Source organism: Trachypithecus francoisi, unplaced genomic scaffold, assembly GCF_009764315.1.
Source record: "Trachypithecus francoisi isolate TF-2019V2 unplaced genomic scaffold, Tfra_2.0 Lachesis_group12, whole genome shotgun sequence".
NCBI classification, from domain to species: domain Eukaryota; kingdom Metazoa; phylum Chordata; class Mammalia; order Primates; family Cercopithecidae; genus Trachypithecus; species Trachypithecus francoisi.
The window spans coordinates 61,254,077-61,326,165 of record NW_022681457.1 but is presented as its reverse complement, the minus strand read 5'-3'; the positions used below and the strand labels follow the sequence as shown (position 1 = coordinate 61,326,165).

The 72,089-nt window shown below is 44.7% G+C and overlaps 1 long non-coding RNA gene across 1 annotated transcript; it reads left to right on the top strand.

Annotated features, from left to right (window-relative positions):
- The first annotated feature begins 37,800 nt into the window (after nucleotides 1–37,800).
- On the top strand, nucleotides 37,801–41,556 carry LOC117093862. The gene is made up of 4 exons (XR_004441283.1): nucleotides 37,801–40,229; nucleotides 40,491–40,658; nucleotides 41,148–41,358; nucleotides 41,448–41,556. It is a non-coding gene; the product is annotated as an uncharacterized LOC117093862 (long non-coding RNA).
- Nucleotides 41,557–72,089: the final 30,533 nt, after the last annotated feature.

The window sequence follows — 72,089 nt, the reverse complement described above, 5'->3', positions numbered from 1 at the left end:
GGTCCAGGGCTTTAGAATGAAGCCAGTAGTTGCCCTCCCACGACACGATATATATATATTTTACCCCGTACCTTATACTTGGGGTTCTACAAAAACCACAGTCCCAGGATTTGGCTCTTGTGGACAGATTGGACTGTCATTCACTTTCATCCATTCTTTGTGAGCCTAGTTTATCTCCTGCATGAAAGGGGCAAGTGAGTGATTTAAGCCACCCTTGGTTCTGCCTTCCTTAGCTCTTCTTGATTTTGATGGCCGATGGCTGCAGTGTTAACCCTGCAGGTGTTACCAGCACTGGTCCACCTGCCTTTTAAAGGAGAACAAGATGCCACAGAGCTGCTTCTCCCAGGGTTCACGTTGTTCCTTCCATCTCATGAGAGAAGTGGAAAGTGGAGATGCTAGCATTTTCAAGGTCAGCAGTAGCACCTGCTAGGAGCACATAGTCTGGAATCTCTGCAGCGACCACCCAGGGAGCAAGGAGAGTTTGACTGGTCTGCCCTGGGCACCTCAGGTCTGGCCACTGCAAATCCCTGTTTCTCATCCCCCCAAAAAGGGAGGCTGCGTAATTTATTTCTGTGGGATGGTTTATGCTGGGAGGGAGAGAACAGATGTTAAGAAAACAAAGGAAGGCATAACACGTTTGTTTCTGAGCCAAGGGTGATCAATTCTGTATACTTTACTGCCTTGTCCATGTTTTCGGGTTGGATATTTCAAGCCATTTCAATCAAAAGTGGTGCCACTCTGAGCTCTAAACAAAGGCCTAGGTTTATTTTTTTTCTGGCAGTACAATCCTCAAAGATTACACTTGCTGAAACATTTTTAGCCACGTCAACATTCCTTAGGAAATACAAATATGGGCATTATTTCATGGAGATGGCACCGGGTAATATAATAAAATGGATTTATTTCATCTTAATTTATTTAAAATGTGCATAGACAGAACTGGGATAAAATCCATGAGATGAAATATCTCGTTTGCATGAATATATTGAAAAATTCAGCCACCTTCTCAGCCAAAAAAAGACGCCACTTTTTTTTTTAATCCTCAGAATAATAAGAAGAATAGGTGCTCTTTTTAAAACAAGAAAATATAACCTTGACAGAGAGAAGTGATTCATGTCTTGTGGTTCCCGTGAAGGTGTGAGGGATGAGTGTAGATGCAGCCTGTGTTCTGGGTCGAGGGATTGGGAGGGAGAGAGGGAGGAGAGAGGGAGGGAAAGATACAAGACTGGTTTTGCACAAGAGGTTGGTCTGGCCTGCGAGAGAGGAAGGCAGTGCGGATGGGCTCCATTTTCTGAGGTGGTGGTCACCAGTGTCAATCCTGGGGGCCCTCACTCTGGACTCTACAAAGTCTCAGAATCATCTAACGGTGGAGAATGTTGCAGGGACTGAGACTGGCAGGCACACATCCTGCCTTTGGGGCTGCAGTACAGCAGGATCCTCACCATGTACCACTCCCCAGGTCTCCTGTGTCCGGAATACACTGTGAATACTGTACTCATTCATCAGGCCGAAAGCCTCAGGGCCTGCAGCTCAGTCCACACCTCTCAGCATAGCAGCTATGTGGCTTGGATGCAATTTTCCATCTCTGGCCTTTATGTAAAGCAGCATAAGTAGAGGCTGAATCTGACATCTTGGGTTCAAATCTCTACCACTTATGAACTGTGTGATCTTGAGCGAGTTTCTTAACCTCTCTGGGCCCCAGCCTCAACCTCAAGTTCCTTTGCAAAATGAACTTGATAGTGAAATTTGCTACCTATGGGTGTTACGAGTTTTATCTGCAATGATCATGAAAAGTACTTAGAACATGCCTGACTGTTAGCATCCAATGAATGTTAGTTGTAAAGTTTTCTAATTAACCGAATGGAAATAATTTTTTCATCTCATTGGATAGTTCAGTACCTGCTATTATTGTTTGACATTAATAAATGCTTTCAATGTGTTGCTTCCATGGCCATAAACTTCTGGAGAGAAGAAATGACGAATGCTTGCAGAAGGTATCCGGTAATGAATGTGGGGTTGAGACTTTTTAGTTGTCTTAGTCTCTCTGAGTCCAATTCTCATCACCTCTTGGGGTACGTGCCTGCTGGTGTCTCTTACAACTCAGTGCTTTGGGGAGGCGTGTGCCAGGGCATGCTTCAGGGGAGTGAGTTGCCCAGCGGGGCTGGCTCTCCAGTCAGTGTCAGCCAGGAGTGGACAGAGGCTGCTGGCCAGTTGCTCCTGGGAACCCCAAATCTGGTGTCTGCTGCCTTGCACCCTCCACCCCTGCACACCATCTAGTTCTTGAACTGAACTGTTGAGGATGAAGGGGCTGCTTCTGAGAAAGAAAATGGATTTATTTTATTTAAAATGGCAAATCGTGGGGCCGGGTGCGGTGGCTCAAGCCTGTAATCCCAGCACTTTGGGAGGCCGAGACGGGCGGATCACGAGGTCAGGAGATCGAGACCATCCTGGCCAACACGGTGAAACCCTGTCTCTACTAAAAAATACAAAAAACTAGCCGGGCGAGGTGGCGGGTGCCTGTAGTCCCAGCTACTCGGGAGGCTGAGGCAGGAGAATGGCGTAAACCCGGAGGCGGAGCTTGCGGTGAGCCGAGATCTGGCCACTGCACTCTAGCTGGGGCGACAGAGCAAGACTCCGTCTCAAAATAAGATTAAAAAAAAAAAAATAAAATGGCGAATCGCAAGCCTCAAGTCCTCTCTTGGAAGAACCAATGGCTAACCTTCCCGTTTCCCTTCATTTTATTTTTCACCCTAGCTGGGACAAAGTCCAGTCGCACCATCATTAGCTTTTGACAATTCAGACCATAGATACGGGGCTCCCTTTGGACCCACGTGGTAGCCACAGCATTTGGGAAACAAAAATCAGTGAGGGGAATTCCCACAGCTCTGTGTTGGGACTTGGGGGTTGAAGGGATGGCGGAGAGTGAGTTGATTCTAGTTCTCAAGGATACCACAGTCTAGGGTGTCCAAAGCCAGGGACCTGAGGCTCCCTGGCTGCCACGTCCTCACTCTGCTTATGGGCAAACTCCCCGTGCCTGGGAGCTGCCTCCTAGGACGGGGTCAGCGCAGGTTCCCTGTCTTTCAGATGCCTGGGCTGGGCGGGAGCACTGCGGGTACAGGGTCCCTTCATCAGGGCCGGCAGGGAAGCCAGTGGTTTTCCTGGAGGATGTGCCTGACCCAGAACCTGCCGTTTACTCTGATGCTGCCCAGTGGCGACACAGCAGCTGCCGTTGGAGATCTTCTCTTGGGGACACAGGAAGGAACCAGTGAGCAGGAGGCCGGAACCCCAGCAGATAAACTCAGCATCCCAGCCGGGCCTGACGTTTCCCTTTAAGACCATCAAGCCCAATTCTATGAAGTCTTGATCCTGAAGTCCCTGGGGTCTGTCCAGCAGTGAGCTTGCTGTCTCTGACCACAGAGGAAAAGTTTGCATGCCTTGTCTGGGCTGCTAAGGAGCCTGGAGAAAATGCCTCCATCCTCATGCTCCCGGGGTCACCGAGTCAAATCCAGCTGGGACTCAGGAGGCAGTCCCCTGCTGGAAGCCAGAACTGCTCTTCACTGGGCAGGCTCTGCCAGGCTCACAGAGTGATTCAGACCCTTAGGCTGAGTGTGCCTGGGGAAACTGAGGCCAAGGGAAGGAGCAGCCTTGCCCACAGCCTCATGACCAATTAGTGGCAGAGTCAAGGCCCCCCTGGGTCCCCCACTTTCCAGTCTGCCAGGTGGGAATGGGGGGTGGCAGGGAGGAAACTAGCAACACAAGGAACAAAGACCAGAATTTTAAAAATACAATAATGTAAATGTTTCTTAGAACTTCAAAAATTATCATGTCCTACAGCACTTGATCTTGGATCAGGTTTTTTTTTTTCCCTTGCGTCTTGTGCTTCAAGGTGGATGTCAACTCTTGGTAGAGTTGGGGCACATCACATGGGCCTCTGGGCTTTCCCCGCACCAACATCAAACTGAGAAAGCAACAAAAATCCCTTTAGGTGTCCTGCAGCTCCCCAGATTTTCTCAGGAAAAGAGACCACAGCCAAGAGGCAGAGAAAATAAGAAGAGCTGGAATGTTGACCCTGAGTTTCTTAGGGCTGGTAATTTACGCAAGTGACTCAAGGGATGTTTCTGACAGTGAGTGATTTTCAGCTGTGGCCAGTGTGGAGTGGAATAGCTTGCTGTGGACCAGGTGGTTTGTCTGGCCCACCTGGGTGAAATTCTAGGACCTGTTCCTTACCCAGGAGCAGGTCAAGCCTTTTCAAGCCATCTTCCAGGAGATATCTCTTGTTGCCTGGGCTTTGTGGCACAGGCAAGGGGAGGGGAGGGCTGGCCTGTGAGGACCACATGGACTGGGGAGGAGCATCAGGAGGGATGCCAGAGCACCCTGACAATTGCCAGGGCAACTCCATGTGCCTGGGGGTTCTGTCCTGGGTGGCCCCGATTCTCGCTGCCTGGACGCCTTCTTTTCCTTATCCTCTCCCAGGTGTGATGGCAGCCATAGGACTCCAAAGCAGGTGTCTGGCTGCCCGGTTCTTTGTCAAGCGAGTCTGATGAACACAAGCCCCTGATCACCTGAGCAGTGGAGCCCCTGGCAAACCTTCCATTAATGTCAGTGATGATGTTTCCCTGTTGAGGTGAGACCCGAGTGAGGCTGGCGGCCAGGCTAGGTGGCCGATGTGGGGTGATTTATGGAAAAGGAGTCTGGGTGGCCCAGACGGCCCAGGGCTCCGGGTGTGAATTCTATGCAGGTTGCTTGGGGTCAGCCACTGCTAATGGGGAATCTGCTGCTTTGACCTCTGGGGGCAATGGTGACAAGTGTCCCCGGATATGAGAAATCACTGCATTTTCAGTTCTAATCAGAGCAGCTCTTGGGCTCAGACTGGTGTGGGCTGAGCCAGGGTGTAGATGAGGTGACCATATAATTTGTCGTCCAAACTGGGGCATTTTTGGTAGTGATACTTTTGAGAGTGAAAGGGTGTGCAGTGATAATTAAATGGGGGCTGTCCCTGTCAAACTGGGACATAAGGTCACCTTGGAAATAGATGAGTTTGGCACAGTTCATTGTTATTTTGATCGCTTCTGCTGCCCATTTCTTGAATATTTTTAGGTTCTGGTGCCTCGATGGGCACGGAGGACCCATGTAAGCGCCCCTGGTTCTGCAGGGTATTAATGTAGTCTCTGGACTGGACAAATGGCATGTTCTAGAATGTGGAGCTTGGGGACGCCTTGCAGGATGTGTCCACAAGGGTGAGATGGTGAGTTTATTCTCACTTTACCTCCCTTTGACTATAATTGACTCAAGGGTGGAGTCTCTGTCCCACACCTGAAGCACATGAGTTTTGGAGTTAGACATCCGTAAGTTTTTATTCTGGCTCTGCCACTTACAAACTGTGACACAGACCAAGTTATTTCACTTATGTAAGCCTCAGTTTTCTCAGCCACTAAATGGGCATACAAATAGACCTAGTAGAGATATGGGGGGGAGGGGGGCGGCTATTGTGCTAACTGTCGTATGTGAATGTGCTTAGCACATCATATATGCTCAGTTATTATTTAGGGTAGTGTCTTATGTCTACAAGAAGCTGCTCCACTTCGGTATACAAAGAAAAATAACCTATTAGTTATTTTTACTTCATGTTTAATTTAAAAAATTTCAGGTAAAAATACACATGATGTATTATTCATACAGTAAAGTAATTATCCAAATAAAATATGACCAAATTATTTGTACATGAATAAATACCCGTGGCCAAATTTTGGGGGGACATGGCCAAATTTTATACTGATAGGGTCGTGTGATCAGAAAGAGTTTTGGGACCTCCTTCATGATTAGAATGACCCCCACCAGATAAAAGTAACAAAGAGGCTCTCAGAGAACTTTAAGAAGCTGCTTCATTCATTTATCCATTCATTCATTCTTCAGCCGCTATTTATTGAGCACCTACCATGTTCCAAGCACTTGGAATACATCAGCAAGCCAAATGATAAATTATACAGCATATCGGAAGGTGTAAGTGCTATTTAAAAGAAGCCAGGTGGGAGGGACTAGGAGCTAGAGTACAGCGTGGTGGTGTGCAAATTAAAATTAAGTGGTCTACATGAGCTTCATTGAAAAAGTGGCATTTGAACAAAGACTTGAAGGAAGTGAAGGGCTTGGTCTTCTGTCCTCCCCACCCCCAGAGCTGCCTCCTTTCTCCTTCCGCTTTCTGGGGTTATGGTGATCACCTACGATAGAGGGCATATCAAAGGACAGTCGCCAATAGAATGCAGCTGTTTCTGTGGCCATCAAGCTTGCCGACTCTCTTCATTTCCGGCTCATGTCTTGTCCGCCCTCCTCAAACCGCCTGGGCTACACTGGCCTATACAAGCGGGTGACCTTGTTTTGTCCTTCATTGAAGAGATAAAAGCCACAGGTCACAGATGCCTTCACCTTCCTCCCTCCAGTCCTCTAGAAAGCTCCCTGCTTGGGTAACCCTTCCTCTCTCTCTTCTTCCCCTCCCTGTAGTTCCTTGGCTCCCTCCCCTCAAAACATCTCAAGGACTCGGTTTACATTCACTTAGCTCCCTTCTGCTGCATTTCCCAGCTCCACGGTCCAGATTAGTTTCTTTCTTTCTTTTTTTTTTGAGACGGAGTTTCACTCTTTTTGTCCAGGCTGGAGTGCAATGGTGTGATCTTGGCTCACTGCAACCTCCACCTCCCTGGTTCAGGTGATTCTCCTACTTCAGTCTCCCAAGTAACTGGAGTTACAGGTGCATGCCACCACTCCCGGCTAATTTTGTATTTTTATTAGAGACAGGGTTTTTGCCATTTGGCCAGGCTGGTCTCGAACTCTTGACCTCAGGTGATCCTCCTGCCTTGGCCTCCCAAAGTGCTGGGATTACAGGCATAAGCCACCATACTTGGCCTAGTTTCTAAACAACTATTATCTCCCATCTTTTAAATGGGAGTTTCTTGACCTCACGTCTTCCCCCAATCATTTTCTTATTTTTTAAATTCCCTAAAAAGGAGTGGAAGCTTACGAAAGCATACAAGAGAATTGTCTGCCGTGCTTTCTTCATACTTTTACTTCCCATTCTCTTTTTTTCTTTTTCTTTATTGCTTCATTTTAAGTTCTGGGATAAATGTGCAGAACGTGCAGGTTTGTTACATAGGTATATATACGCCATAGTGGTTTGCTGCACCTATCAACCAGTCATCTAGGTTTTCAGCCTTGCATGCATTAAGTATTTGTCCTAATGCTTTCCCTCCTCTTGTCCTCTTTCCCCCCACCCCCCGATGGGCCCCAGTGTGTGATGTTCCCCTCTCTGTGTCCATGTGTTCTTATTGTTCAGCTCCCACTTAGGAGTGAGAACATGCAGTGTCTGGTTTTCTGGTCCTGTGTTAGTTTGCTGAGGATGATGGCTTCCAGCTTCATCCATGTCCCTGCAAAGGACATGAACCCATGTCCCATTCTCTTTCGTTAGCTGGTAGAGGCTGGCTTCTGTCCCTTTCCGCCATTCTCAGCCCCTGGGACCACCATGTTGTCACATGCGGACACTTGGAGCTCTTATCTTCTAGTCTCCCTGTCTCTGCATCAGCACACACAGCTGACCTCTCTTCTTTAAAGCACTCTCTTCTCCTCACTGCCATGATACCTGCACCACTGTCTCTCACCAAGGTCCCTCTACATCTCTATCTTTTAGAGCCTCACTTGCTGGTTCCTCTTCATTTGACTTTCTCTAGAACTTAATATTGGATTTTCTTCTACACTGTGGTCTCGCCTGTTCTCATTCCTATCCTTGCTTGGAAAATGCTTTTATATATAAACAGTTGTAAATATCTTACCTACAGCTAAGATCTCCTATTTGAGCTCTGAGGGCCCAAATCCAACTACTTCCCTGGGGACCCCTTTCATACCTAAGGGCATCCCAATGTCACATGTCCAACACTGAAATTCTTCAGCTTCCCCCAAACATACCTTCCCTCAGCCTTCCCCACCTTCAAGGATGGCACCTGTTTCTACCCTATTGTTCAATCCCCAAACCTGGCTGTTATTCTTTTTTTTTTTTTAATATTAATTGATTGAGGTATATTTCACATAGCATAAAATGAACCATTTTAAAATGAACAATTCGGTGACATGTAATACATTTACAGAGTTGTACGACCATCACCTCCATGTAGCTCTGAAACATTCACACACACCAAAGTAAAAGCCCGAGCTCATGAAGCAGCCACTCCCCGTTTCCCCCTCCAGCAAGCCCCTGGCAACTGCCAATCTGAGTTCTGTCTCTGTGGATTTACCTATTCCAGATATCTCATATGAACGGAATGACAAATATGTGACCTTTATGTCTGACTTCTTTCATTGAACATAATGTTATTGAAGCTGTAACATGTATCAGTACTTCGTTTTTTTATGGCTGAAAAATATAACACAATTATATTGGGGTCCCCAAGCCCCGGCACCATGGCCTGTTAAGAAGCGGCCCCACAGCGGGAAGTGAGCGGTGGGTGAGCAAGCACTACTGCCTGAGCTTAGCCTCCTGTTAGATCAGCAGCAGCATTAGATTTTCACAGGAACGCGAACCCTATTGTGAACCGAGCCTGCAGGGGATCTAGGTCTGGTGTTCTTTATCAGAATCTAACTAGTGTCTGATTATCAGGGTTGGAGCAGTTTCATCCCCAAACCATCCGCCCCCGGCTCCCGTGTCCATGGAAGAACTATCTTCCACAAAACAGGTCCCTGGTGCTGGAAAAGCTGGGGATCATTATATTATAAAATACATATATGGAAAAGTAAATTGTGTTATATATATTATATATTATATACATATGTATATAATATGTAAATATACTAATATAAAAATCAAAATAAATGTAAGTATAATATATAACAAATATAATGATAAGATATAAATATAAGTATAATAAATAATATAAAAATAGAAATAAATATGATATATTATATATGTATATAATATATAATGCAGATCTTTTATACATTATTTGTATATTTCATATGTTATATGTGTATTACAGATATATAACATATAACATTTTATGTATAATGTTATATATAGTAGATACATATAAAAATATATAACTTTTACATATGTTATACATCTATAATACACATATAACATATATGATATAATATATATTATACACATATAACATATTATATAATATATAATACATACATATACACATATGTATGTAATATATAATATGTATATTATACATAATATGTTTATGTATGTAATATATTAATATTATATATGCATATTATATATGTATCATGTGTGTAATACATATATACATATATGTATCTATAATATGCAGTATATATGTATATTATATATTATATGTATAATATATACACATTATATATGTATATAATGTAATATATATGCATCTATGTATATATGTATATTATATATATATTATATGTGTGTGATGTTGCACATCGTGTGTGATATATACATATATGTACATATGCACATCGTGTGTGTGATATATTCATATATGTACATATGCACATCGTGTGTGATATATACAAATATGTATGTATGTATATTATATATGTATTATATGTATAATATATTACTTATAATACATATATTATCTATGTATTATAGATAATGTATAACAGTTTACTTATCCATTAATCTATTATTGATAGAGCCCTGGGGTACATCCATCTCTTAGTTATTGTGAAAGTACTGTGGTATCAAGGGTGTATATGTATTTGTCTGAGTACCTGTTTTCAGTTCTTTGGGACATATACCTAGGATTGAATTTACTGAATCACAAAGTAATTCTATGTTTAACTTTTGCCACTGTGGCTGTGCCATTTTACGTGCCCACTAGCAATGAATGAGGGTTCCTCTCCACATCCCCACCGACACATGTTATTTTTTCTGTTTACATTTTTTGCTGATCACCATCCGATGGGCATCATTATGATTTTGCTTTGCATTTCCCTCATGACCAGTCATTGGGCATTTTTAATGTGCTTGTTGGCCATTTGTATATCTTCTTGGAGGAATGTCTATTTGCATCCTTTGCTCATTTTAAAATTGGGATTTTTGTTTTTTTATTGTTGAGTTATAAAAGTTATTCCTATGTTCTGGATACAAGACCCTTATCAGATATATATATATGATTTGTGAATCATATCATTGAAACAACCTCCTGTTGCTGTCCTGTTTTTTCTTTTCTTTTTTTTTTTTGAGAAGGAGTCTCGCTCTGTTGCCCAGGCTGGAGTGCAGTGGCATGATCTTGACTCACTGAAACCTCTGCCTCCTGGATTCAAACAATTCTCCTGCTTCAGCCCCCCAAGTAGCTGGGACTACAGGCACGCACCACCATGCCCAGCTATATTTTGTATTTTCTGTAGAGTCGTATTTCACCATGTTGGCCAGGCTGGTCTTGAACTCCTGACCTCAAGTGACCCGCTGGCCTCAGCCTCCTAAAGTGTGGGGACTACAGGTGTGAGCCACCGTGCCTGGCCTTTGGTTGTGGTTCCTAACCCTTGTTAGCTCACCTAGCCTGCAAGGCCAACCTTAGGAGACACCCTCATGCATGCACTTCCCTCCATCTTCACCCTTCATCTCACTAACACCCTGCCCCAATTATTTCTCATTTGGGTAATGCTATAGTTTCTAATTTTGTCTTTTTGCCTCTACTCTTGTCCCCTTATAATTTATTCTCTACCAAATAGCCAGAATGATCCCCCCCACCTTTTTTTTTTTTTGAGAAAAGGGTCTCACTTTGTCTCCCAGGCTGAAATGCAGTGGTGCGATCATGGCTCACTGTAGCCTCAGTCTCCTGGGCTCAAGCCATCCTCCCACCTCAGCCTTCTGAGTAGCTTGGACCACAGGTGCATACCACCATATCTGGCTAATTTTTATATACTTTTTGGAGAGATAGAGTCTCATCATGTAGTCCAGTCTGGTCTCAAACTCCTGGTCTCAAGCATTCTGCCCACCTCGGCCTCCCAGAGTGCTGGGATTACAGATGTGAGCCACTGTGTCTGGCCTGGAATGATTCTTACAAATATAAACTTGACGATGACCTCCATCTGCCTCAAATCCTCAAGGACTTCCTGCCACAACTGTAATAGGCTTAGGACCCTGTCACATGTCCCTGCTGTCCTCTCTGGCCACACATCCTATTTTAGCCCTGATGTCCTTCCTTAAATTCCCCCAGCACAGGGCTTTTCCAGCCTTGGAGGCTTTGAATGTGCTTTCTCCTCTGCCTTGAGAGCTTATTCAACATGCACCTGGTGAGCCCCATTCTCCTTCCCATCTTGGCATAAATGCCACCCCTCAGGGAGGGCTTCCCCAGCCACACATTTAGATTAGACCTCCCTCTAATAAGGCTATCTCATAACCTTATTAGCCCCTAACTCATGGGCTATCTTGTAACTCTATCAGCCCCTATCTCATAACCTTATTGGACCCTACCTACTGGCCTTTCTCATAACTTTATTGGCCCCTACCTCATGAGGTATCTCATGGTCTATTTAGCCCCTATCTCATGGGCTCTCTTATAAGTTTATCAGCCCCTACCCCATGGGCTATCTCATAACCTTATTGGTCCCTACCTCATGGGCTATCTCATAACCTATTTCGCCCCTATCTCATGGGCTATCTCATAACCTTACTGGTCCCTACCTCATGGGCTATCTCATAACCTTATTAGACCCTGTCTCATGGGCTATCTCACAACTTTCTTGGCCCCTACCTCATGGGTTAGCTCATAACCTTATTGGTTCCTATCTCATGGGCTATCTCATAACCTATTTAGCCCCTATCTCATGGGTGATCTCACAACTTTCTTGGCCCCTACCTCATGGGTTAGCTCATAATCTTATTGGTTCCTATCTCATGAGCTATCTCATAACCTATTTAGCCCCTATCTCATAGGCTATCTCATAACCTTATTAGCCCCATACCTCATGGGCTATCTCATAATGACTTTATTTTTTCATTCATAGTTTAAAAAAATCCTTCTGGATGCTGACCAGGTGCCAGGCACCCTGTGTTCACCAGGTGGATATTGGTTTGCGAGACAGATAAGGTTCCTGCCCACTGGCTGCTGACAACCTAGCTCAGGAGACAGATAGGAAAAATAAGTGCACAAGACCTTACTATATTATGTGAAGAAAATACGTGGGTAAATAGTGTCAGTGGGTGGGGGAGGAAAGGGAGGGTGGGAATTCACAGTTGGTTGGGGTGGGTCCCTGCAGAGGAGCCAAGAACACACATCTGAGAGCAAGCAGCCTTCCCGAGGGAGGCAGAGAGCAGCGAGCGAGAGGGCCCTGGGCTGTGATCCCCAGGCAGCTGAAACCCGTGGCCGTTACCCCACGAGGGCGGTGCAGGAGCGCAGTGGAGGTGGGCAGCATGCAGACACAGTCTGGAGTCAGCGTTGTTTCCTTGCGTGCAATGTCTGGGTTCTGCACTGAAAGCTTCATGAGTTCACACACCTACTTTACCCACTACCGTGCACCAGCTCCTAGCAAGTGCCTGCCTGGAGTAGGTGCTGAATAGATGTTTATGAACACTGAATGCATATTACTTTTATGAATGAGATTAGCTCGATCTCCATTCCCTTTCTGTGTTTACATTAACCATGTTCTGACTGAGCCCTTTTGTTCTTCAGCCATGCCAAAGAGAGACTCAAGTTCAGCTCTGGCTGAATGACTGCAAATTTCGATTTGGAATAGTCTGCAATTTCATCCATGAGTCACTGATGTGCCTCCACTTCTCCCAGGGGATTGCTGGCTCTACAACAAAAACTTTCCCCTTTCGTTTTCACCAAGTCCTCAGAATCTTCTGGAAGCTCAATAACAATTCCTACCCAAAGTCTGAATGCTATTCCCGAGTCAACAACTGTGTTTGCCTTTTCACCCGAGTTGTCCCGGCTGCTGGTGGCCATGGTAAGGCAAACTTTACACGGCTCCACTTCTGTGTAGCTGATGAGGATGCTGTGGGGTTTATGCAAGGGGATGTCTAGACAGGTCCATCTTTTCTGCATTTGATGTGGAATCTTTGTTAGGCACAAGGGACCCTGGTGAAGCTTGAATCCAAAACAGCTTCAGCAGATGTGACCCTTGCCAGGGAAATCTGTGCAGTAATGAGATCTTCATGTTGACAGAATCTTTATTAACCCTGGGACAACCTGTTTTTTTCCCACATGAAATTAATTTATTGGCTGTTCTGCTTAGACGTCATTTGGCTCCCACTCCTTCTTGTATGGCCTGGCCTCTTTTGGAAAAGCCTTATTACTTTTAAGAACCAGTCTTTTGTGATTCTTCTGTGTCATTTAACTCAATGGAGTCCCTTGGCTTCCCTGGGGGCAAATGATGCCTTTGGAACGTGTGTGCTCTTGTGTACCTGTGTGCACACATGCCTGCTGAACAAGGTTGCACAGGTGTGAATTGCAACTGGAGAAAGATTGGGAGGCTGTGGTGGGCTGGTGGCATAATGTTGACACACGGGTGAAGAAAAAAAAATGGCCAGGCTCAGTGGCTCAAGCTTGTAATCCCAGCACTTTGGGAGGCCGAGGTGGGCGGATCACCTGAGGTCGGGAGTTTGAGATCAGCCTGGCCAATGTGGTGAAACTCTATCTCTACTAAAAATACAAAAATTAGCTGGGTGAGGTGGCGGGTGCCTGTAATTCCAGCTACTCAGGAGGCTGAGGCAGGAGACTTGTTTGAACCTGGGAGGCGGAGGTTGCAGTGAGCCGAGATCGCACCATTACACTCCAGCCTGGGCAACAAGAGCAGAATTCTGTCTCAAAAAAAAAAAAAAAATTGGAAAACTATACCTTGGGCTGTCTCTGCAGTCATAATTACTTGGACCCAAGTAGTAGCTCAGCATATAGTTCAGAGGGCGTGCTCAGAGTTGAAATGCCTGGATTTGAATCCTACATACCCTCCGTGTGATCCTGGACATGGAACACAATCTCTCTGTGCCTATATTTTCTCACTTGCAGAATGAGGGTAATGAAAGTCCCTTATGGACTTGTGGGTGGATTAGATGTGTCATTATATATCCAGGGCTTGCAAAGAGCACATAGTAGACACGCCATCAGTGTCAGTTGACGGGGTCATTGCGACCTCTCCTTGATGTTTTTCTTTCTGATGGACTATTCACAGCATTTGGTAAAAAGGCCTTCCCCATGCCTCTTGTACCCGTTGATCTAAGTAGGCTAGATGTTGGATATTTATTTATGTTCCATCTGGCTCCCAAATGAGTCACCACAGGATTCTCGGGGGCTGTGCCGACCAGACCCTTGCAGTTTCCCGTCAGCATGTGTGGTCTGTCCTCTTACACAGCTGCCCACCGGCCTCTCCCTATTTCGGAATCAGCCTTGTGTGTGCATGCATGTACTCCCGCCTCCCCCACGTCCACAGTCCTGGATCCTACCCACTCCTCAGGACCCAATTTAAACCCTGCCTCCTCCATGAAAGCCCCAAGCTTCAGCTGGGATTTTTCTCTGCTCCCACTTTGCTCTGGAGTTATCCCTGGAAGGCAGAACTTGGTGGGGGGCGGGGGGTGTCTCAGTCTTCCTAGATTTGCCTAGGCTGCCAGCAGGGGCTTCTCCCAGGTGCGTGTGACCTGTGTCTCTTAAATGGAACAGTCAGGGTCTCCTTGTCACGTTAGCTGAACAAGGGCACATCCATTTTGAGAAGAAGTTTCTTGCCATCAGTTTTTAAAAATTCCCTTTTAATACATTTATTCACTTTAAAAATTCAATGAGGTAAAAGTCTGTTTGTTTGGTATTCCATTCTACGAGCTTAGACAAAAGCAAATGGCCCCACAGTCACCACCACAATTAAGATACTGAACAGGGCTGGGGGCAGTGGCTCACACCTGTAATCCCAGCACTCTGGGAGGCTGAGGCGGGCAGATCATCTGAGGTCAGGAGTTCGAGACCAGCCTTTCCAACATGGTGAAACCTTGTCTCTACTAAAAATACAAAAAATTAGCTGGGCATGGTGGCATGCACCTGTAATCCCAGCTACTCAGGATGCTGAGGCAGGCTGAATTGCTTGAACACGGGAGGTGGAGGTTGTAGTGAGCCGAGATCATACCATTGCACTCCAGCCTGGGCAACAAGAGTGAAACTCGGTCTCAAAAACAAAACAAAACAAAACAAAACAAAACAAAAAAAACAAAACAAACAAAGTAACAACAACAACAACAAAACCTGGTAACTGCTGATGCTTTCTTCCTTCCTTCCTTCTTTCCTTCCTTCCTTCCTTCCTTCTTTCCTTCCTTCCTTCCTTCCTTCTTTCCTTCCTTCCTTCTTTACTACCTTCCTTCCCTCCACCCTTCCTTCCCTCCCCCCTTCCTTCCTTTCCTCCCTTCCTTCCTCCCTCCCTCCCTCTCTCTCTCTTTCTCTTTCTCTCTCTCTCTTTCTTTCTTTCTCTTTCTTTCTTTCTTTCTCTCTCCTTCCTTCCCTACTTCCTCTCTTCTTCCTTCCTTCCATCCTTCCTTCCTTCCTTCCTTCCTTCCTTCCCTCCTTCCTCTCTTTCCCTTTTCCTTTCCTTTCCTTTTTCTTTTGAACCAGGGTCCTGTCCTCTTGCCCAGGCTGGAGTGCAGTGGCATGATCATGGCTCACTGTAACCACTGTAACCTTGAACTCTTGGGCCCAAGGGATTCTCTTGCCTCAGTCTCCAAAGAAGCCAGAACTACAGCTGCATGCCACCATGGTCAACTAATTAAAAAAAATTTTTTTTGTAGAGATGAATTCTTATTTTGTTGTCCAGACTGCTCTCTAACTCCTGGCCTAAATCAATCCTCCTGCCTCAGTCTCCCAAAGTGCTGGGATTACAAGCATGAGCCTCCATGCTTGGCCTTGAAGTGCCTTCTAATCATACAGTTTTAGTCTTTCTGAGAATGTCATGGAAACGGAATCATACAGTATGTATTCTTTTGTGTCTGACTCTTTCATTTGGCATGACACATTTCAGATGCATGCGTGGTGTTATGTATAGCAATAGCTCGTTCCTTTTTATGGCTGAGCAGTATTCCATTGTATGAATGCTTTACAGTTTATATTTTTGTTCACTAGTTGAATGCCATTTATGTTGTTTGTACTTCTTTGGTGATTATGAGTAAATGCACTACAAACATTTGGATTTGGGTTTTTGTGGGAACATGCATTTTCATTTCTCTAGGGCTGTTTTTTTTTGTTTTTGTTTTTGTTTTTTTTTTGACAAGGTCTTCCTCTGTCTCCCAGGCTGGAGTGCAGTGGTGCAATCTCAGGTCACTGCCGCCCAGCCTCCCTGGCTCAATCCTCCCTTCTCAGCCTCCTGAGTAGCTGGGACTACAGGGGTGTACCACCATGCCCTGCTGGGGTTATAATTTGCAAAAAACTGCCAAGCTGTTGCCCCAAATGGTTGTACCAATTTTGAACCAACAATGTATGAGATTTCCAGAGGCTTCCCGTCCTCAGGAGCACTTGGTACTGTCACTTAAACAAGTTATTGTTTGTTTGTTTGTTTAGCCAATCTAATAGCTGTGTAGTGGATCTCATCGTGGTTTTAATTTGCTTTTTTCTAATGACTAATGACGCTGAACACCTTTTAAATGTACTTATTTGCTATTTGTTTATCTTCTTTGGTTAAGTGTCTTTAAAAAGTTTCGCCTGTTTTTATAGGGTTGTTTGTTTTCTTATTATTGAGTTTTGGGAGTTCTTTATGGAATCTGGATTCAAGTCCTTTGTCAAACATGTGCTCTGCAAATACTTCCTTCCCATTTGTGGCTTGTCTTTTAACAGTGTCTTTTGCAGAGCAGAAGTTTTTAATTTTGATGGAGCCCAATTTATCATTCCTTTTTTTTTTTTATGGATTGCGCATTTGGTGTCATTTCACCAGCTTTTAATTTTATTTTAATTCTCCTCAGCCTGTGAACAACACTAGGGTGTGGTTTCCAGGCAGTTGCTGCGTGGAACTGCTCTTCCCCACTTCCTGCCCGGCCCCTCCATAGCCCCCTCCTGGCTATTTCGGTCACCAGCTGGAACCTCTGTGAGGAGGGGCACTGGCCCACAGATATTGCCCCTCTGAAGCCCTGGTGAAAGGTGTCATGAAGGAGGACAGCCACTGAGATTGTCTCCCATGCACCCTGCTCTCTGCTTGCCTGCCCCGACTCCCACTTTCTCAAGATAGAGGTGTTTTCATTCCAGAAACACTGCTGCTTTCATGGTTCCTTGGTTGGGGCCAACACAGTTCACGCCACGGGTTTCTCTAACTTCGAAGATCTGGAAACAAGGCTGAGGCACTGCCTTTTACCACCCATAAGGGCTTTGGACTTACTGCAGAAAGTCTAGGAAGTGGCAGCTTCCCTGAACCTGCAACATCTTTTTTCTCCTGAATCCTAGGACACTGAGTGACCCCTTGCTCATCTTTGCATTGCCTGGATAAGAAGGTGGGTCCCAGCTGCCTTATAGTCTACATATCCAGAAAAGGGATTGTACATGTCCAGCCTAACGGACCTGTCATTTGACCTTTGCTTTGACTGGGTTCTACTACACTGGCTCCAAGGAAAGACAAGGCACCTGGGCATGGCTGGGGTCTTGCCATCTTTGCTGCAATGGAGCAAAGATGGAATAAGTCACATCTAAAGTTCTCGTTTTGTTGACCGGGTTGCTCTCTAACTCCTGGCCTAAAGCCATCCTCCTGCCTCAGCCCCCCAAATGGCTGGGATTACAAGTGTGAACCAGCGCTTTATGTTTTATCTTGGGAACCAGATGGAACATAAATAAATATCCAGCATCCAGCATCCTTGCATCAGTGCTTAGGGAACCTGGCATTAACTGGGGAGCTCTAGGGCCTGGAGGCTGGGCTGTGGAATGTGGCTGCCATGCCTAAGTGGAGTGGCCATTGCCACTGGTGGGGCTGCTCCTGTGACAATACTATTAAAATATCAGCCATTCCTCCAAGACTTAACATGAGCCAGAGCTCTGCAGCTACAGTTGAGGCCTTGCCTAAGCGGCCAGAACCAGAATTCAGAATGTCACTCCAGTTGTGCATACACAAAGAAATTTCTTCCTTTGTGTGGTCTTGTCCCCCAACCGGGACTGTCTCATATTATTCCTGGGGAGAGGCGTTTGCTTCAGACCTCAGAGCACTCTTACCTCACTTGGAGGCGTTTTCCCCCCAGTCCGAGTCTCCAAGACAATACTGCAACTTGTAGTGGTTGGTGACCTTCTGCTGCAGTAATTCCCTCCTTTGGGCATTGAAATTGATTTTCTTCCTTGTGGCATGTAAAGATTCAAAGCGTGCCCCTTGCTCTGGGTCCCAGGAGAGTTCCCACATCAGCGGCTGAGTCGGGGACAAGGCCAGTGCTGGCCACCAGTGTGGGAGGGGTAGGAGGGGGTTCCTGTGCATCCGCCAACCCCAGTCGTACCTGTATGCCCCCGGGTGGGAATTGGGCATGTATACTGGGGGTTCCGGCTGGGGCAGTCTTTGCAGCAGCTTCCTTGCCAAACTGGATTTTGACCAAGGAAAATCAGTGGACCCTCATCTTTCAGTGGTTCTTTCCTAGAAATTCTGTGTTTGTGTCAGTTCTCAGAGACCACGCTGTGGCCTCCCCTGTGAGTGAGAAGAGAGACTGGAAGCATGTGAGTTCTGCCTCTATCCTATCCCCTGTAGCTCCTCTCAGTCTCTGTTCCCCACACAGGCAGCTTGCTTAGGGGCCCTCTGTACCCAGCACCAGTGTCCTTCCAGAAACCCATCTGTGCTGCCTGCCAGCCCCTGCCCCTGCCTGTTGTGGCAGTCCCATCTCCTGCCTTTCCTGCCCCCCTCCTCAAAGGACTTCCCCCAGGACTGGCAGAAATCTCAGCTCTTGGGATGCAGGGTGGAGGGGAATTTAGCATCAAGGGATTGTCTTAGGCTGCATCTCAGCCCCTGTTCTTTTCTGGAAGCTCTAAAGAGTGCAGCCCTTCAGCATGTCCCCCTTCCCTTCCCATTCTTGCCCCTCCACTCCTTTCCCTCTCCCTGCCACAGTGATATTTCCAGAGGGCAAATCAGATCATGTCACTCCCTTGCTTAAAACACCTCCTTATTTTCTTGGGCATAAAGCCCCAGCCTCTGAAAGTCCCTCGTCAATCTGCCCTGGGTTACGATGACCATTTCAAGGTACCTGTTCTTTCAAAGCCACAACAGTGTCCTCCAGACACGCTGTCCACTTCCAATTCCCTGAAAGCCCTCCCTCCGCCTCCCTCTGGCTCTTGTTTACGAGCTCATCCTTCTAGTTTCAGCCTCAGGGGCCTGCACTTGGCAGATCTGACCCGCTCACCTGCCCCCTCCAGGCCAGGTGCTTCTCCTCTGAGCTCACAGGTCGATGCCACAGATATTTCCTGTGGGCCTCTTGCATGCCAGGTACTGTGCTGGGGGAAGACAGAGAAACAGGGCGGCACAAGCCGCCCTCCCTGGGGTTTCCATGCCTGTAGCAGGACTCAGACAATGAACAGGCAGATAAAAAAGAGGGTCATACAAGACTTTGAGATTTGCACTGGGGAAGCAGGCACATTGTGGAAACGGCTGGGCAAAGCGCCTCTGCTGTGGTTGTCCCCTCTGAAACTGATGTTGAAATCTATTTATTTTGCTTATTGATTTTTTTGAGACAAGGTCTATGCTCTGTCATCCAGTCTGGAGTACAGTGGTGCGATCATAGCTCACTGCAGCCTCAACTTCCTGGGCTCAAGTGATCCTCTTGCCTCAGCCTCCTGAGTAGCTGGGACTGCAGCTACTGTAAAAAATTAACTTGGTTAATGTTTCTAATTTTTATTTTAATAATTATTTTTTTTTGTAGAGAGAGGACCTTGCTGTGTTACTCAGGCTGGTCTCCAACTCCTGGCTTGAAGTGACCCCACTGCCTCAGCTCCCAAAGTGCGGGGATTACAGGTATGAGCCACCATGCCCAGCCTTATGCTGAAATTTAATTGTAATTGTGACAATATTAAGAAGTGGGGCCCTTTAGGGGGTGATTAGGTCATGAGGGCTGTGCCTTCATGAATTGATTAACCCTGAATTGCTTAATTCTGAATTGATTGATCCTGAATTGATTAATCCTGTTATCTTGTTAGTTATTGTGGAGAGGAAACTCAGCCCTCATTTTTCTCTGTCTCATGTGCTTTTTTGTCCTCCCGCAAAGATGTGATGTGATGATACAGCATGAAGGCTCTTGGCAGATGCTGAAGCCATGCTCTTGAACTTCCCAGCCTCCAGAACCATGATAAATAAATTTATTAATTACCCAGTCTGTGATAGTTTATTAAAGGAGCAGAAAACAGACTGAGACACCCTCTGAGAGGAATATTGAGTGGAGGAAGAGTCTAGTTCCTTGACGATCTGGAAGGAAGGTGCTCCAGTCAGGGAGAATAACAGGTTCAAAGGCTCAGAGTTGGACAAGAGCTTGATGTGTCCCAAGAGGCGCTGGAAGCAGAGTGAGCCTGGTGCATTTGAGACACAGCGGGGATTATTCCAACACCCTCTTTCCTCTATATGCCAGAATAATTTTCAATAACAATTCAGCAAGGAAAGTAATAATAGTAATGACCAGAAAAGAAATGTAGACATCAAAAAAGTCCTTTTATTGGGCTTTTTATATCTAATAATGCCAGAAGAAAAAATTACAATAGCAAAAAGAAAAATACGTAATAGATTAATCCTATTCAATTACATCCATGTGGACAAACTTATTCCCATATATCTGTTGCAACAGTGAATAATGACATCATAGCTCTCACTTTGAGCCTTGGCTTCTGCAAATTTGCCAGTGGCTTTGACAACCTTTTTCATCTATACACGTTCACTGTTCACAACAGCCAGATTTGTCAGCTTGTCTTCACTCATAGTTGGTTGAAGAACACTTCTTTATTAATTTTAATTTCAAAGAGTTTCTTTCACAAGAGACAACAGACATACAAATGGTTATGAAAGTCTTAAACGTGAGGATAATTTTGGCAGAGATGTATAAAAATCCCATCTAAAATATCTCCCCTAGTTGAAAACCACTAAAATATCATCACCAGAGATTCATCATAGATTCCTATTTTATTCAGTAAAAACTTTCAAGGTTTTCTTCTACAAAAATCAGGAAGAACGGTGGGATGATGGTGAGTATGACATGACTGGCTCCATTGCTGTGGGCCATGTGTCCAGTTTTTGGTGAAAATGATCAAGGCTTTGAAGCTTTGCTCTCTCAGTTTCTTCCAGCAATATTAGACCTGTGTCTTTTGTCATTTCTCCTTGCACTATTCCTCAAAATTTGATTCTTTTTGTATTTCATTTTCTATTTTTTTTTGTACTTGTGTGCTGCATTGTTAATGGCCTTCACCATTTCTTTTTTTTTTTGAGATGGAGTCTCGCCCTGTCGTCCATGCTGGAGTGCAGTGGCATGATGTTAGCTCACTGCAAGGTCCGCCTCCCAGGTTCAAGAGATTCTCCTGCCTCAGCCTCCTGAGTAGCTGGGATCACAGGAGTGCACCACCACACCCGACTAATGTTTGTGTTTTTAGTAGAGACGGGGTTTCACCATGTTGGCCAGGCTGGTCTTGAACTTCTGACCTCAGGTGATCCCCCTGCCTTGGTCTCCCAAAGTGCTAAGATTACAGGTGTGAGCCACCACGCCCTGATTTTCTCCCCCATTTCTGAGCACGCATCTTCAAGGAACAGTTTTAAAGCTTGGTGCTTCACTAGACATTGTTCAAGGGAGATTCTGGTTGTTTGCAAATTTTTTTTTGACTGATTAACCTCATCGATAACATCACACCAGGATAAAAAGTACTAAATGGCTCCATTGCTGTATAATTTAACTTTTTGGATTCTCTTTTAGTTTTCAATTAACAATTGAAACTAACAAATTTCAATCTTGAAGACACTATTAAAATTCAATAAATCATGCATGAACTAAAATTTGCACTTATCAAACAAAAAGGTAACACTGTTTAGTTCCTTCTGTTTTAAATTTTAAACATGAATGAATTTCCACACAATCACTTGGGATGACAGAAGTCATCTCAGTTCTGTTTCTTTGCCTTTGCAATCACCGTGCTGTCATTGTTTGTTTTGAATCTACTGTTTAAATGCAGGGATGTGTAGTTCCACAGAGCCTGGGGACAGGGACTGTGCCCAAAGTGAACTTCAGCAATTCTGAGCTGCTATAAGTTTACTCTTTAAACAAATGCGTATGGTTGAGTGTGTGTGTCTCAGGGACATATCTATAACTAGGAGTTATTTGAATTAAGTTCCATGTAGAAATCAATGTGTATTAAAATGTAAGTAATAAAAATGTGCTAATTTGAAGCTTGCGTCTATATTACTAAAACTCAAAGTAATGGGAGTAGTTGCTTAGAACCTAAACCAACAATAGATTTGAAAGGAGTATTTTTTTTTTTTAATCATGCACATTGCTTAGAATTGCTGGCACATGGAGATAAAAATGCTCTGTAGGCATTGAATACCCTTACTCCTTGCATCTAAGGGGGTGGTTTTTCCCCGGCAGGACCATGATTGCGACCTGCAGAGGAACAAGTGAGGGGAGGAGTAGTGAGAAATGACATAAAAGGGGCTCATAAGAGCCAAGTCCTCAGGGGTCTTGCAGGCCATGGTGCTGGGGTGTGGCTTTTAGCTCAAGTGTAATGTGCTCTTATAGTGCCAGGTAGACTGCCCTACTGTTGAACATGGACAAGTCACCAGGACATTCCAAAATAATAGGACGTCTTTTCTGTTTGACCGTAATCTCCCTGAGGGCAGGCAATGGGTTTCAGGTACCTTTGTAAGTCTGTGTTTTTCCTAGTGCTTACAAGAGACAAAATATACAGGCAATAACCAGACCATATGTAAGATAGAACTCTGACCTTACAATAGGCAGCAAAGAACTTAAGAAGTCAAACTCCCATCTTTAGCAACCATCCAGGATGACAAATAACAACGCTTGTATCATTTGGTCTTAAATGGCTGAGACTTGGTGAATTAGGGACAGTGTCTCTAATTTTTGTCCCTGCTTCTAACTTAGCACCATGCAGAGAAAGCCAAATATGCCCACTTAAACCATCACATAGGATGCCCTGCTTCTAGTTAGCTGCCTACAGTTTCCTCTGCCAACAGGGCACACTGGAAGCCTTCTCTTTTTCCACCGCAAACTTTTCCCACCCCTCTGCCTGCCTTCGAGTCTCTGCCAAATGTGAGTGATGGTTGCTGATTCTCTTGATGTAGCAAGCTCTAAATAAATAATGTTTGCTTACTCTCATTTGGGTGGTCTTTGTTTACTTCCATGCCTGACTCACATAGTGAATTAATGAATGAGTGAGTGAATGAATGATAATCCTGCCTTCCAGAAGCTGACCCTCTAATGCAAGGGATAAAGCTAAGGAGGGGTCAGGTGCGGTGGCTCACACCTGTAATCCCAGCACTTTGGGAGGCTCAGGCAGGCAGATCACCTGAGGTCAGGAGTTCGAGACAAGCCTGGACAACATGGCAAAACCATGTCTCTACAAAAATACAAAAATTAGCCGGGTGTGGTGGTGCACACCTGAAGTCCCAGCTACTCAGGAGATTGAGGCAGAAGAATCACTTAAACCTGGGTGGTGGAGATGGCAGTGAGCCGAAATCATGCCACTGCACTCCAGTCCAGGTGACAGAGCAAGACTCCATCTCAAAACAACAACAACAACAACAACAACAACAACAACAAAAAAAGAAGCTAAGGAGGGGAAGATTAACAGCAACATGGCTGACTGATGACCAAGACACTACACCTACAGGGAAACAGATGGGCCCTCCTTCTGAGTCTCTTGTCTGTTTACACTAACCATCTTCTCGGGATGCCTGCTCCTTTATAAACCTGAGATCCTCCCATGCAAAATCACTAATATGCATTTTCACTTAATGTATGGTGAGCATCTCTCCACTTAATAGTATATCTTTCAAGGATGCAATTTTAAATGGTTGCATAGTATTCCATGAGGTCAAGTGGATGGTTGCTTCTAATTTTATTTTATTTAAAAAATTACTTTTGTTATGTATTGACAAATTACAGTTGTATGTATTTCTTGGGTTACAAAGCGGTGTTATGATTTTTGAATACAGGGTGGAAAGATTAAATTAAGCTAATTAACATATCTATCATCTCAAATATTTAACATTTTTTATGATAAGAATATTGGAAATATACTCTTTTAGTTATATCAAAATGCACAGAGCTCAATTATTAGCTATATTTACCATGATATTCAATTAATATAAAAAAACAAATCTCTTTCTCTTGTCTAACTGAGGCTTTGTACCCTGTGACTATCATTTCCCCATTTCCCACAACCCCAGGCTCTGGTAAGCACCATTCTGCTCTCTGCTTCTATGAGTTCAATTGTTTCAGAATCCATGTATAAGTGAGAACACGCAGTATTTGCCTTACTATATTTGGCTTATTTCACTTAATGTAATGTTCTGTCATTCTATCCATGTTGTTACAAATGACAGAATATTTTTTAAGGTTGAATAGTATTCCATTATGTATATATGCCACATTTTTCTTATCCATTCATCAATGGTAGAGCATCCAAATATATAAAGCACATATTAAAGAATCTGAAGGGAGAGATAAATTGCAATATAATAGTAGGGGACTTCAGTAGACCACTTTCAATAACGGACAAATTATCCAGACAGAAAATTACTAAGGCACTTCAGACCAAGTGGATCTAACAGAAATATATGGAAGATTTCATCCAATAGCAACAGAACCCACGTTCTTCTCAAGTGTACATAGAGCATTCTCCAGGATAGATCAGATGTTATGCCACAAGACAAATCTTAGCAAATTTAAGAAGGCTGAAATGATGTCAAGTATCTTTTCTGACCACAGTGTTATGAAACTAGAAATTAGTTATAAGAGGAATTTCAGAAAATTCACAAATGCATGGGAATTAAATAGCATGCCCCTGAACAACCATTGGGTCAATGGTGAAATTAGAAGAGAAATTTAAAAATATCTTGAAAGAAACAAAAAGGGAAATACAACATACCAAAACTTATGGGATGCAGCCAAAGCAGTTCTAAGAGGAAAGTGTATAACAATAAATGCCTACATCAAAAAAAGAAGAGTTGCAAATAAGCACCTTGTTGTTATGCCTTAAGGAAATAGAAAAGGAAGAACAAACTAAGCCCAATGTTAGCAGCCGAAGAAATAATAAATAGTAGAACTGAAATAAATGAAACAGAGACTAGAAAACGATGCAAAAACAATAAAAATAAGGGTTAGTTTTAGTTTTTTGAAAAGATAAACCAAGTTGACCAACCTTTAGCTTGACTAACCAAGAGAAAGAGAGCAGAAATAAAGAGGAGACATCATGACGGACACCACAGAAATACAAAGGGCCATAAGAGACTATTTAGAATAATTATATGCTGGCTGGGTATGGTGATTCATGCCTGTAATCCCAGCACTTCATTAGGCTGTGGTGGGAAGATCACTTGAGCTCAGGAGTTCAAGGCCAGCCTGGGTAACAGTGAGACTCTGCCTCTACAAATATTAAAAATAAAAATTAGCTGGATATGGTGGCATGCATCTGTAGTCCAAGGCTTGAGCCCAGGAAGTTGAGGCTGCAATGAGACATGACTGCACCACTGCACTCCAGCCTGGGTGACACTGCACTCCAGCCTGTCTCAAAAAAAAATTATATGCCAAAAAATTGGTTAACTTAGAAGCAATGGATACATTCCTAGAGACATACAACCTACTGAGATGAAATCATGAAGAAACAGAAAAATCTGATCAGACCAATAATGAGAGAGGAGATTGAAGCAGTCATAAAAAATCAACCAACAAAGAAAAGTCCAGGACCAGATGGCTTCACGGTTGAACTGTGTCCAACATTTAAAGAATTAATACCAGTTCTCCAAAAACCCTTCCAAAAAAAAAAAAAAAGTTGAAGAGGAGAAAATCCAAACTCTTTTAACGAGGCCAGCTTTACCCTGATACCAAAGCCAGACAGGGACATTACAAGAAAAGAAAACTGCTTCTAATTTTAAACATAAAATTCCTAAATCAAAGTTTATGCCACATTTTAAAGTTTTTCTTACGTTTCCAAGTTGCTTTCCAAAAAGGTTATAGAAATTTGCCCTCACATTCAGAGTGTATGGGAGTGTATAGTTTCCTACTTCTTCATCAGCAATTGCATTTTATACTCTTTTCCACTGTCGGCCCATTTGAAAGCCAAAAAATGTTATTTTGTATTGAGTTACATTTCTTTAATGATAAATGGACTCAATATAATTTTAGTGTATTTTTTTATTATTTGTTCTCAGATAAATTTTTATTTATGTTCTTTTACATCTGTCTTTTCTGAATGGGTTCCACATTGTCTTAATAGCATGGTTCTGTAATTTATTTTAATACATGATAGGGTAAGCCTCTTCTAATACTTATTTTGTTTCTTAAAAATATTATGAATGTTTTCCTCCTATAAGGATTTTGATTGAAATCGCAATGTATTTGTAAATTAATTGAAAAAGTGCTATCTTTATAGTATTATCAGAATGTGATATATCTTTCCATTCATCCAGATCTTCTTTGAAGACTGTTAATTTTTTGTTTTTCTAATAGGAATATATGACCTTTCATGTTTAGTTTATTCTGTGCATTCAGATTTCCAGTTGTTTTGTGGATAATATTATTTTGCATTATTAATTACGGTTAGTTTTCACTGGCCATTGTGAATAAATAGGAAAGCATCTTATCTATCTATATATCTATGTATCCATCTGCTATCTACCTATCATCTATGTATCTATATATCTATGAATCTATCTATGTATCTATGTATCGATCTATCTATTATCTATCATCTTTACTCTGTAAATCACCACCAGACTGTGCTTTCTTGATTTTTCTAATTTTTATTTCTAGCTAATTCTCATGGGATTTCCAGATCAACAAGCATATTGAGAAATAGCAAAAAAACAAAAAACAAAAAAAACCCCAAAAAACAAACAAACAAAAAACAACCCAAAAAACAAACAAACAAAAAAAAAACCAAAAACAAATTATCGTATCTTTCCAATAGTCACACATTTTTTTTTCATCTTTGTTCTATTGAATTGCCTAGAACAGGCGGAATATTGTCAATGGTGATAATAGATTCCCTTGTCCCATTGCTGACTTGAATGGAAATGATGCTGGTTTTTCGCTGTCATGTGTGACAATGTCTGTGGTTTGAGGTAGCTATTTTGTATTGTTTTGAGATCAGATGCTTCTATTTTAAATTTAGTGAGTTTTCATCAGGAGGAAATATTGAATTCATACCTTTCAGCATCAATCAAGATGACTATGTGATTTTCCTTCTTTGAATTTCTGATGAAATGAATTATAGTTAATGGATGTTTTTAATGTTGAGGTATTTTGCATTTGGGCAAGAAAATCTTAATCTTGTTGGATCTGAGTTGTAATATTTTATTTGGGATGTTCATGTCTATATTCACAAATGAGTTTAGTTCATAGGTTTTATTTTTTGTTATATCTTTGGGAAGTTTGGATGTCAAGATTATGCTTGCTTTGAACAATGGACTGGGAGAATCTCCAAGTTTCTCTTTCCTCTGAAACAAATGGCACATGGATTGTTCATTCCTTGACGTTTGGAAGAAATTGCCCTTAAAAGTTTAATCTAGTGTCTTGTTTTTGGAAGCAGTCCTTTGACAGTCTTTCCACTTCCTTTATGTTTATTAGTAGTAGTATTATTATCCTAGATTTTTAAATATTTCTTTTATTGACAGTTTTGGTGACCCATATGTTTCCAAGAAATTTGCAAATCTTATTCAGATTTTAAAAACTGCGGGTGTGAAATTGAGGGACATTCTTCACAATACCAGGCCAGTATTCCTTTAACTGCCAAGGCAAGACTGAGAAACTGTCGCAGATCAGAAGAGCCTGAGGAGACGTGGTGACTAAATGAACTGGGGCATCTTGCATAAGATTCTGGTTCAGAGAAAGGACATTAGTTGAAAAATGGGTGACATCTAAATAAAGTCTGGAATTTACTTAAAAAAGTATTGTTATGGAGTTATCATACTTTTTTATAAGGATGACACCATCCTGCCACAGCAGAGATTATTTTTTTCTTTTATCCTCTTGATTAGACTTGACTGGGATTTGTTTTGAGAAATTCATCCTTGAATTTATTTAATAGTTCAACTTAAAAAAATCGAACTGTCAATAATTTTAAAATTTTCAGTAACTTTTTATTGTCATTATTTCCATCTTACATAAAGTCACAGGCATAGTTTATGGACTCCCACGTATCCCTTATCAATTGTGTAAATTTGCCCCATTTATGTTCTCTCTCTTTCTTTCTGCACATATATTAATATACACATACTAATATTTAGTATACATTATTATGTATATTAATATTTTTCTAAACCATTTGAGAATAGACTGGAAGCATCATTCCCCTTTACCTCTAAATACTTAATTGCTATTTCCTAAGAATGAGGGCATTCTACGTAACCACAGCTGTTACCCAAATCAGGAAATTTAGCATTGATATGGTACTATTATCTAAATTTGCAAATTTCTTGGAAATATATGCGTTACCAAAATTGTCAAGAAAACAAATATTGAAAAATCTAAAGATACTCCTACTAATAAACAGAGGGCATATCTCTCACGTATCCACAGCTCAGTTACCCAAATCAGGAAATTTAGCATTGATATGGTACTATTATCTAATTTGCAAATTTCTTGGAAATATATGCGTTACCAAAATTGTCAAGAAAACAAATATTGAAAAATCTAAAGATACTCCTACTAATAAACAGAGGGCATATCTCTCACGTATCCACAGCTCAGTTACCCAAATCAGGAAATTTGACATTGACATGGCACTATTATCTAAATTTACAAATTTCTTGGAAATATGTGGACTACCAAAATTGCCAACAAAAGAAATATTGAAAAACCTAGAGATAGCACTACTAATAAACAGAAGGCATTCTCTTACATAACCACAGCTCAGTTACTCAAATCAGGAAATTTGACATTGATATGGTACTATTAACTAAATTTGCAAATTTCTTGGAAATACATGGATTGCCAAAATTGTCAACAAAAGAAATATTGAAAAATCTAAAGATACTACTACTAACAAACATAGAAGAACTGGAAAGACTGTCAAAGGACTGCTTCCAAAAACAAGACACTAGATTAAAGTTTTAAGGTTAATTTCTTCCAAACATCAAGGCATGGACAATTCCCGTGCCATTTGTTTCAGAGGAAAGAGAAACCTGGAGATTCTCCCAGTCCATTGTTCAAAGCAAACATAATCCATTTTCAAATTTTGTCAATTGTCCCAATATTGTCCTTTCTAGTTATTATTTTTTCCCTTGCAGTGTCTGGCCCAGGATCAAGAATTGCATTCAGTTGTCCTGTATCTTTAGCCATTGTTAATCTGGAACAGTTACTAATTTGGGTGTGTTTCATGACTCTTCATTTATAGATTCAGTTTATGTACTTCTAACAGGAATAACCCACAAGTGACATTGTACCTTTCTGAGTGCATCTTAAGAAGAGGCACAGAACTTGGTTTCTTGCAACACTGGTGCTGCTAACTCGGATCACTTGGTTAACAGGGTGCGTATCTGGCTCCTCCACTGTAAAGTTACTGTTTTCTCCTTTGTAACTAGTAATTAATTGTGGAAAGATACTTTTTGCACCATGTAAATATTCTTCATCAGATTTTCACCCACTAGTTTTACCATACACTGATGGTTTTATGATCTCAGTGTTCTTTCTATATTATCAATGAGCATTCTACTGTAGGGAAGAGCTTTTTCTCCCCACTTACTTAATTTAAAAAACCATTTACTTATTTATATCAGTATGGATGCATGAACTCTTAATTTATTCAATGGGTTATAATACATTACCATCATTACATTAAAAAAAAATATATTTTTTACAAACAGGGTCTTACTCTATCACCCAGGCTGAAATGCACTGGTGTGATCAAGGCTCACTGCAGCCTCGAACTCCCAGACTCAAGCCACCCTGCCACCTCAGCCTCCTGAGCAGTTGGGACTACTGGTGTGTTCCACTATGCCTGGCTAATTTAAAAAATTTTTTATGTGGTGACAGGGTCTTGCTATGTTGCCCATGGGGTCTTGCTGTGTTGCCCAGGCTGGTCTCATATGTACTCCTGGCCTCAAGTGATCCTTCTGCCTCTAGGAATGTATTTTGATGTTCAAATTGTCCTAGATTTGGCAGTTGGGATTCCTTCAATCTGGTTCTTGTCTCCTTTTGACAAATCCTTATGAGTCTTTGAGCACTTCCTTAATTTCTGACACAGAAAGCTGTTTCAGGGTCATTTTGGACTTTCCCGGCCCCAGTTCAGTTATTTCTCCAAGGAGCCCTACCTGGAACCAACCAATTAACCAACCGACTGACCAACCAACCAGTGGTAAACAAATACAGATTCCTCATTGGTGTTGCTTCTAGTTGGTTTCCTTCCTGCAATGATAATTGGGTTGGAAGTTTGAACCCACCTTCTGTGACTTCTAGGATGAGCAAGTGAATCCATGTATCGAGGATAATGGGAACTGAGTTTCTCACTATTGGGGATATATGCAGAGGAGGAGGTTAGAAATGTACTCGGTGTTAGCTGGGCATCGTGGCACATGCCTGTAGTCTCACTGCCCTGGAGGCTGAGGTGGGAGAATTGCTTGAACCCAGGAGGCGGAGGTTACATTGAGCTGAGATTGCACCACTGCTCTTCAGCCTGGGTGACAAAGTGAGACTCCATCTCAAAAACTAAAAAGAAAAAAAAATTAAAAAAGAAATGTACCTTGTTGTGCTGAATTGGAATCAAAAGGGGCGGATGAACTCATGGTTTTTAATATCTATCTATTTATCTGTCTATCATCTATCATCATCTATAGCTACAGAAGTAAATATTAATGCCTATTTAATGTGTGTGTGTATGTGTGCACATGTTTCCCAGCTGTCTTCTGAGAGGTCCTAGAAACAGTGACATGCTAGTAACAATGAGCACACCTTGTGCTAAGATCCTGATTTCTAATTACTGATCTCAATTACATTTTTAGAAAGTTTATCCTTCTTTTGTGCTTGTTATATTACAGGAACATTTTGTTGATGCTATCCAGCATTTTAAAAACTGCCTTCTGTATGCAGCACTCTCCAGGAGAACTGCCTGCAATGGTAGAAATGTTATATATCCACCCTGACTGATGGAGTACCCACTAGACTCAGAAAACATGGCTAGTGAGTCCGAAGAACTGATGATTTACTTTAATTTTAATTAGTTAAAATTCAATTTTAAATAGCCACTCATGGATAGGTTTGAAAGGTTTGTATGTGTGTGTGTGTATTCAAGTTTGTTAATAATACTACTCAAATGTATTTTGTTCAAATACTGTATTAGACCTCTGGGTATATGGTTTGTATATGTATATGTATATATGTGTAAACATACCATATCTATATATTCAATTTTGTTAATAATATTGGTCAAATCTTCTTTTTTTCCTCTGTATACCTGGCAAAGATCAAGAGAAAAATGTTCACTTTGACCATTTTGCTTTAATCTCTACCTTCTTAAATATTAATATTATCGTCTCTGATTTATTTTTGTTTGTGTTTGCCTGGTAAGTCGTTGCCCATCACTTTATTTGGCACTGGAAAAAAACTCAATATTTATTTGTTGAAGGAATAAATGCATACATTTTTAAAGCTTTTTGGAACATTTTATTACAGGTGTGTTCCTTTATAATAGCTCAAAGCTGGATTTTGCTTTTGACCCAAACTAAGTCTTTTTTTTTTTTTTTGGTCAGTCCATTTTTTATTTATTTATTTATTTATTTATTTATTTATTTTTTTTTTTATTATACTTTAAGTTCTAGGGTACATGTGCATGACGTTTATATCATGTATAACTCCCCAAAGCAATCCCTCCCTCCTCCCCCCTCCCCATGATAGGCCCCAGTGTGTGATGTTCCCCTTCCCGAGTCCAAGTGATCTCATTGTTCAGTTCCCACCTATGAGTGAGAACATGCGGTGTTTGGTTTTCTCTTCTTGTGATAGTTTGCTAAGAATGATGGTTTCCAGCTGCATCCATGTCCCCCGCTTCCAACTCATTTACATTTTGTGCTTAGTTCCTTATAGGTCTTTTGTCATTTTGTGTGAAGTTGAAGCACAGCCTGTATCAGTTCCTTCTGGGTGAGGATTTTTTTCCCAGAGATCCTTTCCTACCTTGAAGACTTCCCTATTCACGTGCCCTAAGGAAGATTTTTGTTTTCCTCTTAATTATTGCTTTTCCACTCTTCTTTTCCTTCCTTTTAAGCCACTGTTACATCCAGGATAAGTGCCTGCTATTTCTTTTCTTTCTTTTTTTCTTTTTGAGACAGAGTCTCGCTCTGTCTCCCAGGCTGGAGTGCAGTGGCGGGATCTCGGCTCACTGCAAGCTCCGCCTCCCGGGTTCACTCCATTCTCCTGCCTCAGCCTCCCGAGTAGCTGGGACTACAGGTGCCTGCCACCTCGCCCGGCTAGTTTTTTGTATTTTTAGTAGAGACAGGGTTTCACCGTGTTAGCCAGGATGGTCTCGATCTCCTGACCTCGTGATCTGTCTGCCTCATCTGCTATTTCTTCTTTCTTTCTCATTTGCATTTATCTTTGAGTCCTGGTACTATCTCTTGAGCTTGTCATCTAATTCTCCATTTACAAATTTGTCAATCATATTTCTCACTCCGAAAGCACTATTTTTAGATTTTTCTCTTTTATACTACCTGCCAGAGTTTCGTAGTTGAAATGTCTTGGAAGGACACACTTAGAGCATCTTTGCACTTGTCTCCTGTTTCTTGCACTAACTCTGCCATATAATGTGATGTTTGCTCTAATTGCGCAGATTTATGTATGCATCTTGAATGGCTACATACATATTTCCACCTGTCTTGTGATCTCTCTGTTTTTTTCTCTCCCACATGGGGGAGGTCAGGAGTTATCCAGTAGGGGCTTCTGAGAGAGAGTGTGGTATGCCTATGTATATATTTCAGGCCCAGTCAAAGAGGGGAGGGAAAAGTATAGATTGACAGTTGCTTTCCTTTGCCAAATTAACTTATTTTTATTAAAACTCTTATTATTATTATTATTGTTATTATTTTTGATACAGCGTCTCACTCTGTCACCCAGGTGGGAGTGCAGTGCTGCAATCTCAGTTCACTGCAACCTCTGCCTCCCGGGTTCAAGAGATTGTCCTGCCTCAGCCTCCTGAGTACCTGGGACTACCGGGGTACACCACCACACCTGGCCAATTTTTGTATTTTTTTTGGTAGAGATGGGGTTTCATCATATTGGCCAGCCTGGTCTTGAACTCCTGACCTCAAGTGATCTGCCTGCCTTGGCTTCCCAAAGTGCTGAGATTACAGAGGTGAGCCACCATGCCCAGCTTAAAACTCAGTTTTATTTACTTATTTTATAACATTCCATTTTATTTTTTTTTGAGACAGTCTTGCTCTGTCCCCCAGGCTGGATCACAGCGTACTGTAGCCTCAAACTCTCACCTTAAGTGATCCTCCTTCCCCAGCCTCACAAGTAGCTGGGGCTACAGGAATGCTTCACCACACCTGGCCCCAAATTTAGCTGCTGTGACCCACAACGAGAGGCTCCTCAGGCAGGGGGTTTCCCCCGTGTTGAAGAGCGTCTGTTTCTTGTTTGCAGTGGCAGCCCCGAGTAAAAGGGAAGCATGTCCTCCTTCTCTTTTTGCCACCATGACAGAAGAAGAGAGGTATTTAATGATGTCAACCTTCGAGAATATGTGTGTGCTCTCAGTGTTTTGATAGTGTGTAACAGAGAAACTAAGCTTCATGACTCGTAGCAGAGGCCAGGCATGGTGGCTCACACCTGTAATCCCAGCACTTTGGGAGGCCAAGGCAGGTGGACCACTTGAAGTCAGGAGTTTGAGACAAGCCTGGTCAACATGGTGAAACCCTGTCTCTATTAAAAAAAAAATTATTCAGGCATGGTGGCGGGCACCTGTAGTCCCCAGGCTGAGGCAGGAGAATCACTTGAATCCAGGAGGCGGAGGTTGCAGTGAGGTGAGATCGCGTCACTGCACTCTAGCCTGGGCGATGGAGCGAGACTGTCTCAAAAAAAAAAAAAAAAAAAAAAAGAGACTGGCAGAGAGTTCCCTGAATGGAGGGTGGCTCTACATAGAGAATTAGGTGCTATCGTTGTCCCTGTCTGGCCACCCATTTGTCATGCCCTCATTACCTCCTCTGGGTGGATCAGGGTCAAACGGACTCAACTGAAAGTCATTTCTTTCCCTTTCTCTTTGTTCCTCTTTGGGTCTGAGGTTGAAAGTGAGAAAACTCCAGGGCTGCAGAGTACCAGGTGAAAGCATGAAGTTTGGTTTGTTTTGGAACATAGGAAACTCTGTGTGTGTGTGCATGTGTGTGTGTTTATTTGTGTGTGTGTGTGCATGTGTATGTGTGTATGCATACATATTCCCAGGTCTCTCCAAGCCAAGCTAAATTCTCAGAGCACTGTGTCCATTTTTTGGGCTATATCCACCTTATTTTTGCCCTTGGACAGTGAGAAAGTATTGCCTGAGAAGTGCCAAAGATGAAACCGTGCCTTCCTGTTCTCTCCAAAGTGAGGACTTCCTTGGAACTGGAGGTGTTTGTTTTAGGAAGAGGGATCCAGGAAGTTTGGAGAACAATGGCTGTGCCTGATGGAGACAAATGACTGCAGGCCAGACTTGGCTGGGAAGGAGGCTCCAGATGGGGCTGGGTCACCTTCTAAGCCCAAGACCTACCTTGGTGAACATCCTTAGATAGCAGATCCTCATCCTCGGGAGAACAGAGGGACTCAGGCAGATCCCGGTTCTGAGTTTATTAGCAGTAGGGTCTGGTCAAGTTTCTGTGCTTCAATCTCCCCTCTGATATGTGGGCCAAATATTTCAACTTCACTGGATTATTGGGATGATTCAGTGATAAAACAGCATCAAGCTTCTTGCTACACACAATGAATGGCACACCTGGGTTCTTAATTCTTCAAGACAAACTGGTTCATAAATATACACACGGAAGCAGCAGCACAGCACAGTGGCTGGGACCACAAGTTATGGAGTCAAATTACCTAGTATAAAAATTCTGATTTTTGCCTGGCATGGTGGCTCATATCTGTAATCCCATCACTTTGGGAGGCTGAGGGAAGTGGCTTGCTTGAGCATGGGAGTTCAAGACCAGCCTGGGCAGCATAGCAAGATCCTGGCTCTATTAAATTTTAAAAACAATTCTGGTTTTATTCCCACTGGCTGTGTCTCCTCAGCAATTTTCTTTTATTTCTTTGAGACCAAGTCACTCTGTCACCCAGGCTGGAATGTAGTGGCATGATCTCGGCTCACTGCAACCTTCACCACCTGAGTTTAAGCGATTCTCCTGCCTCAGCCTCCTGAGCAGCTGGGATTACAGGCTTGAGTCATCACATCCGGCTAATTTTTGTATTTTTAGTAGAGGTGGGGTTTTGCCATGTTGGCCAGGGTGGTCTTGAACTCCTGACCCCAGGTGACATTGGAGAATCAAAACAAGATGCTGGGTATGAACTCTTGTTCCACCGTGTCATAGCAGATGATCCTGGGCGAGTCATTTACCCTCCCAAAGTCTCAGTTTCTCATCAGTCAACTGAAGATGCAGTGAGGCATGAGGGAGCTCCTGTGCAAAGCTCTCATCTGAGCTCCAGCAGGCAGCAAGGGCTGGTTCTGGAATGGTTAACCAGTGGGATTTGTAGACAGAAAGCCTATTTTCTAGAGTTCTCTCTTCTCCAGTTTCTTCCCCTGTTGTTCAGCTATGACACTTGGAAAACTTCTCACTGTCCTGTTTGCTTGTTCCCAGGCATACTCCAGCTGGTTTGTTTCCCTGCAAAAGGAACTACCCCAGCCTGGGTGGGGGGGAACCTCTCAGTGCTGGACATCGCCTTCCTGTGAATGTAGCCTTGTTTAATTCACTAATCAACACATCTGGCAACCACCCTAGAAAGCTCAGTGCCCTCCTGTTCCATGTTTCAAGTCTTTCTGGGAGGGGAGGAGGAATACTCAGATTTACACCTCTGTTACTTACGTATCATGTCTCTCAATACAAAGCCATCCTCTTGTGGCACAGGTGAATGCCCAGTGTATTAGTCTGTTTTCATGCTGCTCATAAACACATACCTGAGACTGGGCAATTTATAAAGAAAAAGAGGTTTAATGGACTCACAGTTCCACATGGCTGGGGAGGCCTCACAATCATGGTGGAGGGCAAAAGGCACGTCTTACATGGCAGCAGACCAGAGAGAAGAGAATGAGAGCCAAATGAAAGGGTTTCCACTTATAAAACCATCAGATCTTGTGAGACTTATTCACTACCACGAGAACACTACAAGGGAAACCGCCCCCATGATTCAGTTATCTCCCAGTGTGTCCCTCCCATAACATGTGGGAATTATGGGAACTGTAATTCAAGATGAGATTTGGGTGGGGACACAGCCAGACCACGTCACCCAGGCTGTGTTTGTCCGACCTATCAATAATAATTTAATTGTACACTTACAAATAACTAAAATAGTATAACTGGATTGTTTGTAACACAAAGGATAAATACTTGAGGGGATGGGTTTTCCATTATGTGATTATCATGCATTATGTGCCTGTACCAAAAATAACTCATATAGCCCATAAACATATACACTCGCTGTGTTTCCACAAAAATAAAACACACACACACACACACACACACAAAGATCTAGGTGTCTGGATCCACCTTCTAGGGTAGGTTTGCGTGGATCCAAGGGGTGAAGGTTGAACCCGGCTGATTCATGGTACATCAGACACATGACATCCTTCTTCTATATCCATGTCCCCAACTGTAGCTCTGCCAGGGAGTTCCAAGATACCAGGACGGAGGGTTTTGTGCTAAGATCTGTCTTTTATCCATTTAAATTACAATACTGGAATAATTGTGTATGTGTACAAATGGTCATAAGTGTACTTAAATGGTACCTTTCCCATGTGCTAAAATTACTTTTCATTATGACCTGTTCGTAGAGCATTTGAACCAAATATCTCAGCTCAAAAATGTAAACGTGTTTTTATTTTTGCTCTGCAGTTTAGGTCAACAGACGTCTGAAATAAATATGATTGCAAGGGTGAAGGTGACATGATTTACTTAAATCAAGCAATTTCTCCATTAAAGCATTGAAGCCTCAACTCATAAAGACACTCTTTACCAGATGAACTGTAAGGTTGTCCAGCATTTGTCATATTAGGCAATTTGAAAGGAAAGAACAATTATAAAAATGAATGTAATTCTCGGTTGAAGAAAAAGAAAATCCAGTTTTTGCAGCAGGGGGTGGTTAACTTTCCACAGATTAAAAACAGGTTTCACAGCAATTCTGCTGCTATAACATTCTACAATTAAAACATAAGAAGAAACAGCTCTGGTGCCAAAGAAGACAGTTGTGGGAATTAGTTTGGGGACAGGGAGGCAGGTTCCCCCTGCAGCATCAAAGGTTATTTTCTTTCCCCTAGGAACAGCACTGTTGCCATAAACGGTGCTGGTTTGCTTCCAACCCCCTTTTCTGAGCTGCTTTCAATTAGCAGGGATTATTAAACTGGAAATGTTTTAAACTGCTGCCTAAGCGGCTTTCCGGCCTTATGAGCTGAGGCCTCATGAGCGGAGCTAGAGGCATCACAATAAAAGCTGATTGATTAGGGAGGAAGGCACTGATAGCAACTGATGCCCAGTGTCATGTTCTATGCGTTTCACAGCCTTCTCTTCCCCCACCGAACTGTGCGTCTTCATGGGGAGTTTGACTTTGGCTTCTCTCTCTGGTGCCTTCTGTAGCCTGGAGGCTCTCAACTTCCATTTCAACGACCTGACCTGGGCCAGTCATATCTCCATGCCCCATCTCCCACCTGGACCCATAGCTAGGGTGGGCAGATGCCAGAGGCAAGGCTCTTGGATTTCTGCATGACTGGCCTTTTTCTCTTTGCAGTTTGATTGTCGGGACATCAGACTAACAGCGACAATAACACATCTCTGCAAAATATAGGCCACAGAGTGTTGGTGGAGGTAGAGGTGGGGGCAGGTATCGTGTCTTGTTGAAGGGTTTCAAAGATGGAAGGCATTTCCCTAAAGTTTGATCGTCAATGACCTTGTCTTCTAGTGATCTTTCTTAAAGTTTCTTGTATGCATACCTGATTTCTTCAACTAAATTAATTAATTTATTTGATAACACATAGTACTTGGTTAGCACTGTGCTACATTTTTAAAGGCATTTACTTTTTATGTTTAATTCTAGCAACAAATCCCTGATTTGTTGGTAGAATAGGTATAGTTAACAGCCCGATTTTACAGATGAGTAAACTGCGGCCTGTGGGTGGGAAAGGCTGACTTCAAAATGAGGCAGAACGCTTCACCACTGTATTGCTTCTTGCATTAAACCTGTTCCTGCTCTGAGTGAGGGGGGTGGAACAGATCCTCTATTCCTCCCCAGGTCATTCACTACTTTAAAAAAATAAAAAATCATAGATTCTTTTAATACATGCTGGTTGTGTGTGTCCAAGCTCTGAAGATGGTGGTGGACTAGTCAGACCAGCTGCCTCCTCTTGTTGGGACAGGGCTCATGCCCCAGCTCTGTTTCTGATCAATTTGCAAGGAGAATGCATATACCCACATTGCCACTTACCACGAGGAAGCTTGGCTTCTCAGCGTTGCCTAATTGCTTGAGTTGTAAAGGTTCAGCAACCCATCTTGTGTTGGGTGGACTGGAAAAAGGAGACGGGGTCTGCTTTTTGGTTACGCAGTGGGCTGCCTTCAAACCGCCTTCCCCCGCTCCTTTTCTGGCAGAAAGGGGCTGGAGTGAAGGTGTGGGGTGGGTGTTGGGGAGTGGCAGAAAGCGGTTTCCCTAGGGGCGGGGCCCGGGGTGAGGCCGACCACAGTTATTCCAGGATTATGACTCAAAGCACACCAACAAGAAGCATTTATTACCTCCGAAGTAGTGCTGGCTCTGTAGTGCTGAATGGAGAGGTGAGGTATTGCAGCTGTTATCTTTTGAACTAACTGCTATTGCGTGTCCCATGACCAGCCGTGGCAGGGTTTTTGTTCCCATGAATGAATGGGCTATAAATCTGTCGGAGCTGACAGTAGCAGCAGTACTAGAGGGTGTAAAGAGAAAATGTGCAGAAGAATCTTGTGGTCTTTGCTTGCCTGGAAAATGAGTTCAATAAAATGGAGGTGATCAGTGCTTATTTATAGGGCAAACTGATACATCCAGCATTGGCCGTCAGAACCTAACTTAGTGTTTTCTCATTTACAGTCACTCTGTTGTAAAGCACATCTGTGCACCGAGGGCACTTGTGGAGCTTCCAGCAATTGCAGCGATGGAAGAAGTAGAGGAGACACTTGCAGATAAAGGGGTGTTTTCCTCTGTGTTTCTAAGCTTCAGGAGCCTTCAGAGGTAGCTGTCTGTAGAGCTGTAGTTTGAGGTTTGTAACAGGCAGGAAAACTCGAGGCCGAAAACAGTTCCTTATTTACATTTCAGTTTTGAGGGTGAATGACAGGAAATGGGATAAAATTAATCACCATTTTTCAGGCCCCCGAAACAATAAATTCCAGTAGCCATAAATTTGGAGCTGGGTTAAGTACTGAAAACAATTTATTGCTAATTTTTCCCTTAATTGCATTCCCAAGAAGAAGGGTTTGGTGCTTACTGGTGGCATTATTATATAAAAATTATTCGTTAGAAAGCGCAGTGAACAGTAAATCAGAAGCTTACCTGAAACAGGGTCAGGGTTCCTCACAATTCATCCTCGCCCTCACCCAGCCTGTCTCCAGCGAGGTCTTCAGGAAAGAAAAGGATCAGGGAAAATGCTCCCGCTGTCCCCTCGCCCCTCCTCCGTGACACTGTGCGCAGATTAGGTGTTGATTCAATAAGATGCTTCACCTTCTAAAAGTGATAGTGTGAATCACGTGTGGAAGCAGAGGGGACATGATGGAACATCACTGCACGGCATCCCTGCCTCATTTAATTTGTTTTGAGGCTGCTAGCTGTGTCAGGCTAACTGCACTTGAGGCCAGTCAACAGCCTGACCCTGTTGGTGGAAAAAGTTGAAAGACAGTGGCATGGTGTCAGAAGCTGCTGGGATGAAGTCAACATCCGTTCCCATCTCCCCTTGGGAGAGCGATGTTCCAGGGTGAGCCTCCTCTGCAAAAAAGGACTTGTTGGGACTGGAGGTCTGAGAGCTGAGGCTGGCCTTGGGGACGAGAATCACTGCAAGTCATTTTACACTATGCGGGAGACTTGCTGTCCTTTGGTTGTTTGATGGGCAGACTTTGCTCAGATGGGGATGGTGAGATGTCATCTTCATGCAAATGCCATCTATGTTCCTTCAGGCCTACAGCAGGCCATGGGTGGGAACTCACCTGCTTAGATCAGTGTCCTTGGCATTTGACAGGCAAAGAGAGTAATGGATTTGCCATTCCAAACCAGCCATAGGTGGAGCCTGTGCCCATCGGAGAGCTCCTGGAGGTTGAAACTGCAATTCTGATGGCCATTTGGGGAAGAGCCAATGAGTGCCAAGTGTTTATGACATGACAAGTACATCTGCATCACGGATGGTGAGGTCAGTGGGAGCCGTTAGATGGAAGCTCTTCTGTCCCTTCCATAATGGTATCTGTCATCTCAGGCTGGCAATGGCTATGATGGTGGGAGGACCCCTCCCCACCCCCGCCGCTGCTTGGGGCATGCTCCCACTGCTGGCCATGGTGGGAGAATGGCAGGAAGACTGAGGGAGGGGCAGGGCATCAGGGGCACTGACAGTCTTCCCAGGAAACTGACAAGATGGGGAAAGTACACACTTCAGGACCAAACAAAATGGCACATTCACAGGGTCCTTCCTCCCTCCTCCTTCCTCCTTCCTCCCTCCTTCTCATCCCCCTTCCTCCTCCTCATCCCCCTTCCTTCTCCTCCTCCCCTCCTCCTTCCTCCTTCCTCCCTCCTTCTCATCCCCCTTCCTCCTCCTCATCCCCCTTCCTTCTCCTCCTCCCCTCCTCCTCCTCTTCTTCTTCTTCCTCTTCCTCTTCCTCTTCTTCTTCTTCCTCTTTTTTGATAGAGTCTCGCTCTGTCTCCCAGGTTGGAGTGCAGTGGTGTGATCTCAGCTCACTGCAACTTCCACCTCCTGGGTTCAAGTGGTTCTCCTGCCTTGACCTCCCGAGTAGCTGGGATTACAGGTGCCTGCCACCACACCTGGCTAATTTTTGTATTTTTGGTAGAGATGAGGTTTCACCATGTTGGCCAGGCTGGTCTTGAACTCTCGACCTCAGGTGATCCACCTGTCTTGGCCTCCCAAAGTGCTGGGATTACAGTTGTGAGCCACCATGCCTGGCCTGAAAATCCTCATCTTCCTTTTCAGGCCAGCCAAGGCAGAGGCTCACAGATGGAACTGCAGGCCACAGCATCACCCCATCTCTCAATCTTATGACAGCTAACTATCAAGACATTTCTGTAAAAAGAAATCATTAAATAAAAAAAGACACCTGCACTTTTATATTTATTGTAGTACTGTTTAACCCAGTGTTCATCAACAAATGGGTAGAAAAAGTATGGTACATATACACAATGGAATACTATTAAGCCATAAAAAAGAAACCAAAATCGTTTCTTTTGCAGCAATATAGATGGGACTGGAGGTCATTACCTTAAGTGAAACAAGCCAGAAACAGAAAAACAAATATTGCGTGTTCTCACTGATATGTGGGAGCTAAATAATGTGTACATGTGGATGCATAGTGTGGAATGGTAGACAGTGGAGACTCAGAGGGGGGTGGGGTGGAAGGAGGTGGATGATGAGAAATTACCCATTGGGTACTGTGCGTGTTATTTAGTTGATGGATCCTCTAAAGCCCTGACTTCACCACTGCACAATCTATGCATGTAACATGATTGTACACGCACCCCATACATTTGTACAAATAAAAAGATTATCATAAAAAGTAAAGCTGGATATATAACCCCCCAAAAAGAAATTCCTTAAATGAAACGTGCGCCCAAGCTGAGTCTACGGCTTTCTATCATGACCAAGGAGAATTTCTCACACCTCTTACTTCCTCTTTCTTCCTTTCCCTATTCCTGCCATCTAACTCCTCAAAACAAGACACCTTGTCTGGGGTTTGTTGGTATGAGCTAAGTGACCAGAGTGTGGGCAACTGAGGGCAAACATGAAAAATAAGGAACTGAACTAAAAAGATGAACCTGCTCACGTACGTTCATGGCGGTACTATTCACAATAGCAGCTACACGGAACCAGCCCAGATGTTCACCCGCAGTGGATTGAATAAAGAAAATGTGGCACATTTACACCGTGAAATACTACATAGCCACAAAAAAGAATGAAATCCTGTCTTTTGCAGCAACATGGATGCAAGTGGAGGCCATTAGTCTAGGTAAATTAACACAGAAACAGAAAAGCAAATGTCACATGTTCTCACTTATAAGTGGGAGGTGAACATTGGGTACTCATGGGCACAAAGATGGAAAACAGACTACTGAGGATTACTAGAGGGGAAGGAGGGAGTAAAGGCTGAAAAACTACCTATTCGGTACTATGCTCACTATCTGGATGGCAGAATCACTTGTACCCCAATCCTCAGCATCACACAATATACCCATGTAACAAATCTTCACATGTACCCCTTGAATCTAAAGAACAGCAAGAAGAGCTGAGCCTGTAGACCCTGGGTGAGGAGCAAGGGAGGAGAAGCCTTGATTCCTGGCCTTCAGGAGGCTGAGCCGGGAGCAGAAGCCAGAACGAGTTCTTGCAGAGCTGGGGGTCGCGTGCAGTTTGCGGTAAGTCATTCTGACAGCAAGAGCTGTGGGGGTTCAGAGCCTGTAAAGAACAAAAGCAAAACATTGCTTTTTGAATATAGGAGTAATACAAATTTATTTTTGAACATTCAGAAATACAGGGAAGTTTCAAACAGAAAATAAAAACTGCCTGTAATCCCGCTATCCAGAGATAAACCTTGTTAAATTTTTTATGCATTTCTTTACAGGCCTGTGGGCATTTAGATGTCTTATTATTTTTTCAAAATTGGGATTCAACTATACATATAGTTTTTATATCCTGTCCTTTTTTTCCTCCCCCTTAACATATTGTAAACATTTTCTACATCCTTGATGGTTTTCAGACTTTTTTGGTTCGATTTTAAGAATTCACAGAGTTGCATTTTATAGATGTGTTAAATAAAAGTTACAGGAGGCTATTGTTTTCTACTAAGCTTCTGCACTAGGCTTCCACAGACCAGACTAAAAATCAAAATGGAGTTCCCCATGCTAACACGCTGTTACTGAAACACCAGGGGTTCTGTCTAGGCCCTGCTTCTCACCACATAGAAAGCCAATTACTGAGAAAACAATTATTGCCAAGGGAGAAGGCTTTAATCGGGTGTTGCAGCCATGGAGATGGGAGGTCAGTCTCCAATTTCTCTCCCTGGCTGTCTAAAATTAGGGACTTATATAGCAGGGAAGAAATGTAACATGTGTTGGAAAACAGGAACTAGGGAATGGTGAGGAAGCAATCATGATGAGTGAGGGGTCTGGCATCTCCTTGTCTGGTTGTGGTGATCTGGTGAGTTTCAATTCTTTCATACTTTTTGAGGAGTCTGGGAGTATTTTCCTGAGGAAGGAATTCAGATAAAACAAATGACCAGAAATACCATTTGAACCAGAAATCCCATGACTGGGTATAAACCCAAAGGAATATAAATCATTATTTTACAAAGACACATGCACATGTATGTTCATTGCAGCACTATTCACAATAGCAAAGGCATGGAACCGACCCAAATGCCCATCAGTGATAGATTGAATAAAGAAAATATGGTACATACACACCATGGAATACTATGCAGCCATAAAAAGGAATGAGAACATGTCCTTTGCGGGCACATGGATGAAGCTGGAAGCCTTTAACCTCAGCAACCTAACACAGGAACAGAAAACAAAACTCTGCATATTCTCACCTGTAAGAGGGAGCTCAACAATGAGAAAATATGGACACAGGGAGGGGAAAAGCACACCCAGGGCCTGTTGGGGGGACGAGGGGAGGGAGAGCATGAGGACAAATATCTAATGCACGCGGGGTTTAATACCTAGATGACAGGTTGATAGGTGCTGCAAACCACCATGGCACACATTTACTTATGTAACAAACCTGCACGTTCTGCACATGTATCCTGGAACATAAAGTAAGATAAAATTTAAAAAACAAAACAAAACAAAAAACAAATGCAAGTTGCAGGCTTTAAGAGCAGAAGAGTTAGTATCTATGTTTATCTGAAAGCACTGTCTAAGGAAGTGTTGGATCTGTTTCAGTTTCCCAGTCACCAAAACTAAACTCAGTTGTTATCTGACCTTCTCAGAAATCGGGAGAGAGATAACAGCCACTTTCCCAAACAGGTCTGTTTCAATCCTCAATCCGCATGATAATGAAGTTCCCTCTGCTTTAATCCTCACACAAAAAAGGAAGCCTGCAGTAACCTGATATTAATGAATCAGTTATTTTTCTATTGTTCTGTCTAAAAGTAACGAATCCTCTCTTTGTTCTTTGTTTCTGCTTTCTTCAACCTTCTCTGTCAATAAAGCAAATTCTGAAGGGCTCACTGGATCACTCATTCTGTGTTTTGGAAAAAAGTGTTGCCTGATTCTAGAATTGCAAATTAAGCCAATTGAGTGCTTTAAACTCATTTGTTGTGCTATTGTCTCTTGAATACCTCGGGGGTTACGGATGTCCACTCTTCTCCACCCACCCATTACGCATTTGAAACTCTACATATAATTTTGACTTCCCCAAAACTTAGCTGCTAGTACTTACTGCTGACTGGACTCCTTCCAATAACGTAAACAGTCACTTAACACATATTTTTAATGTTACATGTATTACATGCTGTATGCTTACAATAAAGTAAGCTAGAGCAAAAATGTTATTTGAAAAGTCATAAGGAAAAGAAAATGCATTTGCTGTTCAGTAAGTGGAAATGGTTTATCACAAAGGTTTTCATCCCCATCATCTTTCCATTGAGTAGGCTGAGGAGGAGGAGGAAGAGGAGGGGTTGGTCTTGCTGTCTTGGATGGCGAGGTGGAAGAAAATCTGAATGTAAGCGGACCCAAGAAATTCAAACCCATGTTGTTCAAGGGTTATTTGCAGTTTTGTCTTTTGACAGATGCACCATGTTGTTCGACCATTTCCTTTCTGGCAAACATGGAGTTGCTTCTGATTTTTTCACATTACCAGTGAAGTTGTGGCCGGTGTTTTTTACCATGGATCACTGGGTGCTCTCTGGATATTTCTTTCTGGTGAAGTCCTAGAAGAGAAAGTCCTAGGGAGTGAGGCCCCTTTATTTCAAAATATTTGTCCCCCAAGTAAGGTTGGCTCTGTGAGCTTTGTGGGAGAGTGACAGCCTAGATTTCCAAATAAGAGATAGCCTCTGCAAAGCTGTTTGTTTGATAGATCGAAATATTTAAAATGGGAATTTCTTTTATGGTGGAGGTTGAATACATTTCCATATGTCTCTTGTGTATGTATATTTCTTCTCTCATGCATTGTTTATTTGCCCACTTTTCTCTTGAGGATTAAGTCTTTGAAAGCGCTCTTCACAGCAGAAAGATATCAACTGTTCAACGACTTGTCCCTCTTTGGATGGGGTTGAAAAAGGAGATACGGGGGGCTGGAGTTTGAACTAGGCCTTGAGTAGTTGTGAGCAGGATTTTGATAGCTGGATCCTAGGTCAGTCCAAAAGGCATCTTCTTAGGTGAGCCATGAACAAGAATACACTGAGGAAAACCATAGCCTTACTTTGTACATTTAAGAAAGGAAGTCGAGTGAACAAGGGCAAATTATTTTTGGTCTTGGTCTCTGCCGAAACTCACATGCAAGGAACCATAAATATTTACTTATCTGTGAAAGGCAGCATGCTGGCAGCATTCTTGGAGAGGTTCTTCATTAAATAAAACCAGACAACTTGGCATTACTTTGAATTTCTTTGCTAGTCGATTATATTGGTCTGGGATGCAGAAGGCCGGGAAAAAAAATCATAAGACTTGTGGGAATCTTCTAGCTTTCCACTGCATCATGTGCATGTGTGTGTGTGTGTCTGTGTGTGTCTGTGTGTGTTTGTATTAACCAGTGAAACGTTTTATGGAGTTGATGGCGGACCTGGTCTTCAGCACCCCCAGCACCCCATTCTCCACGATGGCTGCCTTGTGTTTTTATGTTTTTAGTGTTTACACACACGTGGGATTAGGAAGCACTCCATTGGCTGGTTCAGAATTTGGATTGACTCTGATTGGCTCCGTGGTAGGCTGTTAATGATCACTGCCATCATTTCAGAGGGTGTTGGCAAGGCGATAATGCAATTAACATCTCCCTCTTTGATAGAGAATGAAGTGAAGACAAGCTGACTTTTGGAACCTGATGATCACTGATAATTAAGGGAAACCCTTGAGGGGAAGATATTGGGCTGTTTTAACAACTGCACCCGAACACATGTGCAGCGAGCCCACCTCTGAAACCACTTGAGGGCAAATAAATGCCCACTGGTCCCATCCCTTTGGGGTTGGGCTGGGCACAGCCATTCTGCACTTTATTTTTAGCAAATGTGTATTGCTAATGTGGCCAGAACCGCTGGTGCTGTTTCAGAAAATTTATTTAAAATTCAATTTGTACATCATGACTTTAAGCACTACTTTTGGGGAAGTGTGTTTTGCATTATGCCATATCAGTTCGGGATTATGGACTCTGAGGGAATATGTATAATTTTTATGCACTATGTTTATTGGCACATTTGTGCTAATAGCCAATAAGATGATATTGCTGTCTTAATACCATGTGAGTCTCTGTGACTCTGTGGCTAATGAGTGGGGGCCTCTGAGTACCTGGCTGAGGCCGGGAAGGGGGCAACATGGGCTCTGGGATATGGGGTATGATGCTGGGAATCCAAACATTGGCTTGGCAGATTGTATCCTTATAATATGGAAGAGGGAACCTGTAATGCAGAGAGGAAATCCGAGTCTAACCAGGGAACAGTACCACCAGGGAAACACTGACATTGCCTTTACAGCAAAGTGACCTTCCTTGGGAGAGAAAAAACAATCCCAAAGATATTTAGTCCTCAATTAAATAAAGCCATGTCCTCCTGATTGGCTTCCAGCGACCCTTCTGCTCCCAGGAACTGGAAATTTTGCTTTTTGCAGTGAATTTACGGCTACCTCTGGACAGATAACAAGATGTTGGACAGCTGACCCTCCAACTTGATTCTAGCTTCTCTCCATGAATTTCATGTGATACTTTTCCAAGGCGTACCTCTCACGTTGAATTATTCATGGAAATTACACCAAGAAACAGTATATATATATATATATATATATTCGGTGCAAATATCACATTAGTGCAAACCATGTTCATTGGAAAATTAAAACAAAAAAATCCCTTAAAACGAAATAAAAAATTAAGAAATAGGGCATGTTTTGCTTCAAGGAATGCCTATTGGAGATTAGGTTTCTGTATATCCCAAGAGGCAACCAGTAGAGATTTGGGGCTGAAGTCTGGCCTTAGAAGCCGTCACCTTTTTTTTTTTGGTGGGGATGGAGTCTTGCTCTGTTACCCAGGTTGGAGTGCAGTGGCATGATCTTGGCTCACTGCAACCTCTGCCTTCTGGGTTCAAGCGATTCTCCTGCCTCAGCCTCCTGAGTGGCTAGGATTACAGGTGCCCACCACCATGCCCTGCTAATGTTTATATTTTTAGTAGAGACGGGATTTCACCATATTGGTCAGACTGCTCTCAAACTCCTGATCTCAAGTGAACTGACCCCTCGACCTCCCAAAGTGCTGGGATTACAGGCATGAGCCACCATGCCTGGCTAATTTTTGTATTTTTAGTAGAGATGGGATTTCACCATGTTGGTCAGGCTGGTCTCGAATTCCTGACCTCAAGTGATCAGCCCACCTCAGCCTCCCAAAGTGCTGGGATTACAGGGGTGAGCCACCGCACCCAGCCCCCCGGAAGCCATCACCTTTGTCAAAGCCTAAGAGCTGAACCACAGCCGTAAAGCAGAAAATGGCTAGTTTACCTGCATCCTGTAGGTTCTACTGCCTTCCCTTTGTACCCAACTAGGTGATGTGATGCTAAAATGTGAAGTAGTATCAATAGGCAACTTCCATGAAGTCTCATGAAAGAAGGAAACTGGCTGGTGGAGGGACTTTGGAGTCCTTTGGATGCCGCGGGACTGTCTCGGCTAGGACATGTTTGATTCCTAGACTAACTTGGTCAGAAGAGTTTGACTCTGTGCCTTTCCTTCAGCCCTAGACACTGAATGTATTCATGTAGTACATCGACTCATAATGATCTTTTTATCATTTACAATGCAGGGCATGGGACTGGGTTCCTTGTGGGGAGGGGGTGGCAGAGAAATCCCCCTCCTGCAACCCAGAAATCCTGGGAGTTGCCCTCCCTCCGTGGGGTTCCAAGGATCATGTCTTCTCCGCAGCTCTCCTCCTTACCTCCAAACCAAGATATCTTCTGCCAAGCCCCATCGCTTCTCCTGTGCATTGTAGGATTGGAAAGAAAGCCCATAAGCTACTTCCGCTGGTGATCCCACCTCCCAGGGAGAACTAGCATCTTAATAAAGGAGTCTTAATGACAAAGCTGTTTTCAGCCTAAGGGAGGGGCAGGTCATGGTGACGGTTTGGGCAGCAGGTGTGACTTTAGAATGATATTTCAGACACATGGATGTAAAGTGTGGAATAATAGTCATTGGAAACTCTGAAGGGTGAAAGAGGAGTGAAGGATGAGAAATTACTTAATGGATACCATGTACACTCTTGGGGTGATGGCTACACTAAAAGTCCAGTCTTCACCACTGTGAAATACATCCATGGAGCAAAACTGCATTTGTACCCTGAATAAAAAAGAATTACACCTTTTTTTTAAAAGGATATTTTGTAAATCCACCCCGTGCCAAGAATATAAAAATGTTCATCTAATTTTCGCCTGGGTTTTATGGTTTTTGTTTTGCCACATTTACATCTTCATGCTACTTGGGATTTTCTTTCCTTCCTCCCTCCCTTCCTCTTTCTCTTCCTCCTCCTCCTCTTCTTCTTCTTCCTCTCCTTCTTCTCCTTCCTCTTCTCCTTCTTCTTCTTTGAGACAGGGTCTTGTTTTGTCACCTGGGCTGGACTGCAGTGGTGTGATCATAGCTCACTGCAGCCTTGACCTCCTGGGCTCAGGCAATCCTCCTGCCTCAGCCTCCTGAATAGCTGGGACTACAGGCCTGTGCCATCACGCCTGGCTAACATTTTTGTATTTTTCGTAGAGTTGGGAGTCTCATTATGTTGCCCACACTTGTCTCAAACTCCCAGATTCAAGCGACCTTCTTGCCTTAGGGTCCCAAAGTACTGGGATTAGTGACATGAGTCATTGCACCCGACTCTTTTTGTATTTTGCCTCATTCAATGGAAAGACCAATGTTGTCTGCAGTGCTGGCATTGCCATCATCTCGGTGTTATTACCTGTCTTTGTGATCTCATTGTCTCCTCCAAATTGGCTCCTCTTCCACATGTGGATGCCAACCACCCAGGCATCCGAGGAAGAAAATAAGTTGAGAGGTCATTTTTGTCCCTTCCTTCTTATCCCACTCACGGTTTCCAGCCAGTCACAGAGGCCAGTCTGCAAGCTGGCCTTAGTACCAGGCTCTCTACACCTCCTACCCCACCCTTCCTCTCTGCAGCCTCAGGTCCAGCTGTCTTCCACACATGGGCAGGGCTCCAGCTGCCCCAGACAATCCCATCTGCCACCTGCACATATCGTCTCCATCCACCTGCTCATTATGTCAGAATGCCTTTGCCACTTCTGTGTCTGTTAAACCCCAAGTCTCAAAGTGCTGCCTCCTCCAGGAAGCCTTCCTCACTTGCTCCTCTACCACCACACACTTTGTTTTTGTGTTTGCCGCAAGCTCTCCTCACTGACTTCGGCGGCAGCAGATGAGATCCTTCCTGGTGGGGGGCACCCCTCACACCAGAGCTCAGTGCCGGAAATGGAGTGCATTGGCTATAGTAGGACCACTAATGACAACTACCATTTTGGGAGGCCGAAGGGTGTAGCAGAATCAAGATTCCAACCCGGGGCTGGCTCCTTCAGAGCCTGGCTATAGTAGAGTTGCTGGGTGTGGACTGTCAGCTTGGTGGCCACAGTGGTGAAGACAAATTACCTGCCTCCTGGAAACTTACTCTTGCCTCCTGGGGACGCCTTTCGGTTAAGACCAGGGAACTAGGATGCTGGTCCTATTGCAAAGGGACTCCCAGAGATCTGGGCCTTACCTCTCTGAAAATTCTACTCCGCCAAGAAGCAGAGTTTTACTGTCTTCAAGGTGACCTGGTGAGGCCCAGGAGAGCATCATTGGAATGTCCCATTCTAAGGGACTACAACAGCGTACATACCCATCTAGTGTTTTTTTTCAATGTCCTCTTATTAATGTTGTATGTAATAGAAATCAGTGCCCCTCAGAATAGTGCATTTGAATGCTCCTTAGAACCTTCCATTTACTGCTGAGCACATACCTAAGCATGTGACATGAGCTGGACATTTTTTTTTTTCCTCCAGACAGGGTCTCACTCTGTCACCTAGGCTGGAGTGTAATAGCAGCTCACTGCAGCTTCACCCTCCTGGGCTCAAGGGATCCCAGGTAGTCCTTATCCTCCTGAGTAGCCAGGACTACAGGCTGCATCACCTAACACCCAGCTAATTTTAAACATTTTTTGAAGAGTTACAGTCTTGCCCTGTTACACGGGCTGGAGTGCAGTGTCTGTCATGCAGGGTGGATTGCAGTGGCAGTCACGCAGGCGAGGTTACAGTTCATTGCATCCTCAAACTCTCAGGCTCAAGGGATCCTCCTGCCTCAGCTTCCTGAGTAGCTGGAACTACAGGCATGCACCATCACACCCGACTTATTTTTAATTTTTTTGTAGAGACAGGGTCTCACTATGCTGCCCAGGCTGGTCTCAAACTGCTGGACTCAAGTGATCCTCCTGCCTCAGCTTCCTGAGTAGCTAGGACTACAGGCATGAGCCACCACCACATCTGGCTTTTTTTTTTTTTTTTGTAAAGACAATGTTGCTGTGTTGCCCAGGCTGGTCTGGAACTCCTGGCCTCGAGGGATCTTCTCACCTTGGTCTCCCAAAGTGCTTGGATTACAGATGTGAGCCACAACACCTTGTCTCAAATGGCCATTTTTGTCCCCATTATATAGGTGAGACATACAGTCCAGCGTACAGGGAGTAGGTGAGGAAGTACAGGAGCATGTGAAGGGTAGGAATGGAATAGCCAAAGTCTAGATGGCAGCAGTGACTGTTATCCCTCCCTGCAAATCTTCCATTCCACAGAGTGACTGGGCACGAATACCTTCACGTCTCCCACTTCCCTCTCCCAGGTCCTCCCCAGCCCTGCCCAGCGGTAACTGCTGGTGCTTAGGGCCCGGAACTCCCGTGGCCAGGAGGAGAGGTGGAAGGTGAGCCATAGCTCCCTCCCTCCCCTTACTTTTGTAGACACACCACATTCCCCGCTTTGAAAAAATTTCCCCTTTAATAACTGTACTTAGGTGTTTTTTTAGATCCCGTAGTGTTTGCAACAACTGTTATGGCTCTATTATGATAATACAAGAAAGTTACATTATGAAATAAATGCATTTTAAGGTTTTTCCCTGGCAACATAATGTAAGGATCATTCTGCGTGTTGGTACTAAAGAATCAAAAACAGTTTAGTGAGTGGATGTGAACACTGTTTCTTGTCATCCAGTTAATGGATCTACTGTAGTATTTGTGTTCCTTCCAGCCTGGCTGCCGTACATCAATGAAAAATTATGTTTTTTTCCTCCGTGCTACAACACCCGTCATCTTTATAGTCAACGCATTCCCCTTCAAGTCGTGCGGTGTAAAATGCCTACCATTTCTCGGCCCCTTTCCCTACCCGTCATTTACCTGGTTCTCGGCAATCGAGGGTCAGTGCTTCCTCTTATTAATGTTCTGTGTAATAGAAATCAGCGCGCCCGTGTTACTCATGTGGAAGCCCGAGCAAACAGCAGCTGTTAGTGTGCAAAGGGCAGACAGGAAGCCTAGCTTTATTTTTTTAACCCTCTTTGTTTACTGGATCTCTGCAGTCAATCACAGCCCCTCTTTGCATTTAAGCAAGCCTGCCTGACTCCTGGAAACAGGCACCGGCTGCAGACACTCGCAGGAAAATTCAGAAAAGCCAGGATGCTGGCCCCATTGCCAAGGGATTCCCAGAGACCTGGCTTTGCGTCTCTGAAAATTCTGCTCTCCCAGTCAGCAAAATGTTCCTGGCTTCCAGGTGACCTGGTAACGTGCAGGAGAGCATCCTTCACCGGTGAATAAGCTCTCCAACTCACATAATTTTAGGGTCACCGGGAAGCATGGCTTACTATGGCCAACTATTACCCCACTGGCCCTCTGGAAACTTCTATATCATATCTCAATCTGCAGTCATGTTTCACCCCAGAGTTGTAAACCAGACACCTCTAGGGGCCAGGCAGGTAGTGCCATCAGTGACATGGGATAGAAGCCCCACTGACGGCTACCCTGCCCCAGCTGACCTAGCCAGGAAGGAATGCAACCCAGAATTGCCTAGTCCTCCATTACTTATGTAGAAGTGGTAGTACAGACTTAAAAGCAAAACCTGATTTTTAAATGTTGGGTAATTAAAGTAAAAAATAATTTGTGCATGTCAAACCAAGTCAGGCCACAGAGAGACACTGACTTTCTAGTGGCTAACCTCTTCCACATCCTGGCCTTGCTGTGTGACCTCAGTCATGGCTGCAGCAGAGAGGATGCAGGGGTGGAAATTGCTTGGGTGTTGTGTTAGTCCATTTTGTGTTGCTATACAGCAATAGCTCAGACAGGGTAATTTACAAAGAAAAGAGGTTTATTTGGCTCACAGTTCTGCAGGCTGTATAAGCATGGCACCCACATCGGCTTGGCTTCTGGTGAGGCCTCAGGAAACCTTCAGTCATGGGGGAAAGTGGACAGGGAGCAGGGGTGTTACATGGTGAGAGAGGTAGCAAGAAAGAGAGAAGAAGAGGTGACAAGTTCCTTTTAATAACTAGCTCTTGTGTGAGCTAACATAGTGAGAACACACTCATTACTGTGGGGAGGGCACCAAGGATTCACGAAGAATCCACTCCCATGACCCACATACTTCCCACCAGGCCCCTGCTCCAACACTGGGGCTCACATTTCAACATGAGATTTGGCGGGGACAAATATCCAAACCGTATCAGGTGCCCTCTCATCTAGCCTTCATTGAACGTGCCCACATGGGTGTTGGAGCAGTCAGGGCTGAGCAGCATGAAACATCCTAATTGCCCAGGAGTGGCCCCCATTCCCATGACAGCAATGCTGCCTGGGAGGATGAGCAAGTCCTACCTAAACGTTCTTTCCTGTGCCTCCCTCTACAGAGCACAGCTCCCTGCAAACCTGCCACCCACGGTGGTGTTCCAGATCCAGGCTTTGCTGGGGTCTTCAGGGGATGTCAGAGCCTGGGTGAGCGCTGAGCCAGAGATATTTAGAAGTTCAGAATGGAGGCATTTGGGGGATCTCACTTGAAGTTCCCAAAGAGATGCTTCCAGGTTTGGGGCTGTGGTTTGGTTTTTTGTTCTTGCTCGACTCTGTGATCTTATGGGTCTCCTTCCCACCATGTTCTGAGATCTTGCTTCGCGTCATGCCCTAGGCTCTGCCCCTGCAGATATTTGATTGAAATGGCTACTTTCCTAGGGAGAGGTACACTGATGAGTTGCTAGCGTTAGAGAGAGAGAGAGAGAAAGAGAGAGAGAGAGAGAAGAGATCAGCCCTTCCCAATCAAGCCTGCAGAGCGGAGCAAGCTGGCAGCTCATTTCCAAGGTGAAGATGTCATGTGGTCATGGAAAGGAAGGTAGGATGGAGACCTTGGCATTCAGGGTCCTGAGAAGAACCCATCAAGCCACTATCCCATTTGATTCAAGGGGATGCAGGCAGCACACATGACCTATTTCCAAGTGACTCTTCCTACATAGAGTCAGCTGCAGCGTGCTGGTGTAGTGGCCCCCCGGCTCACCAGAGCCATCTGGGAGGCACCTGGTGTCACCACTCCAGGGCCACGAAGGTGGATTTTGCTGCTCTGTCAGCTTTCTTGGAGTTGGCCTAGATGACCGGGCCTGTGGGCACTGGGATGGAGGCTGAGAGTGTCAGGGTGTGGGACTGGCTGTGTGCCCAGAGGTGCGTGTGGATGCTGGAAGGGCAGAGTGGGGCATGTGTGGGCAGTGGTAGTCACCTGGTGAATGTGTGAGCCTTAGTGCTGAGCTCAGTGTGCTCTGTCCTGAGCTGCTCATGTCCCAGAACGTGGCAGGGCCACTGCCTCCAGAGGTGATGTAAGTGGCTGTGTGGCCAGGCTGTGCCCATCGGCTCTCCAGGTTCCACTCGGGTGTCAACCCTCAGTGCCTGACGACAGCATGGGGACCTGGCCTAATGGCTTTCTCCGAAACACTGAGCAGCATTGCTGTGGGTTGAAATTCCCGTGATGAGCTCCCAGTGCAATCAGGAATGGACGCGCAGAGTGGGTTTTCACATCCGGAGCCCTGGTGCTTCCGGCACTAACTGGGGCAGCGAATGACATTGCTGAGTGGCCTGTGGCTCACGCCAGAGGCTCTTCCGTTTCTGCATTCTTGAATTTGGTAGGATTCCTTGGATAAGGCCCTGTGAGGCCCTCTCCCCGCCTTCCGGACCCCCTGCTCTCCAGCACATTCTCGGGGTTTTGTGGATTTTGCTATGATGGGACAGGAGTCAGTGAAAAAGGACCTGTCCTTCATTCCTACCTCCTTGAGTCCCAGCAGTCCTGGCGTGCTCAGGAATGCTGAACAGGTTGAGCATACCTAATCCAAAAATTCAACATCTGAAATGCTCTGAAATCCAAAACTTTCTGTGCCCTGATATGATGCCACAAGAGGAAAGTTCCACACCTGACCTCATGTGACAGATCACAGTCAAAACTTTGTTTCGTGGTGGGGTACGATCGCTCACGCCTGTAATCCCAGCACTTTGGGAGGCCGAGGCGAGCAGATCACCTGAGGTCATGAGTTCGACACCAGCCTGACCAATATGGTGAAACCCATTCTCTACTAAAAATAGAAAAATTAGCCTGGTGTGGTGGCGCATGCCTGTGATCCCAGCTACTCGGGAGGCTGAGGCAGGAGAATCACTTGAACCTGGGAGGTGGAGGTTGTGGCGAGCTGAGATCGTGCCTCTGCACTCCAGCCTGAGTGACAGAGTGAGACTCTGTCTCAAAAAAAGAAACAAAACACAAACCAAAAGAAAACTTTGTTTTATGCACAAAATTATTAAAAATCTTGTAGGCTGGGTGCAGTGGCTTATACCAGTAATCCTAGCACTTTGGACGGCTAGGGTGGAAAGATCTCTTGAGGCCAGAAGTTTGAGACCAGCCTGCGTGACAGAGTGAGACATTGCTCTAAAAGCAAAACAACAACAAAAATGTATAAAGTTACCTTCATGTGTATATGAAATGTAAATTAATTTTGTGTTTAGGCTTGAGTTTTATCCCCAAGGTATTTCATCCTATATTTGCAAATATCCTCAAATCTGAAAAATACCCTAAATCCAAAATGCTTCTGGTCCAGAGCATTTTGAATAAGGGATATTCAACCTGTATTTCTACTTGAATGGTGGCAGAAGAGCAGGTGAGGACTGACCCGCCTCGGAAGACAGGCCTTTGCTGAGGTCAGCTGGACTGGGGGTGAGTACCACCTTTGATCATTGTGGCATTTACCTGCAGGAATTCAAGAGGACACAGTTCTGTCCCTAAATCCTGGCCTACCCACTGGTGAGCACTGCACAGGAGATTTGGAAGCTCAGAAAGGAGGGATTTAGGGAATTCCTCCTGATGTTCTGAACATCCCCAGACTTCCTGAAGAAGAGGCACTCCTAAGCATGGCACTGTGACCTTTTTTCTTTTGTTTTTCTTTTTTGAGACAGGGTCTTGCTCTGTCATCTCAATTGGAGTTCGGTGGTGTGATCATAGCTTACTGTGGCCTCAGTCTTCTGGGCTCAAGTGATCTTCCACCTCTGCCTCCCGAGTAGCAGGGGCTACAGACACGTGCCACTACGCCTGGGTATTTTTTTTTTTTGAGATGGAGTCTCGCTGTCTGCCGGGCTGGAGTGCAGTGGCCGGATCTCAGCTCACTGCAAGCTCCGCCTCCCGGGTTTACGCCATTCTCCTGCCTCAGCCTCCCGAGTAGCTGGGACTACAGCGCCAGCCACCTTGCCCGGCTAGCTTTTTGTATTTTTTAGTAGAGACGGGGTTTCACCGTGTTAGCCAGGATGGTCTCGATCTCCTGACCTCGTGATCCGCCCGTCTCGGCCTCCCAAAGTGCTTTACAGGCTTGAGCCACCGCGCCCGGCCATATGCCTGGGTATTTTTTAAAAATTCTTTTGGCAGAGATGGAGTCTATGTTGCCCAGGCTGGCTGCAATCTCCTGAGCTCAAGCAGTCCTCCTGCCTCAGTCTCCCAAAGTGCTGGGATTATAGGTGTGAGCTACATGCCCAGTGAGTGTCCTGCTTTTAAACGTTATTTTTTTTCTTTCTCCTTCCTGCCCATTCCTGGTCTTGCCTCTAATAATGAGATAATAGCCTTTGTTCTCCTTTCTGCCAGGCACCCCTTGCATGATGATTCCCTTATTTAATTTTGTGTTTGTTTGGAAGTTCTGGAGACTAAATCTTAAAACAATTCGAGCCACTGTGGAATTCTCCCCTCCTCGAGATTACTTCAAGGCTGCAGTTAATTTGTAACCCAGTTCTACCTGAGATGGTGCCAGTCCATTCACCAGATGGGGCAACAGCTCAAGATAGTCATCAAAACAAGTCACATAGACTAGCATCCCCAGTCACTCCTACATGCCCTACATACCAAAATCCCCTTTTAAAGTTCTTCCCCTTGACCCAAAAAGCTGAAGCAGTTTCTTTAGGCGTGCGCGTGGCTGCTTCCCCACTACTAGCTTTGGAAGTAAAGTCACTTTCCTTCCACCACACCTCATCCTTATTATTTGACTTTGCCAGTGGTGAGTTGGTGAACCCACATGTAGTTATAGAACCTTTAGTTTGGTTTCTTATCCTTGCTTGAGTCTGTGATCTTACGGCTCTCCTTCTCCACTGTATTCCCAGATCCTTAAGGGCAGGAACCAAGACTTTAGCTTTATTTGTTTCCCTGTCACTTTCCGACTTTCTCCTCCTTCCTTTCTCTTCCCCGCCCACCAGCCTACCCACCCTTCTCATCCACACTTGTCATCCTTACTTGGAAACAAGCGACCGCTGCTCCTCCTGCCCTGGCAATGCAGATGTGTGATGTGGACCTTGGGGAGGACCCAGTGTCCAGATAAGGCTGTAGGGAAACTCCAGGTGGGAGCCCGGGGGAACGACCCCCACACCTGGGCCCTGCATGAGTGGAGATTTGCCGTCTGTCCTCAGAGAATTGCATGTCACATGCCTGGCTGGCCCAACACGGCCATTTGGTCTGTGCCTTTCCAGAATGTAAGTGTCTCTTGGCCCCCTCGAGGCCCCGCCCAGCTGAGCGAGGCTTTGGTTGATGCCACTCTGTCTCTGCTACATCTCCTGAATGTGGGGTGAGCGCCCGCTCCGGAAAACTTGAGCTGAGTGGAAAGATTCACTCTTGGGGATTTTTTTTTCCTGAGCCTTCCTCCAAGCCAAGGAGGGTCCTCCAAAGAGGGACGGCCTCACTGTTTCAGTATGGGTGACATGCAGGGCCCTCTGAACCCTCAACAGGGACAACTAAGGCATCCCTCCAAGGCATGCTTCCAAAGAGAGCAGGAATTCAGGTCTCTCAGGCGTGGCGTGAGCTCACCTGCACTCACTGACTTAGCGGGTCTATGGTGGTGGTTTGGTTCCACCATGGCCTTGAAAATTCCTGGAAGTGGGGTTCAGATATTTGTCCTGAAGAGGTGATAGGGTGGGGTTCTTGATTATACCAGACAGCGAGTAAGTTTCTTTAGTTTCAGGATGTCTGTGGTTGAGGCTCTGTATGATCCAAAGCAAATCCTTCATTGTCTCTGGACCTCAGTGTCTCCTTTTGACCCATCGGGATAAGAAAATTCCTTGGCACTATGGCTAGAGTAGGAGGAGATACTTTCGTGCTTTGGGAAGAAAAGTGAAATTCCTAGTGCTACCCATCATCAGGATGCCATCACTGTGAGGTCATGGCTATGGAAATGGTGCACTCTTGAGTTTTTAATCCACGTGGTTCAGATTCATCCATTCATCATCTATCCATCCATTCCATCCATCTATCCATCAATCCATCCATCCATTGGCCTATCTGTCCTTTAATCCAGTCACCCATCTATCTATCTATCCATCCATCCATCCATCCACCCACCCATCCATTCATCCACCCATCTATCCTTTCACCCATCCATCCATCCATCCATTCATCCACCCTTCCATCCATCCACCCACCCACTCATCCATTTACCCATCCATTCGTCCATCCATTCATCTATCCATCCATTCACTCACCCACTCACCTACTCATCCATTCATCCATTTATCTGTCATCCATCCATTCATCCATCCATCCATCCATCCATCCATCCATTGGTCTATCTATCCTTCCATCCAGTCATCTATCCATCCATCCATCCATCCATCCATCCACCCACCTACCCATCTATTTATCCATCCATCCATCAATCCACCAACCCATCCATCCATTTACCCATCTGTGTATCTATCCATCCATTCACTCACCCACTCACCTACTCATGCGTTCATCCATTTATCTATCATCCATCCATCCACCCACGCATCCATTCATCCATCCATTCATCTCTCCATCAATTTATTCACCCACTCACCTACCTATCCATTCATCCATTTATCTGTCATCCATTCATTTATCCATCCACCCATTGTCAATAGTGTTAGGCACTATGTAGGGCTGCAATGATGACTGCATCTAGGTCCTTGACTTCAGAAGTTTATTTTTGCTTGTTTTACCTGGACCTCTACTCATAAGTCTTATAGATGGAGGAGATACAAAGTGTATTACTTTGTATAGCCCACGTAAAGCATGGTGAGTGCTCAGATGGGGGAGATATCAATTTTGGCTGGAGGGATTGGAGAAGCCTTCAGGAGGTGCTATTTAAGCTAAGCCTTGAAGCCTGCTCAGGTATAGGCAGTGATGGTGAGGCAGGAGTGACTGTGTGTGTGTTGGAAGGGCTCATTGTTTAGTGGAGGTCCACAGTTGGGCATTGGTGTGTATCTCTCTGCAGGACCTGCCTTTAGGGGAAACGTTTGGTTTGACTCACTCTTTCTTGCCGATGCCTAGACTCTCCTTGGGGGCCTATAGGTGTTGTCTGTGGACAAATCTCTCCCCAGTGCAAGACTGTGTGTGGAATCTGTGGACAGATCTCTCCCCAGTGCAAGACTGTGTGTGGAAGAAGGCCCTGCACAAAGACAGCTTAAACACAAGGGGCTGTCAGAAGAATGGCTATCTCTGCTTGGACTCCGGGAGAGACTCAGGTGGGGTCCTTGCCTGCCACTAGCACCTCCACTTCCATAGGTTTCAGAGGTGCAGGGGCATCTGACAAGGGCCCCATGGAGGTCAGGAAGAGGAAGAGGGATAACCAGAGGGGCTGCTGGTGAATCAGAGGGTCGGCCTTCTGGGCCCACCCCTCCCAAGTAAGCTTTCGGGTTAGCTGGGGAAACTTTGCCCAACTTAATGAGAGCAGCAAACAAAGTTGTGCGGCTGAGTGATTGGTATGCATTGTTTTGTTTCTTTCATTAATTCCTGCTGCCATTCGGGATGCAGGGATGAACAATAGCAGGGGCCTGTACAGATCAATACCAGATTGCTGATAGTGCCTATCTGTTCTTGGAGCAGATTATTTGATAAATGGCATGGTCCATACGTTTTGACAGGTGTTCGCCGTACAGCCCAGACCAAACAGGTTTTGTGGAGCCCCATCACAGGAAGCCAAGAGAGCAGATAGAATATTTCCTTCTTGGTATAAACCCATAGAGAAATTGTTGCTTTTAAGCTATAGATAATGAATTTCTAGCAAGAGATGGGGGAAAAATGTCGGGGGGAGGAGGATCTTTACCTCCCCCATGGCTTGGGTTTTTAGTTGGGTCCTGGCTTGGATCTGGGTTTCATTTTGAAGGCAGGGCAGCTGCCGACAAGGTGAGTGGTTCACAGGTGGAAAAGCTACTGGTCCTTAGGTCTTCAATGGGCTTTTGAAGGAATCCTGATTACTGGAGCCAAGGGGGAGGCTGGGGGAATCCTGCGGTTGCAGAGGACAGTGGCAGTCTTGGACAGGATTTCATGAGAAGAGTGAGGGACAGATAGGGCAGAGGTGCCAGGTTGGAGCTCCTAGGGCCCCTGACTTGCATGCAGCTTGAACCCCCAGGTGAGCTGCACTAATGTTGGATGGCTGTCCCATCCAGCGCCACTGCACTGGGCCAGCTAGTGACATCCTCTTTCCATTTCTACTGCATCTGTCTGACCTGGCCTCCTTTTGTCCTCTGCAGGGTAGACACGCATTCTGCTTGACCACCACCAGGTACTATGCTCTGTAACTGGGTTAGTCCTTGAGGCTTAAGTTTCAGCATGTCTGAGAGGTTGAAGTTACTGCCTGGCCCCACCTTTCTTGCACATCAGAGTCCAGAACCTCGTAGAGGGCTAGCCTCATAGAAGGGTGTTGACTGGCTTTTGGGAGTGAATAGAGGATGTATCAAAGGGGTCATCTGGATCAGTGACTGACATTTGGACAGACGCAAGGTGGGCAGGTGATGACCTGAAAGGCCAGATCTTCAGATCTCCTCTGGACCCCCAGTCCCCAAGCCTTGGTTCTGGAGATGCAACGAGACCCTCAAAGCAGTTTTGGAGAATGCAGTGCATTGGGTATGGAGGGTATTACAGAGCACAATGCATCACATGGTGTTACAGAGTTTGAGCCAGGCTTCCTGGCAAGTGGGCTGAGCATCCCCCCACCACGGCATCATGTAACAGAAGGGAAACTGAGGCTCTCAAAGTGAAGTGACTGATTCACAGCCACCCAAGATGAAACTCAAGGAACTCACTATGCACTCCCCTACCTCCTGGATAAATGGTAGCCCATGGAGACAGATGGGGTGTCAGGGATGGACTTTCCAACCCCACCCCCCCCAAATAGAGGAACTTGCAGGTCCCTGTGGAGCTATCCTTCCTGTAATGTGGAGCCTTTCCCAAAGACTTCTTGCTGACTGAGAGGCAATTACATGGGGGACGGTGACCCTCATCTAACAAAGAATGTTGGGGAGGCTGGGGCCGTGATATATGGAATGTCAGACATTATATTTTAGACTTTGCTTTAAAAGATCTCTAGCAACCTCCTAAGGAATGATTTGACATCCTTAAGTTCAACACTGGGCACAAATAAAGCTTATGGCAAAATTAACATAAATCATTAGCATTAATCATGCAGGGTTATTGATAGCCGTATGCAGACATGGATCACAATCCTGGCCAGGGATTCGGGCTGGGCGATATTTCTTCCAGCTGTCCCGGCCAGCTCTAACACATATGGCGGTGGAGTCGGCTTTCTTTTCTAATTTCCCTCCTCAGCTTGAGCTGTCAAAGACACCGCCTTTTTCCCACTCCCTTCTCTTCATGCTGGGCCGTTAATTTCATTGCATCTTTCTCTCTTTCCTCTCTCTCTTTTTTAGAAACCAGATTTCTAGTCTAGGTCAGAATCCATCAATGTCTGTGGCTGTCACCCACTACGTGACCAGTGGAAGCAAAATAGCTGGGTGACAATTAGCGATGGGTGGCCTACATTGATCAGTTTCAATTTGGTAGCCTTCGCTTTTACTTACACATTCATCTCTGAAGCTGAAAACACCTTTTTTTCCCTCCTACTACATGGAGACTGGCACGCTCTTCACTCACCACCAGGCAATGTGCTTTCTCACCAGCCCAAAATGCGGGGGCATCGATGACAATTTTAAGGTGGATTTCTTATAAGCACAGCATATCTTACCTTTGTTGAAAAATGAGGAGGAGAAATTCCACCGGTCTAAATCCCTATTGGTCTGTCTAACCACAGTGTAACTGTGGCTGTATTAATGGGAGTATAGTGTAAAGAACGTGGAGGTGATGAGAAGGATCTCTATCTTGCCATGCTGACCTGACCACAGTAGATAGTATTGTGATCAGTACAGACTGGGACAGGGTTAGACATGCTAAACCAAGGCAATGTGAGAAATGGATAGAGAATATTCAATCCAGATATAGGAACATCTAGCGGACCATGATTTCTGGCTTTCTATATTTGAAGAGCTTCCAGATGAAGAGAGAACAGTGAGTTTTGAACATCCCTAATGGATGGGAGCTTCAGAGATGTGGATGCTTGCTCAGAACAAGGGAAAACTTGAGACTTTCAACACTAATCAAAAAAGGGATTGTAGGGAGTGAGTTCCCCATTACTGGAAGTATTCAACACAGGCTATGTGGACATTTGTAGGAGAGGTTGGGGAGGAAATAAAACTTTAAATTAAGGGTCAGAGTAGATGACATTTAAGACTTTTTCCACCTTGGTAGAGCTTGGAATTTCATGTTTGTATCCTCATCTGAATGCTGGGAAGACAGAAACAACCATGGAGTCTTCCTCAACCTCTCTTTCTTGCCACAGTTGAAGACATTAGACTCCTCTATCATAACTTTCTCTTTTCCCATTCTTTAAGCTTCATCTTTTAACACTGCAGTGGCCTCAAGGTATGTGGTCAAATTCAGGTGGAATCATGTCATGTTTTATGGAGAATGTGGGTGGGGGGAATTTTGGTCATTTTTCTTCCTTGTATGTCTCCATCAGAATCCCAGCAATACTAGTGAGCCTAGTTAGCAGGGAGTAGTTAATCAGTGACAGGCTTGGACAGTTCAAGGCAGGGGTAGTTTCCAAGTATAAAAGACTAGGATGGTTTGGGATTTGATAAATAAGAAAAGAGGTCAGCCACAAACAATGGGGTTGTGTGTGACCCGACCCCCAGCTCTCAGAAAGCTGGGAGCTCCATGTGTCTTGGTACTGATACAGCTGCCTCTCTTTACTGTTGTTATCAGTTCTTTTCCTGCAACTTGCTTTAAGTCCAGTCATCTTTGTGTTTATTGGAGGCAAGGCAATTGAAAAGCTTCTCTATGTTCTAGATCACAGGATTCTACACAGGACTTTCCATATTCTGGAAGCACTGCATGCCATAAAACCCACCCAACTCTCACTGGATTAAAAAAGAGAGGAAATTGTCTTGGCCTTTGTAAACAACAGATTGCTCCTTCAGGTGAGGTTTGATCCAGCACATTAAAAGACGTACCCAAGGGCCCTCTTGGTATTGGTGTCATCATCAGTTTCCACACAATATCACCTCCCCCTCTCAATAGCTCTAAGCCCTCCTTTCATGAATATATGTGTTTCTGACAGATGCAATCTTTGTATCTATACACAATCATCAATAACTTGGCCAGAATTGGGCCATGAATTCCTGTGTTCGGGTAAAGGCATACATCGATTGACTTACAATGGCATCCAACCTTGGTGCTGTATGTGAGGTCAACCCTATTCAAAATTCATGCTTGAGAATGGAAGGTGTGGCTTCACCAAAGGAAATTCAGAATACTGCTTTACCAAGAAAAGAGCTGATAGCTTGAGGGTGGAAAAACAAAAATACGCCCACTTCAACCTAAAAGTGTCAGGACCTTGGAAGATGGTTCGAACTTCCTCACTTCAGGTTTCCTGGTTGATCTTGCCATTTTTATTTTCTCTTTGCCATTTTTCATGCAAACTTTGGCAGACTTCAGACTTTGAGGTATCTTAATTTTCCTGTAGAAACTGAAGAAGATGAATGCAGTTGAGAAACAGCCACTCTCCTGATGCACACCTGGTGTGGGCCCCCATTTTGGAAGCACAGGAGGTGTCAATGCTCCACCTTTCATCAGTGATGAATCTGCAAACTATGCCTTTGGAAGAGGGCTTACCTTGCACAAGACCAGCAATGCCTGCTTTGGATACACACCTAAAGAGATCACAGACCCACAGAAGATGGGCAAACAGGTGAGCAAGATTTCTTCATCTTGACCATAATGGAATTTGCAAGGAAGCTTGAGCTACCCCTTGTAGAAATATCCACCATTCCCCATTGCTCACGGGCAGCCATGCAGAGGACCCTAATGACTGGGAGTCACACTGGAGACAGGCATGAATAGGTCCCTTAATTTCAAGGTTTTAAAATACGTTAGTTGACCCCAGTATAATTCCTATATTTTAGTCATTTACGTGTCATGACTCAGTACGCATTCATTAAATATAGTGCTTTTCAAATGAAGAACGAAGATGAAAATTTTTCTTAATGATGACAAGTGGTATAATTTAGTTTTCTTTCTGTCATACCATGGTGCCCGTGAGCCTGGCTGTGGCCTCTCTGTGGCGCCATTGTTAGCTCCTCTTAGCCAAGGGCTTTCTTGGACACATCACTGTGGCCGATTCTGTTCATACGGGTCTGAGAGGGCCCCACTTTGGTCCTTGGTCCTGCTTGAGTTTAGCTGTTTGGATCCTTCAGAGGATCACGTCAATGAAGATACATCTGCTTGGAGGTGGGAGGTATGATGGGGCTGGAGCTGACGGTGGGGGGATGATGAGGTTCAGAATCTTGGGTTCTGTGGCTGCAGGGGAGCTGGGTGGGGGCGCTGGAGCTGAGCCTGAGGATGGGTAGGGCCCCCTTTTCCTCAGTAGCTCCTCTTCCTGGCCCTGCTGCGTTGGATGCTATTCATAGACAATTTTTTTGAAGTTTTTGTTTATTTACTTATTAACTTCTAAATTTCGGTTTTTTTTTTTTTTTTTTTTTTTGAGATGGAGTCTCGCTCTGTCGCCCAGGCTGGAGTGCAGTGGCGCGATCTCGGCTCACTGCAAGCTCCGCCTCCCGGGTTCCCGCCATTCTCCTGCCTCAGCCTCCTGAGTAGCTGAGACTACAGGCGCCCGCCACCGCTCCCGGCTAATTTTTTGTATTTTTAGTAGAGACGGGGTTTCACCATGGTCTCGATCTCCTGACCTTGTGATCCACCCGCCTCGGCCTCCCAAAGTGCTGGGATTACAGGCGTGAGCCACCGCGCCCGGCCTAAATTTCTGTTTTTAAAGACGTACAACTAAGTGGTTTTATTATATTCATACAATTTTGCAACTATCACCAAAATCAATTTTAGAATAGTTTCATTACTTTTATTTTAGGTTCAGGGGGTACTTGTGCAGGTGTGTGATGTGGGTATATTGCATGATGCTGAGGTTTGGGGTACGATTAACCTGTATCCTGGGTAGTGAGCATGATACTGGATAGGTAGTTTTTCAGCCCTTCCCCGCTCCCTCCCGTTCTTATAGTCTCCAGTGTCTACTGTTCCCATCTTTATGCACAGACAAATTTTAATGGCTCTTTGCAGGAGCTCAGTTCAGGATGAATTGATTTGTGCTGGAGTTTTAGTGGGTGCTTTCTGAATGGGCACTAGCAAGCCACCCCGGCTTTTGCAATACCCTGCAAATGAAGATCTCATTCTCACAGTCCTCTCTCCCTGGCAAGAGATACCCCAGCAGCTCTTCCCAAGTCTGGATCCAGAGACATCCTGTAGTAACCAGAAGTTCTGTCCTCAGGACTCACCCCACCAAGCCTCAACCATCTCCTTTTGTTAGTTCCTTTATTTTGGGGGGATGGAGGAGGAAGTTGTTCATTGCTGCTTTAATGTGGCTGCCTTATCCTATGTTAATCTAGAAGGATATTAAAACTATTGCACTTTATTGGCATGGAATGCTTGGCAGGGAGTGGAAGGAGGTGGAATCTGCACATTTGGCATTAAGCTCCTAGAAGGTTTTAATTTTTAATGGACACATTTTAAAGACAACTACCTTTTATAGTTACCACCCTACCAATGAGGTCAAATGGCACACAGCCCGGGACTTACAAAGGGCTCTGGGTTACAATCCTTGAGGCAATGGTGGTGGCAGCAAACACTGATTATTTGATTATTACTAAACTTAAAAATATCCCTGGACCACTGTGCATCTGATACTTACAGAGTGCCTTCCTCACGCTCTGAGAGGCTCTGATATCAGTGCTCTTTGGGTTGGCTACTCCTGCGGGTCCAAACGGGGCAATGAGAAATGCAAGTAAATGCAAGAAGGCTAGGGTGGGCTTGCAATAGCTCAGGAACCCTGGATTGGGGAGGGCGAGGGGAGAGAGAGAGAGAAAGAGAGAGAGAGAGAGAGCAAGAGAGAGAGAAGCTTCTGGCTTCGCATCCAGGTTTTTTGTCTAGTTTCTCCTGCTGGGTATCAGTTTTCCCATCTGTAGAATGGTCCAGATGGTCTCTGAGGTCCCTTCCAGCCTCAGTAATCTGCAATTTTCTCTGTTTTGGCTGCCTTTTGAAACCATCAGCAAGTGTTTCTGGAGTGTGGCCTATGTGTCTATGTGAGATGAGGAGATGTGAGAGCTATGAAGTCTCAGCCCCCTGCCTAAAGGGGCTCCTGTGGGGTGGTTGAGGCAGCAAGAAACACCTTAGCAAGTCCAAATGGAGCTCAGTGAGGCCTCCCACATCCTGGCTTCATGGAGGAAAAGGGATTTGATATGGGTCCTTAACAGTGCTAGAAACTAAGGTGCACACCATTGAGACATTTTATATCCCCAGGAAGTGGGTATGGTTGGTGCCAGGGAGTGATGGGGAGGGGAGCTCCAGGCAGCCTACAGTTTCTGGTTGGGAAGCAAAGACACTCCCCAATGGTAAAGGGAGCTGGACCCACATTCTTTCTGTTTTTCCTGCCCTGTGATCTCACTCAGGACACTGCCATCCCCCTGAGCTCCGGAGTGAGGCCTTCATCCCATGCTGTGAATGGGGGGCTTTCAGCGTGCTGGAGCGTGGAAGAGGCTTCCCTCCCTCCAAGCCGAGTTCCCTCTGGCTGTGCTAGGGTTGCAGTGACCAGGGCTAACTCAGTTGAATTTGAGACTCAAAGGCTCCTGCTGAAAAGTAAGCTAGTTTCCTTGCACGTGGGGTTCAAGGAAGGGCTGGCTGGTAAGTTTTTCTCCAGCCTTGGGACTTTGGGTCACTCCTTTCTCCTCTGTACACACTGTCTACCCTCTTTCTGTATCGTGCAACCCATGGCAGAGCCCAGCGAAGATTCTGTCACTGTCCTCTGGTACATTTAAATAACCAGGGCTGTGCTGGTGTTGGTGGGCCACCAGGGTCCACGCTGGTGTTCCTGATGGGGCTCCTCCATCCTTCCCATCACCCACAAAGGTGAACAAAGTCCTGCCAAAGGGCTCAGAATGTAAGAAGCTCTCAAGTCTTTTTTTTTAACTTCAAGAGTGAAAGAAAAATGTACCAATAATTTCCTTTCCCTGCTGCCTGTCAAACTTCTTGTTTTCAGGGGCACAGGACACAGGGAATGTGGAATAGTGGTTAGAGTATAGATTTGGGAATTTGGGGCCTAGAAACAAGCAGATGGCATGTTCAAAGCTCAAAGTATGCAAATCAAAGAGGGCTTAATGGGCTGGGCGTGACGGCTCATGCCTGTAATCCCAGCAGTTTGGGAGCCTGAGGCGGGTGGAACACTTGAGGTCAGGAGTTCGAGAGCAGCCTGGCCAACATGGTAAATCCCATCTCTACTAAAAATACAAAAATTAGTGGGGCATAGTGGCATGTGCCTGTAATCCCAGCTGCTCGGGAGGCTGAGGCACAAGAATCACTTGAACCTGAGAGGTGGAGGTTGCGGTAAGCCGAGATCACACTACTGCATTCCAACTGGGCAACAGAGTTGAGACTCTGTCTCGGAAAAAAAAAAAAAAAAAAAAGAAAGAAAAAAAAGGCCTTGCTGAAAGATTGAAAGAGCCATTGACAAAGGAGCAGGTGGGGTTTAGGAGTCCACAGGGGTAGGAGTTGGGTAGGGAGATGCCGAGACATGGATGTTGGGAAAGAGCAGTTTGGAGCCTGAAGACAGAGGATTAATGGAAAGAAACACTAGCAGGTAGCATCCCTTCCAGAAGGGAGCTAGGAGAACAAACACCCTCATTCCCTCTCCGCCTACCTTCTCATCTGATATAGGAGCTCTCTTTGGCTGAAACTGGCCCAGAGCCCATAATGTAGTCCAATTGGGGGCAGCCTCCCTGCATGGAGAGAGAATCTGGAGAGGTACAAAACTCTAAGCCTACAGTAACTTGAGCAAATCACTTACTCTGTGTGTGACTCAGTTTCCTTATCCATAAGGTGGGGAATAAAAAGAGTTCCCACCTTCTAGTTGTGAAAACTAAATGAAACAGATTGTAAGGTGTTCCTTTTTATCAATATCTAGAAGGAACTGAATTCTGTGCCCCCCGCCCTCTGTTTTCGAGACAGGTTCTCACTCTGTTGCCCAGGCTGGAGTGCAGTGGTGTGATCTCAGCTCACTGTAGCCTCTGCCTACTGGGCTCAAGTGATCCTCCCATCTCAGCCTCTCCAGTAGCTAGGACTGCAGGTGCACCACCACGCCTGGCTAATTTGCATGTTTTTTGTAGAGACAAGGTTTTGTCATGTTGCTCTGTCTAGTGTCAAACTCTTGAGCTCAAGCAATCCTTGTGCCTTGGTCTCCCAAAGTGCTGAGATTATAGGTCTGAGTCACCATGCCAAGCTGAAACCCTGTCTCTAAAAACTAAAACAATAAAATGAAAAAGGAAGGAAAGTTGAGAGAGACAGAGAGATAGAGCGAGAGAGAACAAATGAACAAAAGAAAGAAAGAAAAAGGAAGAAAGAAAGATGAAAGAAAGAAAAAGGACAAGTTTCACTAGTGGAACATCTTCCAGCTGTGAAGGCACACATGTACCTTGGAGACTAGGGGCCAGAAACTCCCCAAACCAACCTGAAGAGAGCTGGCTGCAGGGTTTATTTGGGTGACAAGTTGTACCCTTTATTTATGTTTCCCTGAAAAACAACCAATGTGTTTTGATGATTTCTGAAGAGTTTAAAAACAATATACTTAATTGCTATGAGTAATTTCAGAACTCATTAATGTAATAAATCTCTGGAGAGAAATATCTTAGTTAACGATCAGCATAAAATTGGAGAGCCTCTCAGTAAAAGGAGGCTACAGTTCCTTCTGCAGTGGAGACAAGATTGGGGACATGACAGACAGAAGGAATCGGGCAAATGGCAAACGTCCATCACTGTTCAGCTGACTGGTGTCACTTTGGGACTGGGGAGGAACTGCTCCCTGCCATGTTGTCACCTGAATGCAGGCTCACTGGCATCATCATCAAAAGGTTTTGCCTTCTTGGGACTTTGAAACTCCAGGTTGGTGAATTTTGTTCAAAACCAGAAGACAGAATTACCCATAGGCATGGAGCAGTTCCCATGAGCCTTACTCACTGCTTTAGGGAACATAAGGATGCCCTGCAGTTCTCTGAGCCAAATACAGTCCCTGATTCCTGCAATCGCCAATGCATTCCTCTCCCAATTTGCCCCACATCAATTAAAGGCACCTTCAGCTACCCTGTTATTCAAGTCAAACATCTAGGACCTTCTGTGGTGGGCAGACAGATTGCATGAGTGGTGTAAGTCCTCACCCCTGGCCATCTCTCTTTACAGGGCCACCCACTCTAATGCTGAGACCTGTCCTGTGACTTGCTCTGGCCAAAAGAGTGATAACAAATAAGCAGGAACAGAGGCATGAAAAATGCTTTGTGCTTGGGCTGGTCCAGTTTTCTACCTTGGCCTTCACCATGAGAATGTGCCTGGGCCAGCCTCACATGGAGGGTGGGAGCCAAATGGCCTATTTACCTCTCATCCCAGCTAACAGCCAACCCACCACCAGCATGTCAATGAGCCCTCTCAAAACCAGAACAACTGGCTAGCCGAGCCTAGCCTAAAATGAAAAGTTCAGGCTTGTTGACTAAATAAAAGCTTATTATTTTATGCCCCTGAGTTGGGCCATTTTTTCATGCACCATTATCATGGTGGACAGAGAGATGACTGAAGCACCATCCTGGACTCTTCCCTTGCATGAGTGATCTAGAAAGACCCAGTCTCCTGCCAGGTACAGACATCCTAGTCAATAATGCATCCTGTTGCCTCCACCTCCAAACATCTTATATCTTCTCTTCTCCACCTTCCCTGACCCCACTCTTGCCTAAGAGTCCTGCATCTACTCTTTCTCATTCACAATCTGTTTGCCTTACTGAAGCCCTAGTGTTTTTTTTTTTTTTTTTTGGTTGTTGTTTGTTTGTTTATTTATTTATGTATTTATTTTTGGCAAAGGAGCATTTTGCTTACTTGCTCAAAACCTTGCAATGACTTTGGATTCATTTAAAATAAAATATTACCTCTTGATCATGGCTTACAAGGCCTCATGTGACCTTGTTTTTACCCCTTTCTCTGCCTTCTGCTCCTACCATTCTCACTGTTCTTCACTCTACTCCAGCAACAGGATCTTCTTTTTGTGCTTGCAACACATGAACATGAATCTTGGGCTTTTGCACCTTGCCCAAAGGTAGGTGACTGCCTTTTCCTCGTCATTGACATCTCTGTCCAAACGTCTTTCCCTCAGAGAGGCCTTGGAGGGCCCAGGACACTGGTGGATTCTCTCTTCTTCCAGCACAAACTCACATTGCTTGTAACATCTGCCTGGTGGCTCAATCTTCTTATTGGAAGTGTCTGCTGAAATAAGAACCTGCTCCAAATAGATATTCACCAAATGACCAAGGTGAAACCCAACAAGGCAGCTGGCCATGCATGAAGAGCAGTCCTGGGGATGGTGCTCTGGGCTAGCAGCAGAACATTCTCTGGGGGTTTGGGGCAACTGGCCTTTCTTGTGACCCAACCTGGACACCTGGACAGTCAAGGGAGTGGAGTGAAAGTGGGCATGGGGGCTCCTGTAGCCCTAGAGAGGGATTCTGCACTGAAATTTCAGCTTGGGTTTAGATTTTTTTTTTTTTTTTTTTTTTTTAGTGTGGATCTGAAACTCCTCTCTGCTCTGGACTAAATGCTGCTGGCCTCAGTTTCGCCTTCCTAGAGCCCCACGAGGACCCAGGGTATGCAGCACAACCACCCTCCTCTGGATTCAACTCTGAAGAGTGTCCTCTCTCTGGGCTGATGACCTGTGTATGTGGCAGGCCACACTGCCACTCCTGTGCTGGTGAGAAGCAGGAGTCTGTAGCATCAGGGTAACATAGCGCACTGAAGTCCCGTGCCATCCTGGTGCACTATTTTGGGGTCTCACTTTACAGACACAAGATGCCAGGCATGATGGCTCATACCTGTAATCCCAGAGACTTGGGAGGCTGAGACAGGAGGATTGCTTGGGGCCAGGAGTTCAAGACTAGCCTGAGCAGCATAGCAAGACTGGGTCTCTCCTTTCTTCTAAAAAAAAAAAATTGAAAGAATTAGCTGGATGTGGTGGCCTGTGCCTGTAGTCCTGGCTACTTGGGAAACTGAGGCAGGAGGATCCTGTGAGCCCAGGAGTTGGAGGCTGCAGTAAGCTACGATTATGCCACTGCACTCCAGTCTGGGTGACAGAGTGAGACTCTGTCCCTCTTAAAAATAATAAAAAAGGACACTGCTTGGTTATGAAAGCAGTTATCGTATTCCTTCCCAGCTTGTTGGGACATGAGGTTTCTTCAGAGGAAAATCTGACTTTTATAGTTGGAGAGTCTCTGACCTCGAGTGGCGTCAGCTTGGTGGAGACACCAGTGGAGAAGGCCCCATGATGATGATGTGACTTCATGTGGGATTCCAGCTTAGCAAGACCCCATAAGGGGCTTCTGAGCACAGCTTCTCGACACAAATCCATCTGAGGGGGTGTTCCATTCCCCAAGAGGTGCTGGGCTGGCTTGGGTGGGTGTCACTGCCAGGGAGCTGGATGTTTCCAAGGAGACTGATTATTGGGTCTCAGGTAGGGAGGGATG